Here is a 72,089-nt window from a genome sequence, read left to right as displayed (position 1 = left end):
TGTGTGTGTGTGTGTGTGTGTGTGTGTGCATATATATATATATAAATATACATAGATATATATATATATAATAATAATACATTTTATTTTTAGGGCGCCTTTCAAAGCTCTCAAGGTCGACGTACAGAATACACATAAAACACACAATATAATAGATATTTTTAGCACATCACATGACAATAACAACATTGCAACAGGGGAGGGGAAAAGGGGAGTGGAGATATTCCAGCACCGCAGGAGGCAGGCCGCTGGCTACAGCCCCGATAGGCGAACCCTTGGACCACACCTCTCGTACTGGAGGGGTGGAAGGGTGGAGGGGAGGGGTGTGTACATATATATATATATATATATATATATATATATATATATATATATATATATATATATATATATATATATATATATATATATATATACACTGTTGCCCATAAAGTTGGAATAATTGTTCAATACCCCCAATGATGTTAAAGCCTGAATCCACAGTCTGCAAAGGTTCACTGTGGTTTAAGTTTCACTGTGATATGTTTGGAAGAGTTTGATCGATAAAGTTGAGAAGATATACACTTTATTTATCAAGAATAAATCACATTGTCACAATCATTTCATGAGAAGAGGTCAAAAACATTTGATTCCAACTTTATGGGCAACAGTGTATATATATATGTATATGTATGAATTTGTGGAAGTCTGCAACAATGGAGAAACTAAACAGAGTAGCTAGATTTATCTAACTGAAAATACCTTGAAAGTCGTCTGTCGTGGTGGAACAGTTTGAGACCTGCAGCCCTCTGTCATCAGAGGGTCTGTGCTGCATGCTGCTAACTCATGACAGTCTGTCGCTGCTGAGCTTTGACTCAAATTTTGGTACATTTCCTTTTCATTCTTCTGCAACTAGCTCGCTAGCTTTAGCAATACGTCTGCCTGGCTTTGTATGACTCATGCGCAATGAGTTCACAGGCAGAATGCATGCAGGTCGGCAAGCAGGCAGACAGGCAGGCAGGCAGACAGACAGATAGGCAGGCAGACAGTCAGGCAGAATGTATTTGGTGGTGTGGATTAAGAGGTACCTGAGTTCATCAGACAGGGCTATGGGGGGCTAAGGTTGGGAACCACTGGTGTACAATGTACAGCTAAGAGGCCACATAGAGTTCATGGGAACTGCAGAGTTGATGACAAATTATCACTTTAAGCAACCAGTTTTACATTACACATGTAATTTAATCCTTTGTTCATTGAAAAAAAACATTGATTAGTGCAGCTTTAAGGGGATTTTATTTCTACGCTGCCATGTGTCCTGTCCACTTCCCCTGTTTCCTGGTAAAGGACTGACCTATGGGTCCGATGGAGAGGTCTCCTGGGGGTGCTGTTATCATCTGTTGGAAAAACTACATTAACGCTTACACACTGTTCCATGACAGCAGAGGAGGAAACACTTCTGTCCACTAAAGACAGATGAACAGATAGATACAGATATGTAATCAGGATTTCTTGGAACAGAGTGCAACTCCTAATTGACACGGGTCAATTAGGAGCTGTCCGCCCACTGAATAAAGTGAAACCACGATTAGAGTTCTGCCTTATTTCCTGTTCACGTCTTCCCTGCCAACTCAGTCATAGCCAAATGTTCTGCAATAAATGATATAATGTTCCCGACAAAAGCACAGACATGTGAAACCGTTCTCTCAGGACACGCAGAACGTGATAAGATGATGAGTTCATCCAGAAATGGGACTCATGAGCAAGTCAGTTGCTGTAATCAGAGGCTTCTTTCCTTCTGTGCTGTGGCTTTAAAGCAGATCATACCATATTCATCATGAGAGAAGGCGCTAACACAAATGACCTCCACAAACTTTGTTTTAGCCACACTAGCGGTGGAATGGGGTCACTTTGATCCCGACTGAAATATTCAACATCTATTGGGTGGATTACGTTGATATTCTTCTGTCCAGTGCCACCACCATGTTAAAATTTAAGATTGTTTGGTTTTATTCAGGTAAATTACCTGCAAAACAAGTGATTTTCTGCTTTGTTTTTGGTGTTAGCAATGGGTGTGCAAAGTCATCAGGGGCGAAAAAGATGACAAAGACGTGGACCCACCCTGGTGTGTTCATGTTCATGTTATTGCATACTGTCCAAAGTATTGGACAAATTGTACTTTGCTTTTTATTTGTATTTTCTGAAGCTTTGACATCATTGTTTTAAAAGCGTTCAGGCGAATAAATCCAGAGACAGACAGACAGACAGACAGACAGACAGACAGTCAGACAGACAGAGACACGTGGTCCATTTAGCTAAATGTCTACACTGTTGTCTCATGAAACAGTCTGTGTTTTTTCCTAAAACACAGACACATCCTGCCACACAAAGGCTGCCCTCCCTCAGTGTGCTCACAGTGCCCTCACCAAGCTGTTCCCCCGGAGCGGCACCACGCAGGCAACACACCAGCATGACCATGACGTCCCAGCTTGTGGTGGGGGCTGAAACGGTCTCTACCACTACCCCACCGGAGAGGAAACCACTTAAGGGAGTGACTCTATTGCCCCCTATTCTCACTGTCAGCTGCTGCCGTGTTTTTCGCTATACTTGCATGTTTGAGATGTTTTTTGGGACGATTCAGAAGGCATTTCATTCCCTGAAAGTCCTTGCGGACCCCTCCCCCTTTCAAAAAGTCATCTGCATGAATCGCACAAAATGACCTATTATTTTGGATTCAAAACTGTAATTTTTGTGGAAAGATGCCAAGTCTGCACCTCTGTAACAAGCAAATGTCCCCATGCTGGCCCCCACCTCTAAGATGGTCACATTGGTAAACATCGTCTCCTCATGCTGCATTCACGTCATAAAGGATGGATGGTAGAAATGTTTACAATTGTGCATTTGCTTCTTTGCAAAGGGACAGCTGAAGATGACTGTACCACTGTGGAGTTGGTAATGTGAAGCTTGAACACAGTGTATGTGATCTCATAGGATGGCATATAAACAGCTCGCCACTTTAAGGACAGTTTGTGTCATGTGTTAGTATTTTTCCTGTGTTAAATGCCGTTTGCCTCACCTCACCTCACAAGTACACATTCTCATTAAGTGGTCAAGTCCTGCAACATGTTACATGTTCAAAATAAAGCTTGCTGAGGAAGTGACATCATCATTTTGCACAAAAACCATAAGTTTGTGAAAAGGCTTAAAATAAGTACATCTCTTAAAGAAGTGAAGTTGTGTTTTGTATGTGATGTTACATCAGTTAAAATAACTCAAACTTGACATGACATGGTGTCTAATTAGGTCAATTATTGCCTAATCTAATATCTGATGCTGCTCATGTGGGGATTCTTGAATCCTTAATGTTGAATTCCTGAATCGTTGGGTCTCTCTCTAATTAAAGAGTTTGGTCTAGACCTGCTCTTTATGGAAAGAGTCTTGAGATAGTTGTAATTGGCTTGGATGCTTATGTATTTATGAGTTGGATACCAGTAACTACAGTAACTCTAATGTGATATAAAGCCACACAACATATTAAGATAGCATGCTGATATCAGCACTTAGCCCAAAGCAGTGCTGTGCTGTGCTCTACTGAAGACCAATGCAATGGACTGAAATATGTCTAAGCATCTTCAAAATGGCAGACCCAGGTCAGCTTCAAATCAGGTGCGTATGATTTGAAGTTGAACAAAGTCAGACTAAAGCATCTTCAAAATGCTTTCTGTCATTTTTCATGGAGATTTGGTCAGTTTTGTAGAGCCAAAATGTTTTGTCAAAAGTCAAAAGAGCAGTTGGTATTGGGCTTCGGACTCATCTTGACAAATGGAGCCAAAGATAAAGTTCCAAAATGATTCAAAAAGTCAGCTCAACATCCTCTTGAAGCTTTTTTTGGATACACTGGGGTCTGTGTTACAGTTTGGATCATGACAGGACCAGGCAATGATACAGCCCTCCTTTTCTACTGTATTGATTTGCATGTCACAGCCAAACAGCATGAAGGATTCAAATTCTGTTGCTAGGCTGTAAAGCCTCCCCAGAGACAGAAAACCATCTCTGACAAAACTAAATCCTTCTCTAAAGGGACAACAGACAGAAAGTTTTTCCAATTTTCCAATCTAACATTATCTGGACTATTGGGGATTTGGAATATACCTATATCCAACCTTCCCTTTCTCTCTAAGATCCTGGAGAAAGTCGTAGCCAATCAGCTGTGTCATTTTCTACATTCTATTAGTCTATTTGAGGATTTTCAGTCAGGTTTTAGAGCGAACCATAGCACAGAGACAGCACTGGTGAAGGTTACAAACGACCTCCTCATGGCATCAGACAGAGGACTTCTCTCTGTCCTGGTCTTGTTAGATCTGAGCGCTGCTTTTGATACCATTGACCATCACATCCTGTTACAGAGACTGGAACAGTTCATTGGTATAAAAGGAACCACATTAAGCTGGTTTAAGTCCTATTTATTAGGTCGATTTCAGTTTGTACATATTAATAATGAATCCTCTGTCCACACTAAGGTTAGACATGGAGTTACACAAGGTTTGGTGCTTGGACTGATATTATTTACCTTATATATGCTTCCTCTGGGTAATATTATCAGGAAACACTCCATTAATTTCCACTGTTATGCAGATGATACCCAATTATACTTATCAGTAAAGCCAGATGAATCCAATCAGTTGACTAAACTTCAAGTCTGTCTTAAGGACATAAAGTCCTGGATGAGCAGCAACTTTCTGCTGCTAAACTCAAGCAAAACTGAAGTTATTCTGCTTGGCCCTAAACATCTTAGAGACACCTTTTCTAACAATATAGCTGCTCTGGATGGCATTACTCTGGCCTCCAGCTCCACTGTGAGGAATCTGGGAGTCATCTTTGATCAGGATTTGTCCTTTAACTCCCACATTAAACATACTTCCAGGACTGCCTTTTTCCATCTACGTAATACTGCTAAAATCAGGCCCATCCTGTCTATAGATGATGCAAAAAAATTAGTCCATGCATTTGTCACTTCTAGGTTGGACTACTGCAACTCCTTATTATCAGGCTGCCCCAATAAGTCGTTAAAGACTCTCCAGCTGGTCCAGAACGCTGCTGCTCATGTTCTGACGAGAACTAAGAGAAGAGATCATATTTCTCCTGTACTGGCTTCTCTTTACTGCACTGTGCTCCCAGACTGCAGGCCTACTGGTGGTTCCTAAAGTCCTCTAAATTAGTGATGGAGCCAGAGCTTTCAGCTATCAGGCTCCTCTCCTGTGAGAGAGAAATAGGGTGACACCTTTCGTCAAACTAGAGTTTGACAGGTACCACGCCCCCTTGAACTTTTGTGCAGTACTTTACTGTGCAGTAAAAGCAACATCTAAATTAACTCACTAGATCCCAATCAGAGGGTATCATAAAAAAGGCTTCAGGGCCGTTCAAAGGAACCACAGCTCCGGAGGAAACAGACACCATCATCATGTCGTCTAAACAAAAACAAAACAGCTCACAGATACGATTGATTTACGCACAGCAACGTTTAAAAAGTGAGACTTACGGAGTGTGGAGCTACAGCAGTCATCAGCTCCGTTTGAAACATGACCAGTGTCCAAGTCTCTACAAAAAAGTCTTCAATGACCAACAACCTGCATTTCCTGGTAAGTCGTATATAACTTATTTAGGTATATTTATACTTTTACCTACTATGTGTGGATTGTTGCTGACTGTGGGATGAATAAAGACTAATCTAATCTAATACATAGAGTAACACTCCTTTTCCTCTGTAAAAAGTGACGTCTGATGAATTTGAAAACATTCAGTTTACACAATCGGATATTGGTGAGTCTTCTGTTGTCTTTTAACAACAACAACAATGTCAGAGTACAAAATGTTTAAGATTGTTATTGCAGTTGAAATGACTTTGTAAATGCTATTTGTATTATTTACCATGCAACAGACACTTGTTTTTTAGTTTGCAATCATGTCAGAGTACAAAATGTATTTTTAAGATCCTCAATATTGTTATTGCTGCTGAAATGAGAATGTTAATACTATTTATTATTTACCACGCCTCAGAGTACAAAATGTGTTTAAATCCTTCGAGGGAGTTGAGCTAAACTTTAATTTTGTCATGGTTATTGAAATGATTTTGTAAATACTATTTATTATTAACTTACTATACTTGTTTGTAGCCTACGACTCCAAAGACGTGGAAGCCCTCATAGACAATCCTCAAAAAGTGAAGGCCCTCCTAGCGACACTCACCAACATCACCAGCATCCTCGGATCCAGAAAAGTGTCTAGTGTTGTATATGATCAATAAATTGGTGTAACATTTACAATATGGACAGGTTTTCAGATGAAGAATTAAATCCTGATGCTATACTCGCTGTGTTAGAGTAATTTGCTGAGCAATTAAACTCAATTCCAGCCGTTAATGCAGCCCCTGAACCATACAGAATTGAAGCTGCAGAGTATATAGTAATAGTATAGTAATAGTTGTAGCTCCAAGTGTATACCCTGAGAACATACCAGATGAAAATCCTCCTCCTCCTCCTCCTCCTCCTCCTCCTCCTCCTCCTCCTCCTCCTCCTCCTATTGCAGCTCCTGACAATTATTTTCACTTGTTAGAAGAGGCACTCTCTGCTAATTTGCCTCCTCATGACATTCAGCAAGGGGGAGGAAACATCGACGAGGAGGCCCATTCCTCCTCCTTGGATCCCGCCCCTCAGAATGAACTTAGAACGAGGCGCCGCAATCATTTCAACAATTTGGAAATGAGGAGAACGTTTACAGTTCCCTCTAGATTGTGTGGAAAAGTTTGTAAAACGGTTCAGATGGCGAATGTTTCATGGCAGTACATTCATCACTGTTTTCTTCTGGTTTTTGGTATGATAAGCATAACTTTTAGGACCAGCGGCTGCAAATTCATCAATAGTGTCACCGTCTAGCTCATCGGTCAAATCTCCCAGATAATCACCCACTTCCAGCGGAGAATCTCCCTGTTTTACCACATAGATTAAGCTGTCGGTATCTATGTAGAGAGCATTCTCTCCTACCTGCTCCAGATAACTGTACAATTTCAGGTGTGCGTAAGCAGTGGTGAACGCAGCAATGAAGATGTTATCTGTTTTACCTGGAGGTGGTAGGAGAGAATGCTCTCTACATAGATACAGTGTCAGGGAGCTGGTTGAAGGTTATCTCGAGGGCTCTCGTGGTGACAATACAAGGTGAAGAGGAGGAGATGGAGGAGGAGGAGAGGTGAAGAGGAGGAGGAGGAGGAGGAGATGGAGGTGGAGGAGGAGTCTGCTCTAGTGAGGACATTTCTGCTTTGTGAGACCGTTTGCAGGTTCAGGTTTTGGGTCAGACTTTTAACTGCAGTAGAGTGGTGTGCTGTCTGCAAGACTGGGCAACATTTTATCTAGGTGACATGATGCCGGTGTGTCTGCTTATTCTGGACATGCCTTTCTCACAGGAGGATCTGCTAACCTCATTTGAACGAGAGGTCTGACTGTTTGATACCCATGAATGTATGTTTGGAGTGTAGTGAGTTAAGTTAGGTGTTGACTTTACTGCATATAATGCTGTGTTGTCTGTAAGACTGGACAGGCCTGTCTAATTGACATTTTACGATACCTTCACTTGGATGGCTCTCCTTCACACCTCCCTGGTTCATTCTCCATAGCTTCTACCGTCGCTCACCTCTACTACCGCCAGACACAGAGTTTTTAAAGGTCCCCCACATGCTGCGTCATCATTAGGGTTATAATTAAGAATATCTTTAATTTCATTCCTATAACAGCCTATGATGTCACATCACGTGTCTGCCTGTCTGTGTGTGCGTGAGTTAGGGTTAGGGTGCGTGTGTGTGCGTGGACAGGGGTCTGGGGGGGGGGGGGGGGGGGGGGGGGGGGGGTCAAACAAAGTTCAAGGGGGTGTGGTACCTGTCAAAATCTAGTTTGACAAAAGGTGTCACCCTATTTCTCTCTCCTGTAGAACCTCCTTCCAGTCTGGGTTCGGGGGGCAGACACCCTCTCTACATTTAAGAGTAGACTAAAAACCTTCCTTAGTGATAAAGCCTATAGTTTAGGACTGGCTCAGGTCTTGGACCAGCCCCTAGTTATGCTGCTATAGGCTTAGACTGCCGGGGGACTCCCATGATGCACTGGGCTCCTCTCTCCTCCTCTTCCTCTCCATCCTGATGCTTCATGTCTCTTTAATATCTGTTACTAACTTGGTATCTTCCCCGGAGCCTTTCTGTGCTTTTCTCATCCCTCAGGTTCCTGTGGATCCTGGTCCTGGTTCTCCTGCTGTGGTTCTCTGGTTCCTGTGGATCCTGGTCCTGGTTCTCCTGCTGTGGTTCTCTGGCTTCATGAATCACTGCTGAGGATCGTCAGCCACCAACACTTTTTACTGATATTAGTCCTGTTATCATTATTCACATATGAACTATTCTCATGTTTCTATTCTCATGTACTATTCTCACTCTCACTGTTACCATAGTGCTAACTATTAGTCACACTCCTATTGTCAGTGCTATAGCTGCTGTTAGTATTTTAGTCTCTCTCTGTCTCTCTCTCTCTCTCTGTCTAACCTCCACCCAACACAGAAAGCCCCCCCCCCCGAGCCTGGTTCCAGGTTTCTTCCCGCTAAAGTGGAGATCTTCCTGCCACTGTTGCCTAATATAATAGCTTCCTTATCCTTCTGCCACACACAATGAGAAGTCAAAATGAATCTCTCCGTGCACGTCTTCCTCTCAGCCGTGTTATCCTCTGCATTACAAGGCTGCTGCACTTAGAGACAGAAGCAGCACACACCAACAGTACGTGATTACATACGAGACCGAGCCAAATAAAAATCCACAGCAGAGACATAACATTAGTGGGAGTATCGCTGTGTGATTTGATTATTTGTTGAGAACAGCTGGGTGAAACGTGCCAGATGGCTTTTAAACAGATTACTCCAGACAACATCAGCTGGCAGACTGCTGATTTTAGCTCACCAAAGATTAGGATCAACTTTAAGTTTGAGGCTCTTCATTGTGTTTTTTGCCTTAAAAACACTGTGAGTAGGAGGATGATCACTTTGCTCTCTGAAATGGTTACGCAACTGACTGATCTGATTTATCCTGTGTGGGCAGAGGTGCACTGACTGGCTGTTTAAAAGAGAGCATCAGAGGGAGAAAGTGACCTCCTAACAGTTACACTGGGGTTATGTGGGTCAGCATGCAAATGCGCTCCCTCTCTCTCTCTCATCTATATTTATTTATAGAAAGCCGTGTGGGTTTCCACATGTGGGTTAAACCGAGTGTAGACGGATCCCTGAAAAGATTTGTTATAAATTATCTTGTCATATAAAGTATAGAAACACAAGAACGATGCACTGCAGTTATTCTGCTGCACAAGGAACCAGGCCTACAGAGTGTGTAGTTCCCATGATATCAGCAAAACACAGAGCGCAATTATTTTCATCTCATATACCACAAATAAAGATTTAGAAAATAAAGAATATTAAGAACTCTGTTGTAATGAAGTGATTTCTTGTAGTTTTTTTGTTTTTTTTATGACCAAAAGTGTCTGACAGCTTATATTTTAATGCTGATACTTTTTTATTTAACCTTTATTTAACCAGATAAAAACCCATTGAGATCAAGATCTCTTTCACGAGGGTGACCTGGCCAAGAGGTCAGCAGCACATGTCATAAGAACAGTTACATAGAAATGACAGTACAATTTAAAACATACAATTTTAAAGGTGCAATAATGTTTTCAATAAGAAAGTGCAGGAGCTTTAACGCAACAGCAAAACAATATTTCAAGATTTAAAACACAAGCACTGTTCAATGGACTCACGCTGCCTGTCCCTCAGAATAGAGCGGAAGGCTCCAAGTGGGATAACTTCAGAGAGTTTCACATCAGTCTGTAGAGTATTCCACGCAGCGGGGGCGGCAAAGCTGAAAGCTCTTTTTCCGAAATCAGTCCTTATCCGAGGAACAGATAAAACAAGTGTACTGCACTTTTACATTCTTATGCCAAGGAAAAAGGTAATATGAGCTTAGACTGGGTGAAATTTGTCTAAACATGTTTTCTACTCTGGAAGGTTTTACAGACTGACCCCCTCCACAGCTGCCATGTCAGTGAAAGTGATACCTGTGTTTTTATGACAAGGACTCGAGATATTGTTGCACTGATGTCGTTCTAATGGTACATTATTAGAGTCCATCAGTAGCAATCAAAGAATCAGGTATCCACTGGACTGAAGATCCAAAAAGACCTCAATCACGGTGGGTTTGGACTCAAATGAGCTTCAGCTCTTATTCCAACAATCCAACTAGTACTGTACTCCTCAGTGACACAGCACACTAGTGTGAGCTAGTGTTGACCAATCAGTGGACAGAAATTCATTTATCTCATCATCATTGTGTTGATCTGTCTCTCAGTGCTTTCTGACTTCCGATCTTAAAGACACAACTATGTTAATCTCAGTTTTAAAAAGTAACTTCCTAACCCAGCTGGACACTGTAACATTTAGAAAAACCTAAAGAGGAGGAAGTAGTGCATCTGTTGGGGAACTATTTTCAGTGGTGGTGCTCTGGTGAATATTTGGGGCAGCAGGACAGTGTGTGTGTGAGGGACTGAGCCTAAATAAAGTGTGTGTGTGTGTGTGTGTGTTCATGGTGATGAAAGAACACATCACCCAATGCAACAGTGTGGCTCATGTCGCTCTGTGGCTCAGAGGAAGATACATCAGGCTTCGTTACACACACAGTAGTTGTTACACAGTGGCACCGAAATATGGTGATGTTTGCACCATTTCTGGGACAGTTTGGAAACAATTCATGACTATCAAAGATTATTAATAATCATATTGATTCATGGGACTTGTGTACAGTCCACCTCGGCAAACGAGGAAAAGAAGACCATTAACCCTCCAGAGTCTTGGGGTAAAATGGCCGTTTTTTACTACTTTTCATTTTACCTTTGTGTTTCCCATTAAAACTGTTTAGCTTGCTTTCTTTGTGTTTGTGTCTTTGACGCCGACGGGCGGTCCGAGACTCTGAAGAGTGAAACAGATTCAGTTTCATTTTGATATTATGATTAATAATTAACTTAATAACTAAAACCAAAAGTGTGAGTGTGTAGATAAAGGTTCCAGGTTAGGAGAGAGGATGGTTAGTCTGTAGACTCTGTGTCTGTGTGAGCAAACTAACATCAACTAAACTTTATGGCTTTATGGCACAGTAAACTACAACACATCACAATAATCAAACTGAATGATCATTAAAGCAAATCAGAACCAACACATTAACAAGGTTAAACCATTACTTAGCCATGTATACAGTAATGCTGTGCTGTATATGTCCAGTTAGAGTTTGTTCCCAGTCCTCAAAGGGAAGAAGAAGGTCCTTCAGTGTGCTGCTTTCTCAGCCTGTTGATGAACCAGGCTGGAAGAAGGTTCTGGTTCTTTGTCCTTGCTGTCCTGGATGCAGGATGGAGGAATCTGGTCTCTCCTTTGTTCCTTGATAGTTAGCAGCTCAGTACTAACTAGCTGGTGTGCTCCTGTTGCTCTGAAGATCAGCTGGCAGACTTTGGATCATACCTGCTGGTGCTGAGAAACTTGGTCCAGGCATGAAGAAGGTGGTCTGCTCTGGTAAAGGCCACACTGAGGCTGGAACTGGAGGAGAAAGCTGCAGGCCTGGAACTGGACCCTCAGGGGCTCAGGTAAGACGAGCCTTACTGACCTGAGGTTGTAGGATCATGTGTCACGCACTGACCGATGGGTCCTGGGGTGCTTCTAGCACCTATGTGTGAAACTAAAGGACTCTGGGAGGTCAGAGAGGGAGCCCTTTGTTCAAAAGACAGAGAAACATGTAGTCCTCACCATTTCTGGTGGGCCCTACAATAGTCTGGATGAGCGGAGGATGTCTTTTCACTGATGTGTTGTTCCCTATGAGTTAATGTCAGACATGAACATCACCACACAACAGTCTGTGAGCACCAGAACAAAACCAACGGAAACTCAATTCAGTAGTTCATCTGTGAAGTGCGATCATTTGGTCATTCACCGTACATTTGGAAAGACAGCAAACTGCTTCCTGCTGGGTTCTGCTTTAAAACAATGGCAGCTCTTTAGTGCACTAATACAGTGTGAGACCTCTTTAGTGCGTCTGATGGCTTAGTATGAAGCCGGTAATACGTGTAGTGCTTAGTGTGGCGTTAACGTTACAGGATGTAACACTGGACACTAACTAAAATGATCCCACAATGCAGTAGTGATCACAACAGCAGCATGAGCGGCGACCGAGGCTGCTCCAGTGTCAGAGACTCTTCAGAGACATCACTGTCTGTTCGACCACATATTTGCTCTGTTGTGTCGAGTGTGTGCCCAAAATAATTCCTAATCATTCTTAATGAGTGGCTTCGCTGGAAGTGGCTCGTGGAGACGCCACCCGCCCCTCGGTACTTCCTGATTTCCTCATACTGTGCATATTTAGTTTTCAGACTACATTCTGTGTAAAGGGGGAGGCTTCGCTGCGTGAACACTGTGTTCTGTGCACGTGTGCTCTCTCTGGCTGGTCACTTGTTGATCAGATAGGTTACTGATTAATTCTCCGTTGATTCATTAACCAGCACGTGTCAAGTAGAGAAAAAAAACAAACATTTTATTTCTATTATATTTATATGAACATTTAAATAAGGTGTCAAAAAAAGATAATACTTTGGATTGGATCATCTCAACTGTTATTGACAGGATCAATGGGAAAGGGAATGATGGTGAGAACACATTCAGCTTGTGTTTGACCCTTCCTCCTTCAGAGGTTTAATAGTGTGTGTGTGTGTGTGTGTGTTTGAGAGGGAGAGAGAGAGAGAGAGAGAGAGGGAGGGAGGGAGGGAGAGAGAGAGGTGGGCGGGCACTGAATCAGCTCCATCCCACCTCGGAAATACCAACCAGGTGCTGCAGCTCCCTCCTCGCCTGCTCTCCACTCATCTCCTCGGGTTTTTCCCCTCGGAGCTCCGTCTGTGCCCCCGCTGCACCGGGCGGAAGAACCCCGGGCTGAGCAGCAGTGATGTCCGCCCAGTGACCGCAGCCCGGCTCGCATGGCTCCCGGTCGGCCGGCCGGACAATAGACAGCCCGTGTGCCCGCTGCTGCAGCGGCTTCTCCACCTCCTCCTCCTCCTCCTCCTGTGAGAGGGATCCTGCCCAGGACCCTCACAGTCCCAGATGGCTGGACACGAGTGGGAAGACTGGTTCGAGCGGGAGGAATTTATCGGTCAGATCAGCGACATGCGAGTGCAGAACCTGCAAGGTAGGAGCCCCCCGGGTCCGGTGGTCTGAGAGCAGGGGGCCGGGGGACGGACCGCGCTCCGTGGCCTGGCCACGCATGCTCACACACACACACACACACACACACACACACACACACACACACACACACACACACACACACACACACAGACTGAGAGCAGGCTGCCACTGACTCTCTGCGCGCTTTGCTTTCGCTTTTAGGATCGTGTTTAGTCCCAAACTTCCCCGATTCCTCCACAGAGCTCTGCCTCCTCTGTGTGCAAGTGTTTAACTCAAGTGCACATGGTGTGTGTGTGTGTGTGTGTGTGTGTGTGTGTGTGTGTGTGCGTGTGTGTGTGTGTGTGTGCACCCTGAGCCAGCAGCAGGCTGGAGGAAAAGCCCTGGCAAAGTTTGAGGATGTGCAGAAGGAATCGGTGTCAGAGGTGTGATCTGATGATCAGTGCTCTCTCTCTCTCTCTCTCTCTCTCTCTCTCTCTCTCTCTCACTCTTGTCTTCATGCAGCACCACTTCTATGAAATCCACCCGAACAAACACAAAACGACATTCCTGTGTGTCAGAATGGGTTTCTGTCCTGTCACTGTGATCTAGTTTTTTCATCTCCTTGCCAAAGCAGCTTCGCAACATTCAAATCTTGAAGCGACAATGTAGTGGAACTGCTCAGTGCACCGGCTAACACACTGGTTAGCTGCAACCAGTGGTTTTCCTGCATGCCTCCGTGATGTGTAACGTGTGAGGCATTCTGTTTGCTCATGGGCTCACTTCCTCCTCGGATAATGACACCTGCTACCAAATGACAATGCGTTTTTCGATGCTTTTCCTAGCGTCGAAGCAATTTGGTCTGTGCCGTAAAAGTCTCAAGGTTCACTGATTAGATGGCTTATGGCAGAAAGTCACCCTGATGGTCAACACTTCTGATAGTCCACCTACCACCTGCAGGTGTGTGACAGCTGCTCGGACAACGTGAGCAATGTGAAGAGTGTTTGAGTATCTGTCCATCGCACAGCTCCTCCGCTCCATCCTGCAGTAACCAGGGGTTCAGAGATATCCTCATTTCATGTTTGGCACATCAGTATGCTTTAAAAATCATGATTCCCAAATAGTTTTTTATTCTTTGTATTCAACAGATTATGGGATTAGTGTGTGTGTGTGTGTGTGTGTGTGTGTGTGTGTGTGTGTGTGTGCTTTCTGGGTGTGTGTCTCTGAATAAAACTGTGAAATGAGCAGCAGAGTAAAAGGTGCACCGTGTGGTGCTAGTATACCGTCCCGTGTGTGTCGGAGGGTCAGATGTGTTTGGAACCTTGCCTCCCCCCCCCTACACACCTTCCTGGGTTCCTCTTCTTTCTTTCATTCGCTCGTTTGTCACCAGAGATCGTCGACAAGTTACTTTTCCACCTGTTGGCTGTTTGCTCCAGTGTGTTTCTTGGTCACCATCAAACCAGAACAAATCTCAGATGTTTTGTATATATATGCTCAGTCGTGTGTCCTTGAAGGTGGCACGCTGGGACAGTGCCACGTTTAAAGGCCGGCTTTTGTGCACCACTCAGCATTGGGTGTGACTAAACACCTGAGCTCTAATTAGTAGGGGTGTCCGCTGACTTTTGGCCACTAAGTGTAGACTCTTTGCAAAAGGCACTTAAAGGAGTACTGTACTAGTTATGTACTGCTCTTCCATGTGGGTTGGGGGGGACACATAAGAGACCTTTAGGCCCCAGTACGGGTCAGGCACCTGGAACACTGGTTCTATATTTGTGCCGGTCAGTCACAGGGCACGGCACATAGAGACAGACGGCCACTCAAGCTCACACCTGGAGTAGAGTGTGATATGAAGCCGGAACCTTTTTGCTGTGAGGCGACGGTGCTCACCGCCGCCCGAATTATGTCGCAGACTGTGTTCCATTCTAATCAGTCGAGCGTAAAAATGCACCGTGACTGTGGCAGTGTAAAAGGAGGAATTAAGCACCGTGCCGCCGTCTTTGGTGAACCTGTGATGTTCAGATTGCTGCAGAAGTTTCTTGTGTCGTCTCAAATGCTAATCCTTCCCTCCTCAGAATCCCTCTAATCAGTCCCCAGAGTGGGTGTGATTTTTGTCGCTTCCAGCCACGAGCGGACGTACAAACACGTAAGCTTGAGTTTGTGAGCTCCTCGGCTAGTTGATCAGAGACAGGCTCCTTCCTTGCCGTGCAGCTGCGGTACGTTCTGGTCTATTTTCTGCTGCTGTGGGTGTAAGAAAGTGTTCTGTGCCTCCTCGCCAGTGGATTCGTCCCTGTGCGACTGGAGGAGCGAGCTGAAAGAAGCCCACGGTGCTGCTTGCTTTTGATGTCAAACACCACCAAGCAAGTGTCGCCAGTTAAAACGCCAATCTGTGCTGAAATATTCTAAAGGCATCGCATGGCTGGAGCCTTGTTACAAGGATTTTCCTTAATATCCATGTAAATAGATCTGTCTGAGGGTTTAATCATGCGGAGGTTTATTTGGAAAAACACAAGCAGGAGTATGATCTAAAGCCTTTTGGTGGCAGCAGTAGTTGTTGTACACAGTGCAGGCGGCACCGGAGCAGAAACACACAGGGCAACGTTTAAATACCGAGCAACAAGTCAGACACAGCATCTGACTTTCTCAGCTGAACTGGAGTGAACCAGTGAATCATGTGGGAACATGGAAGTGTTGCCAGTTTGCCAAACACGGCTTTATGGAGATTAGAGGAGCACACTAACAACAATTGCTCTTTAAAGTGGAAGTAATTGATTTAATGAGTGTGGCGAGAATGAAAGCTTTGTTCACCTCTAACCCAGTTCATCCCGCAGCCTGAGACGGGGGGGGGGGAGCGAGACGCCCCCTCATACATTCAGAACATCATTTCATATCCTGCGGTGAGAACAGCAGAGCAGGCCGAGGTGGACCGTAAGATAAAAGGCGTGCTAGCCCGTGATCGTGATAAGACTCAGGGCCGTTAATCGCACCACCCAAACATCATTTACACCGTGAGGAAACTGTTATTACACACGTAACTAAGCAAAGCTGGCTAAAATTAGCCCCCACAAGCTACCTGTCATAGCAGACCAAGTAAGATGGTAGCAGAACCCCCCCCCGACTGTACTGAATAGAAACAGTCTGACTTTAAATCTCTTTAAACCTTATGAGAAGATCAGTGTCAATAAAGTTTTTCTCACTCTAATCGCTTTGAAACACGAAGCACCTGATGGAGATGGATAAAGCGGTCTCCGCCCCCCCCCCCCCCCCCCCCCCCGCTGTGAACTCTGTGTCTTATTACATCTGGTGAGCAACTGTTGCCCTGGAAACGCGCACAACTGCGAGTTGTAACGCTATCTTAGCTCAGAAGTCGGAGATGGCACAGAGAAGATGAGGAGGGTGCAGGTGTGTTTGAATGTGCCACTGATAAATTCTAGTTTTTAGACTTTTATAGTCATGTGTGCTGTTCAAAGCCAGGTTTGACTTGGTGGAAGTGTGAGGGAGTCAGAATCACTCACACTCCAATTAAGTGATGATTGTGGCAACTTTTGTTTTTTCTATTATTCCCAGAGGCACCAGCAGCACTGCACAGACCCGATGACACGGTGTTCTCAGATCAGATTTAGATCGAAACTGCAAAAATAAGACTGAAGCTCAACACTAAGAGGGTGTTAATTTGTCCAGATGACCAGTTTCAGCCACTCTTACACTCACAGGAATGTGCACCAGCGCAGAACTGTACTCTTTGTGCATCATGTGTCACTTGTGCAGCGAGCAAAATGCAAATTTCACATTTTTGCAGGGGGAACGATGCACTGCACGGAGGCAACATGACCAGCCTGTAGGAATGCGATAAACTCACTACAGCTGCCTCTGCTGCAGAGTATGTGGACTAATAAGCAGGTCGCAGATCCTCACTGCATGTTGGCTGCATGAGGGATTCAGCTCTGCGCATTCCTTGTTGGTGCTCCCCGTCAACCTGGACTTTTTTAAAAAAAAAAAAAAGCAGACGTTTAGTGCTCTTGCCTCGTATTCTCTGCGACACCGACGGATGAGCCTGAGCCATGCAATGAGTGCTCTCTGCATGAAAGCTGGGAGATCAGCTAGCGCTTTAAAACAATGGCCAGGAGGCTGTTGCATAACACATGGTGAGATGAGGATAGAGGGAGAGTAGTTCCCCCTGCATTACAGTACTGGAGTCCCTCAGCTGAACACTTCCCACACAGCTCTCTCTCTCTCTCTCGCACACACACTCACACACACTTATACCCATGCATACACTGCCCCCACCTCACTGGGATGCAGGTTTCTCTAAAGTACAGTTAATGTTACCGGTGTGAGCTCAAGCACTTCTCCGGTATTGTATAGCAATTATATCAACGGAATAAAACTGGAGGGGCGAACCAGAGAATGTGTATTAATTTTAGATGACAGTACGACTCTAATGGTGCCATCCCTGTAGCCTAGTACTATAACATTCCCCAGGAAATAGTATGCAGGAGTTACTGGTGTCATTCTTAGCGTAGGGTTAGTGCAGCATAAGAACCAGCACATTAGTCTGGAATTTTGTACAAAAGCCATTGTGTTAAACTGGATGCAGCAAATGAAGCAATTGTCTGTTTCTAACATGGTTGACTGACAGAATCTAATGTGTTAGATAACTCCATGTCTCCCTGCTGCTGTGTGTGTGTGTGTGTGTGTGCTCTTTGAGACTGAGAAGGTGTGCACAGCCACCATCTGTCAGTGAGTGCATGCCCAGTCCTGCGCAGTAGAGAAGTCAAATCATTATCTGTTGTGGGAGGCAGGAACACGTGTGAAGTATTTCCCATAAACCCCCTGTGCTGCACGCAAACTTGTAGAGTGTCGAGGAAAGTTCAGACAAGCCAAACACCGAGGCTCTCCCATTGTGTTCTGTTGTCTCTCCGCCGTCTGAGCCAGACTGTCTAACAGCAGCGACAGCGCAGCCTCACACTGGGCCAGTGTGGTGTTCTTGATCATTTGCCCAGCCCCCCTACATCCAGGAGCAGGGTGGATGGCAAATAGCCTCAGCCCTCACAAACTGTGCTATGAGCTTCTGGAGGTTAGAGAGGGCGGTGACAACAAAGGTCCCTTGTCTTTAGTTCATCCCCTCGTTCTCTTTAAATTTCCTCTTCCAGTTGTTGCTGCAGCAACGATCCTGTAAACTGTTTCAGATGTCGGCTTGTTTTCCAGCACATGCACACAAACCCTCAGGCTTCTACTAATTTGTGATGAGGCGACACATGTTGCGGACCCACACACACACACACACACCATGACAGTATACCATGCTCTGTAGCGAATGAAGCTGCATTTTGCATGCTCCCAGATTGCTTTCAAATACAGCACTGTGGGCAGACGCTGGTACACTGCAGTGTAGCAGCGTGTGTAATCATCCCTGACCGTTCTGCACAGGACAGTCGGTTTGCTCTGTGGCTTCCATGGTTTGGTGTTCCCTGTGAATCGAGGCCCCGTCAGTGCACCAGTTGTTATTCGTCAGCTGCGGCGCGCTAGTCGGCCTGGCCAGGTTGGCCAAGCCTGCAAGCACAGCGGGAGGATCCTCCCATGGCATTTAGACCCACTGTCGGGGTTTCCTGGTTAGCTACGGTGAAAATGGACGACGATTAGTGTCAAACTGTTGTCAACTGAAGTCAGGTTTGCCTTCAAACGACAGCGTCGCCACAATAAGAGGAACAAGACAGAGCAGACTGGAAGGACAGGCCCTCTCCCACAACGCTCAGGCAGGAATGATCTGCCTTTTATATTGATTACTGTATTACTAAGAAAGGTAAACGTAGTTGAATTTACATATTTCCGCACCTCCCAGAAGCTTGTCTCTGCTCAAAGTGTAATACATTCCAGGAAGTATATGTAACATTTCCCTTTGAATAATAGTATGACATATATGATAACGTAAGCATAAAAGTGGCCAATGATGAACTACAAGGTCACAATGTACTTATTACATTATCACTAAGAAATATACGTCATACGTCATTATTATTTTTGCAGGTGTTGTTAAAGGATCCGTTGCTATTGAGCTGCACAAACATGTTATCTCCACAGGGGAGTTCTGAGGATCTTATGGAAAGATACTCTGAACTCTGAGGCTTTTTTCTTCCACTTCCAGACTTTGCATGTAATATTCATTCGCTTAGATAAAGTAGCTGCTGCGCTTCTGTGGTGATGTTTCAGTCCAAAGTAGCAGAGGACTGCTGAAACAGGTTGAGGTCACAACAACAGAAGAGCCCGATGGACTCCTTTCAGAAAATCTTACAAATGGGTGAAATCGAATCTTTCGATGAGACCTTTCCCACTCTCTGTTCCTTGTAACGGCTGAAAGCTACAGTGTGATCCTGCTTCTCTTTACCAAGATGTTTTCTTTTCTTTTTTCTTTCTTTCTTTCTTTCTTTCATTCTATCCACTGAATCCCTTCGATCTCACAGAGCGCTTCACTGACCACTCATCTTTCGACTGTTTCGCGCATCCTTTCAGCCACCTGCCACTAAGGAAAGGCTACTGACCTTAATTCCGCGGTGGAATAATGGAGGTGTGGCCTCCAAAAGCTGTTTGATACCACAGTATTGTGCGTATCACAGATTTTCAAAAGACAGCGACGTTTTGAATTTTTTTGTTCTTTGATTGTATTGTAACTTATCCAGGTATTGCCCACTGGGATCTTTTTTTTTTTTTTTTTTGGAACTTTATTTTTTATTAAACATAGAAAGACACAATACAGAACAGAACACTCCTTGACAACATCACAGAAAACTTAATATCAATAAGTGAAAAATAAATGAATGGACAGTTAAGACATTACAACATAGTGTGGGGTTCCCCTCAGTTATAGAGGGATCTTGCTATAGGTAGCCACCTCCTCACAAAGACATCAGCCTTCAATTGTAATTGAGCAGTTAAGGCCTCCATTTCATACACCTCCCTCAACTTCTGTTTCCACTGTGCCACTGTAGGTGGCTGTGGATTCATCCAATTTATTGTCACCATTTTCCTAGCAGTCATCAAGAGTATATGTAATAGGTACTTTTGTTCTCTGGTGTACATGTCTTCAGGAGTTAGATCTAAAAGAAATTGACTTGGGGTGAGTAGTAAATCAGTTCCCATAACTTCCAAAAAGGAAGCATCATTGGGCAATCCCAAAATATGTGCGAGTGATCGCCAACCAATCCACATTTTCTCCAACAGTTTATTGCAGCTGGGTTGTCTGTAAATTTGGAAACCACCGAAGGTGTCTTAAAGAACCTTGTCTTCATCTTCCAATCAAACTCCTTCCACATGTTACTATTAGTGCCCTTATGACATCCAATGCACATTGTTTCCCATTCTCCATCTTCGATTATAATATTTAACTCCAGCTCCCATTTATTTTTGATATAAAAAGTATTGTCTGGTATATCCTGGGATCATTTTTATGTAAGGTGCTTTTCCCTTTTATTAACTCATCTCCATAGTGCACGCTGTCAGCTGGCAGTGACTGAAGCAGACCTGAACGTTGCTGGAGTCCATTCATGTCCCAGTGAATGTGGATTTGTGGCCAGTATACATTTGCATGCTGTTATCTCTGCTGTGGCCTTCAGCAAACCTTCTCTCACAGCGAGCGAGGAGCTGAAACATGAAGAGTGAGATACAAACTGGGCCTCGCTGTGCTCCGCGTGGGTGTGTTCAAGTGTGGGGGCTGACAGACCACATGATGAAAAGGCAGATGATGATGATGATGATGATGATGAATAAGCACCTGGGCGCTGTGGAGGAGGTGATGAGAGATCGGCGGTGTCAGCCAGCAATAAGGCAGTGGTAGGCCTGTGCTTCAGAGGCTGTGGAAGGTATCCTCATTTCAGAAAGTCTCTTCTTCGCTTCCAAATACACAATACAACTCTACTGGTATGCTGACTCTGAAATAGTGCGTCTGTCAGGTTACATAACTTTGACAGAGTCTCTGTGGGCTCGTACCTGCTTTCATCTCAGTCCCACAGTGTCTGTATGTGATTGAAGTCATGGTGGGTAATTGAATGCAGAGGACGGCAAACGCGCACAGGATCACGTAGGTCGGTAATCCAGACAGCAAACATGCATTAAACGACAACAAGGTCAGACGGACAGGAACAAGATGACTTTAACACCTCGAACCTGCTAATTTCATTTATATATCACGGCTAGGCATGTCCCAGCCAAGTTTCTTTGGGCCCGATCCAAGTCCTTCTGTGCTGGGTCTCTGCCAATACCAAGACCACCACTATGCTCATATTTCCCTAAAGAACACAGCTGCACAGAAAACGAGAAAAGATAGAACTTAATCAATCTGAAAAGTTTTTTGTGTGCCAAAGATGCTCAGACTACATATTATGACACCTTTTTTTTTTTTTACTGAAGGTATTCACCAGCCCAACCAGGTCTTGAGTACAGCTAAGAAAGGACTGGCGTCTGATCAGCTTTATTTTAGCCAATACTGATCCTTAGGATCACATGGGGCATCGCATCGGGAAATCTGTACATAGTATAGTGGACAAAGTTCTAAAATGCCATAATATATTTCCATCATGTTGCCTGATGGCCGTATGTGACTCTGTGATGTCCTGTTTGATCAGATACAGAGGTACAGTGATTTTTCTAGCAAAGATCTGCTGAGGATTTGCAGGTTTTCTTCACAGTAAACTGACTGGCTTAAGGTTTTAGAGAGTTAGTAATCGATCCTAACCCAAAGCAGAACTGAAATAAAACATGCAAGTTGTGACATCTTTGAACGTCTCTCGTGTACATACTTCTACCAACCCCTCAGAATGTAATGTGGGCAGCAAGTCTAAGAATTAAGATTAAATGCTGTCTTTTTGCCCAACTCCATACATACTGACATAAATTCCTCTCGCCTAATGCAGCTTTAACTTACTGCCACTGTCTTCACCAGGCAATTACGTGTAAAGCCCTTGCCTGGGAAGAAGTGCTCCGTTTACAAAGCCATGCCCAGTCCCCCCTCTAAAAATACCTCATCTCTTTCGAAAAAGGTCAGTGGTTATATTGTGAGATAAACCCCCGCCGGTGGGTTATGTAAGCCCGGTCCCGCTCATTCTTAGTCTCCAGTGTATGATTGGTCAGGAGGGCTGGTTTTTATGAGATGCAGGTGGTTCCACTGCTGGGCCAGAGAAACGGCACAGTACAACAAAGGGTTAACAGCCGTGTGACTCACCACGCAGCGTTTCTAGGAGATGGTGTTCTCAGGTTGGCCTGCGGCCCCCGGGGGCGTTCACTGAGCAGGTATAAGCACAACAGAAAAACAGACACCCACCAGGGATTGCTTTTCAATTTTCCATGATTCAGCCTGAGCTGCAGTCGCTATCTCTGCTGCTGTTTCACTTTGTTTCCCCCCTTTGCAGTCAGAAAAGGTTTCATGTCTTTATTGCATCTGTGTCTCTCTCATTCAAAGGAGGCCAAACCCTTCCTCCTCTTTGAACTCTCGGTGTTTGGTCACAAAACTGCAGTTGCTTCTTATCCTCAGGTGTGTGAGCTCATTGTTGAACCGGACCCCTGAGCTTCTCAGGAGAAGCTGCTGGAATGTGGAAGATGTTTGATGCAGGGTGACATTAGCCAAAGTGCATTGTGTCGACCCCAGTTCAGTCAAGTTAAACACTTCAGACAGGAGCTTTTTCCAAAGGTTTGATGTGAAGGCTCAGAAATCCATTAACCCTTTGAGTTGTCTGTGAAGTATGCAGTAGACAATCATTGTGTTCTGCCCTCACTTCAAACCCACAACTCACACTCATCAGCGTTATGAATGCGAGTTGTAGTCAGGGACATCTTCTCCAGACATATTTTATATATACTGTGTATATTGTTATATTCCTTTTATTATATTTATTCTTATTCTATTCTATTCTTATTTTATTTTTGTTCATATTTTCTTGCACCAAATTGGAGCAGCACTGACAGTAAATCTATTTTTTTCTATTCTATTCATGTTACCTGAGTTTGGCTTTATACCTTTCTTCTGTCTTGAAGCCAGAAATCTGTATTTTGGATGGAGGTAGGAGCCTGGGTGCAGCTGACTGACTTGGCTGAGACGCTTGTTGCTCCGTATCTCTTTTTAAATGGTTTCAAAACAAACTGCAGCTTGATTTTCTCCGACGTCCACTAGTTGGAAGATTTGTGATATGGTAACCAGCAGCTCCAGTCCTTCTTGATCAAGATACTGGCCATGATTAGCAGGCTGGTAGCCCCTGTCATTGGTGTATATAGGTACAGTCTCTAGGCGCTACCTGGACTTTGAAGACTAGGAAGGCCATGAAGTACATTTACTCTGGTCTTCCTCATGCAGCGTTATCTAAAGACTCAAAAGATGTTTTGCTGGAGTTTCAGTCCACCCACACTAATGAAATGCAAAAAAGCATTACATTATTCTCTCATCAAACCAACTCAGAGACTGCTCTGCTGCAAGAGAGGCCTCAAAACGTATTCGTCATTTAGGCGAACACTTGTATCTGCTTGTCTTCTAAACAACAGAGGGTAATGTTTCTGTGAGCACAGACTCGTCTCATCCCTTTCAATGCTTTTGACATGGTTATCCGGGAAACGAGGCACATACAGTCTGAGTGGTGACTATGTGCTGAGTAGACAGTGTGTGGTCCAGGGTCAATGACACAAGGACAAGCACATGCCTCCGGCCAGTGACCAGTGGTTGCACAACGTGGTGGCAAAATTCTAAGAAAACATCAAGTTGCTTTGTGTAACAATGTAAAGATGACGCCGAAGAAGAAAGATAATGATTAGTGGATTAATGGAACAGTCCTCTGCATGGTTTAAGTGGTTTAGATGACCTGGATAACATGTTGGCTTGTTTACCGTCAGATTTTTTGTAGAGATGTTGCCATGGTTTCAGATCTCTGTAATTACTTTGCTGTCCGATAGAAGGAAAATATGACCCACGTTGTAAGAAACCAAAATGACTGATCTTAAAAAGTGAGCCAGCTGCAGCACTTAAATATTAATCCAGGGGAGTGAATGTAAAGGCAGAAGTCCTCTCTTTATAGAAGCTCCGACTGTCACACCACCCTGAGGTTACACCTGCTCATTATCCACATTTGGGATTTAAGCTCAAAAGAAACCAGGGTGTCCCAGGGAAAGTCTTTTCCAGACAGGGTTAGTCAGGGAATCGAATAAACAATTGAGGCAAGTCATGGAAAATCAGGGAAATGTGTGTTTCATGTATGTTTTATGTAGATATAGTTACATGAAATGTTAGGGCTCTGTCTCAGCTCTTGCCCTAACGTTACCTACGTTCTTAGCCGTGACGTCACCCATTAGTTTGTGGACCGCCGCTTCGAAGCCTCGAGTTCAGCTTTTTGTGGAACCACAATTTACTAAATGAACATCATGCTGTCTTGATGAAGACTTGAAGCTTCCTAATAAGTGAAGTGAGAAGTAAGGTCGTTTTCCCGTAGACCTCCATACAACTGGAAGTCTTCTTGCAACCAGTCGGCCCTGCTGGCCACGTGAACGAATGCAGGGTGAAGGCACTTGACAGACCCTACAGACCCTACGTCCACTTTATACAGTCTATTGCCATGTTACATTTATAGGTCATGAAAGTTAAACAGAAAAGGCAGGGAAGTTTACATTTGATTTAGAGTGAGAACCCTGAGAACAATCAAAGCCAGAGCAGTAAATTCTCCTCACGCCGTGTGTTAAAACCATTGTCCCGTGATTTGTCAACCCTTTTCATCAGATAAGCTTGATGAGTAACCTCAGCTGCACGGATGGTGATTGGCCCAATTCTTATCTTTCAGTTTTCATTCCATCCAATCATTTGTAGACATTTTACAACTAACATGGCTTTTTTTTTTTTTTTTTTTTTACAGCTTTATTAGTCTTCATAGGCACCTTTTAACAGGTAAATATGATGTCAGTCATGTGCAACCGCCTATAAACACACAGGAAGGGACCTGAGGGGAAATATTTCTTTGTTCAAAGTTAAAGGCTTTGCTTTTTAGTGAGTCACTTAATCGATCATGCAATTAAAATAGAAACATATCAAGACGTATCAAAACCATATGTAGGTATTTCTTTATTTGATTTTCCTGTAGCTGTGAGTAAACACAGAAAGACAGTCAATGACTCTCCTGTAAATGATGAACAGCCACAGCCTTTTGTCTCGTCATTGCTCTGTCAGGACATTACTTGTCAGGGTACATGCAGAGAAAGCAGTTATCTCACACAAGGAGAAGCTGGTCCACGTGTGGTCGATTATGTCGTTATTGAGCTTAGTGGACAGGGTACAAAGAAGTCATCAAGGTATGTATGATTCTATTGTTGAACAGTAGGCTGCTTTACTCCAAATGAAAAAAGTCCAGCCGATGTGCCACACTGGCTCCACCTGCAGCGCACATGTGCCGAGGGTTCAGTGAGGCACAGGTAAAACAAGACGGTGAACTTTCATTTTGGGGTTGTGCTCTGGACCCAGACCGGTGCTGTGCTGTGCAGTTTCCTTCAGTGCAGTCATAAAAACTATCATCCTCTCATGAGGACCCCCCCAGGAAAGGAAGACCAAGAGTTAGCTCTGCTTCAGAGGAAGAGTTAATTACTTACCAGGCTCAGAAACCACAAATGAGCAGCACCTCAGATTAGAGCCACATAAATGCTTCAAGAGTAGAGTAGCAGACACATGTCATCATCAGAGGAGACTGAATCAGGCCTTCATGGTGGAACTGCTGCAGAGAAGAAACTACTGAGGGAGAACAAGAAGAAGAGGAGAACTGCTTGATTAAAAAAAAGACGCTTTCCATTAAAGAGCAGGTCTAGACCAAATTCTTTAATGAAGAGAGACGGAACGAGTCAAGAATTCAAAATGAAGGATTCAAGACACAGAAAAGGTGCGGAGGGTTTCTGCATGTGTGGTTCCAGCAGTGAAGCCTGGAGGAGGAGGTGTGATGGTGTGTGGGGGGGGGGCTGTGCTGGTAACAGTTCATTTATTCAAGTCATTTATTCAAAATTCAAGGCACACATGGTTACCACTCTGAAGACTCTAAAATATCAAATATATTCGGGTTTGTTTAACACTTTTTTTTGTATTCATTATCTCTGCTGGATAGAATAACCAGAGAACTGTAAATGTGGTGGACATAGATATCTTGACAGCTACTAATCAGATTGTGATAGATATTCGTGGTCCTCAGAGGCTCTCACAACACACACAGCACACAGCTGGCTGGCTAGATAGTGTATATGTCCACACTTTGATAATGGCATGATACATACATTTGCATTTTTTTGTCCTTCTTTACAGAGATCTGAAATAGCAATGGCAAACACATGAGATGAGCCTTTCTATGAACTCTGCAGTTATGTAATACTTCTGGTTGGTGCAGCACTGCAGTCTGAGGGGATGCCCCCGTTAGCTGCTCGATAAATATTTCATTGCAAAAGCTCCCGTGTGTTTTTCATATTGGGACTGTTACCTTAGGCTCCATTCAGACACAAGCATATAATCACACCCTCAGTGTGATTATGGTGTGACGTGGCACAGAGGACCACAAATACAGAGAGAGCATCTAGCGACTCGGGGAAGATCGAATGAAATAACGTAGGAAGCGGGAGGAAAGCCCTTTTTTGTACTGCTCACACTTCAGGAATCTAAAAATCCTGACACATGAGGAGAATGTTCAAAGAAGCTCTTCTCTCTCACATGAAGCATGATCACACTACAGGATATGAAAATAATGGCGGAGGGAGCAGAGGACGACCTTTCGTGATCTCAAGGGGAAGCGGATGTAAGCAGAATGGAGACTGATGTGATAAACTTGGTTTATGCTTTGTAGTGAGAAAAAAACATAAGCAGAAGGCGAAACAAGTGTGGGTGGAAAAATGGCCGGGGAGACGTTGTCAACGCCGGCTGTCAGTTCTTCAGAGAACTGGAATTTGAACTCAAGCCTGAAGGGCTAGGATTTATTACTGTTGCCTCTCTCTCATTGGCTCAGAAAGCAGTGACGTCATTATTCAGATTTTGAATCCTAAATGTCAAACGTTTTTGAAAGTATTGGTACGGCCTTGATTTGTCCGTGAGTAGATCTTGAGGTGCAGGACTGGATCTGTAAACCCTTCACATTAGCAGATAATCTGGGCCAAATATCATTACTGACCAAGGTACCAGGCCAGATTTGTCCTCCGACTGACTGAATTGGCTGAATTTGGAGAGAAATTGACCCAAAACTCCTGCAGTGTGAGCCTGCTTAAGACTGGCCTAGCTCTGAGTTCTGTCACTGGACTGATACCTAAGCAAAAAAAAACTCATTTCAGGCTGACATGGTGGAAATGAAATCAATGAATCAGACAGTTAATGTCAGAGTTCATTTAAATTAGGCTCATTTTTAAGAAGTTAGAACACTTGCTGAAAGCTTTTCTTTTTCTCTTACATAACCATAACCTTAAGTGGTGTTTAGAAAAAGTGACCACAGTCCTGTCACATCACGTCTCGTTATGAATGTGTTCACCAGACGACGGTCTGAACACACTGCTTGTTTTCTTGAAGCCTATCCTTGCACACAGAGACGAAGGGGGCTTTCCTGTAATATGTGTTAAGATCAGAAGTAAGCCAGAACTTTTACTCAAAGCTGTTCTTCTTGATGCTTTGAGCGAAACAAGTTTTTCCATTTTAATTTGAAGTCCCCTCGTCTAAAGCAGCGGCTGTCCCTCTGTCACTCTGCAGCCTGAAGGTAGGGGACGTGGTGAAGAGTGCACATCTCATCTCATTTGTCACAGTTAGCCTGGACTAGCATTGTCATTTATTTGAAATCCAGCATCCAGAATCCAGAATCAGGCATGCTCTGACCAAGTGCAGTGTTTTGTCTGGTTAAGATGCTCTCTGCAGCTAGTCCCAAAGAACCAAAGCCAAAGATTGTTGAGCGATTAGACTCAGCACTATGCATCACCACTGCATGAACACCAGTAGAATGTGTGTTTTTGTAGTTTAAAGGACCAACAGAGTGGTGACTGTTCTTTGGAGAAATTTTATTTTCATTTTAAGAGTCTGTATGAGAGTGTGTATGCATAAAAACAAGCCATAAAAATGTTAAAAATCTTTCTTTTTTTAAAATTTTTTTTAAATAATTTTTTAGACCAGCATCAGCCCTAATCATACATATCAAATTTTAATTAGTTTTTTAAAAAATTAACCCTTAAATTGCCATGTTTTTGTCATGATGCGCATCATTTTATGGTCCAAAATACACAAAAAATACATGAAAAAAATTGAGAACTCTGAAAAATTCACCATCTTGCAAAATTATAAGCAATATGCATGAAAAACTGATAAAATATGCTAAAAATAAAAATCATAACACACTAGAAAGTGCTGAAGACCCTCAAAGGGTTAAGCTACGGCTCTTCACTACATGTGAATGTCATATCTCCAGCTGCTCAGCTCATATTTCAGGCCGTATCATCAGGTAGTGAACATTATTCTGGCTGCCATCAAAACCTGCAGGATTTTCCGCCCCTTTCAGCAAACAAACTTTTTTTTAAGCTTGTAGGCGCTTTCAGATGTTGAAAGGTAAACCCAAGAAGGTTTGATAACGGACTAGAAAGGATTTGTAACTGGATTAGAATTCAAATATATTTGGTCTAACCCCGCCATGCACATTGCACATCAAGTGTGCACGTAGCATAGCATACTGTAGAAAATATTCTTTCATAGCTCTTCATTAAATCCTCTTATTAATAGAATATTGAGTAGCAGCAAAATGCCCTCTATAAATATCTCGGGTGGTGAAAACGTTTAGTGCTTAAACTGGGATGTTGTGCCGGAGAAGGTTGGGAACCTCTGTGAGTGGGTGTTCTCTCGATGCTGCTGTAACGTTCACTTGGTGAGCAGTGGTTACCGTAGTTGCCATTGTGTTCGCTCTGCATTTGTCTGGCTTTGCTAGACTCCCTGTGCTTCTGCAGAGGTGGGTCAAACTTATACGTGCTCCATTGCCAACAACATAATTGTAAGTCTAGCCCTCAAGCCTTTAGGTCGAGATGATGTACTGAAAAAAAAAAGATCTCTCTTAAAAAGGAGATCTCAATCTCAATAAGACTCAGTAAAGTTTATGCTATAAGGCGTACCAGATCAAGCTTTTTGCCTGCACGATATAACAGAGCTATAGCGAATACAACGGATGCTGTGTGTCCCTGATATCCATCAACTCTCTTTCTGAAGGAATACAAGACAACTTGTGTGCGACGGTTGGGATTCGTAAAGCAAAGAGACACTGACGCCACAAAACCCCACAAAAGAGTCACTAATTGCCCGTGTAGTTTTTTTTTCCCTTGTAAATATGCCTCTATTTATAGCCTTCAAAGAGCTAATTGCCACTTGATTGTATTTGCATGCTCCCTGCGCCCTTCCCTCCACTTTTCTGACAACGAGAAACGCAATAAAGGAGTTGTCATGCTCAATGCATCATTTATGCACCAGTCAAAAGACTGCTGCAGCCAAGAGGACTTTGTGTACTCAGCTGAGCCTCTTCTGTTTGCATGGCAAATGAATTGGACCAACCCGAGGCTCCAAGTCAGAGAGGGCTTATCTTAGACTTAAGTCAGCCATGAATGAAATGGAGGTGAAGGATAATATCCTATGTTTGGGAACCAAGCATAAATCACTTTTCACTCCCCGTTCTGATGTTGGGATGTCTCCGATACGTTTGGTTTCAAAACACTTGATGTTGAACAGCAGTGTTGAGCATGTTGCATGTTGGCAGCCACCTGAGGTAAGATAAGAGAGACGTGTTTACGTCACACGGGGGAAATTTACTTGTTACAGCGACAGAGGAGACAGAAAAGGTGCAGAAATTAAGTGTCAGTAACAGAAGAAATGCAAAAACAAGGGATATAACAAAATATAAAAATCTCCCTCTATATATAATCTACTCACAAAACACACTAACAGAAATGAGTGGTGATAAAGTGCAGGTGGTGGCTGTGATATTGTCATAAGATTTATGTAACACTGTTATTAAACAGTCTGACAGCAGTGGGGATGAACGACCTGCAGTAACGCTTCTCCTCCTCACACCGTGGGTGTATCAGTCTGCTGCTGAAGGAGCTGCTCAGGGCCCCCGCAGTGTCATGTGTGTATATATATATATATATATGTATATATATATATATATATATCTGTTTGTGCCCACATCTACAGAAACCTTGCTTTATCTCACCCAGGATCAAGCCATTGCTCCCGACAAACCACCAGGCGCTGATTAAAAGGGAAGGGAAGATATATTTTTAAAACAAGATGATAGATACATAAAGTCATAAAGTTTTTTTTTGAATAGTTGATAGATGGATGAATTGATGGATAATTGATTGAATTTTGATATTCAAAAACGATCGCCCATTCCTACAAACCATATGGTTTCTTTGGTTTCTATTCCAAATACCCATTCTAACCAATCAGTGTCTGAATATAACAATTTGTTTTTCTCAAGGCCTGAAACTAATGGTGTGCTTTCAATCTTTAAATGGACTACTATCTACACTAAAACTGGATTCTGGGAATTAATTGCAAGTTATAAAGGGCTGTTGAAGTGGGTTGAAAACAATACAGTTCCATCCATCATCTTCCGCTTATCTGGGGTCGGGTCGCTTTCCAGCTCCTCCTGGGGGATCCCAAGGTGTTCCCAGGCCAGATGAGAGACGTAATCCCTCTCAGCGAGTTCTGGGTCTGCCCCGGGGTCTCCTCCTGGTGGGACGTGCCCAGAAAACCTCTAAGGGAAGGCCTTAGAGGTTACAATACAGTTGTCCCTACTTACATCGGTGGGATGGGCCATGTTCCAGGCCCCACCTATCTTCACAGTGCCAAGTCTTGGCTTGGTTCCAGCTATGCAAAGTGGATGCTTGATGAACTAAAAAGGCTTGCTGGTAGTACTGATGATGAGGGAGCCCCACTAATACATTCCACTGCACATAGACGCAATATCATTAATGGAGTTGGTTCTGTTGTGCTTGAACTTCCAGCGTCACAGACTGTTGGGTTCAAGGCCTGATTACTAAGTCACTGTTTGACACATGACACCTTTGCAGCTGGTTAACACATCATCATCATCAGCTCTCACCATTAAATTCAGACCCACGACATAATGAGTAGATTTTGATGATGGCAAAAAAAAGTACCAGCCGACACTATCTGATTGTCACTTTGTTCCCACTTTGGTTCCAAGTGTATTGCCATACCTCAGTGGGGAAAGATATTCATGAGCTCAATCTTGGTAACACAGAGACACTCACACAGTGTCATCAATGCATGCCAACAAATGAACAAGGTTTTATGAAATGGAAAATACTGGGTTGATGTTTTCCTGTGAGAGTGTGGTGGTGATGAGAGCTCATTTGCATAGGCAAAGATAGAGGTTGTGGGTTCGGCTCTCAGTGCAGCATTAACTATGTTCTTTTTCATTTGAACTAGATGTAGTCACAGCATTGTGACACCATGTTCATGTCCTCTACTCAAACATTCTTCTCGACTTGCCCAAAGAATGTGGGCTTTAATAAGATGTTAGTTTGTCTGTCAGTAGCTCGATCAGTTCTCAGACAAGTCCAACACATCAAAGGTCAAAAAACGTCTATCTTTGACAATACAGTAGTCCCTCGCTATAACGCGGTTCACCTTTCGCGGTCTCGCTGTTTCGCGGATTTTTTTAGTGCAATTTTGCATGCTTTTTTTTTTACAGTGTATGAACGCGCATTGTGTTCTGCGTCCTGATTGGCTAAGGGACTGTAGATCAATGTCGATCGATCTCCTCCGTGCCGTGTCTCTGTACAGTACAGAATGCGTTCGGCTTGCCAAATTTACAGAAATGTTCAATCGCTAGCAGTGTGACTTTTAAGTGCTGCCTGTTTGCGAGACAAACAAACAAGAGATAAATGTGAGAAAATGTGAATGCCTGTCTGAGAAAAGTGTCTAAACTGTATGGTGAGGGGTTTTACAGCCTTAAAATATATAGAATAATTGTAAAAAATAAAGCTGACTACTTCAATTTTGATAATTAATTGACCATTTAAGTTATGTTGTAATGCAAAAATGCCAAACACTGTGTGAGGGTTGTTTGTTGGGAAGGCGATAAGATCACATTAGGTATGGCCTTTTTTTTTTTTTTTTTTAAGCAGACAAGAAATGGGTATAGAGAGGGGGGGTGTGATAGGCAACAAACGGCCGGGGCTGGACTCCAAACCGAGCGTCTGCAGTGGTGCATGCCTTACCAGGTGAGCTAGTAGGATGCCCTGCATAGGTGTATTTTTCAACTTTGGACCGAGCCAGGCTAGCTGTTAACCCCCTGCTTCCAATCTTTATGTCAAGCTAAGGTAACCATGTCTTGAGCTCAGTACTCATCACACAGACACAAGATATATCACATCATGTAGCTCTCTGCAAGGAAGCAATCAAACATCAGTTCAGCCAGTCACTGCCCGGACAGTCCCCAACAAGGCTGTGTGCCAGAAGTCCGCACTGGGTCAGGCACATGCATTAAGTAATAGAATCATTAGTGATGCACTTCCATGCAGGTTACTGGGCAGAGTAGCAACTGCATCAGTGCTCCATGTTTGGTACACAAGATGCATTCAGGCACAGTACTGAGAGTAGGTCACTCTTTTTTTTCAGCGGTGCTCAGAGCCGAACAGACAAACACTGAAAAATACACTTAAAGTGTGATAAAATCCGCTTCAGCTCACATTTAGGCAGGTACAGTGTAGTGAAGGCAACACCTGAGCTGTTCCGCTGCCTGTGCGGATTCAGTGAAAGTATCTTTTCAACAATACAACAGTCTAACAAATACTCCAGTGCAGTTAGCATTTGCAGTTGGTATTATTAATGTGGTATTATTGTGCTGCTTTTGCAAAGACAACCGCTAGCAACCTGGCAGCTGTCCTATGAAAAAACAACTGTAAGAACCCCAACTTGAACCCACTGTATCTCAGTGCTGTGATTAAAAGCAGTATTACGCTCTAGTCACAAGCGTCACTTGGTTTTGTTTCTTGTTGGACAAATTTTCTCTAATTCTCAAACTATATGTGTGTCTGTGTGTGTGGCAATGGGGGGTTGCTCAGGAAAGCTACCAATAGCTACCGGGGAAAACAATCCTCTCCCTGGTTTGGTTGCGCAGTGGTTGATGCACTTCCTTTTGTGCCGTAAATTGAACCCTCATTTTCCTGGGAAATTGCATCCGGTTGCAGACAGAGCTGCATCGTGAAAGCGAGTCTTATCTAAACACAGACGATGTCATTATTCTACAGCCATTACAATGTGCCGTCAGAAGTTACTTCATAATGATAAGTTGAAGCAAAAAAAGTTGTGTACCTCTACTTTAATTAGACCGTAGTCACCCACCTATCTGTATCTGTACAAATTGCCAAACTAACAAGGCGATCCATACAGAGGTATCATTATGACTCTGTTAGATTAACTACACCTATTGTGTGATTCATTACATAATTGTCACTGTGGGGAGACATACAGTCAGACTTGTGAAATAAAAACACACCATGAGTTTAAAAGAAGCCCATTATGTGCAGTAGAAGTAAAGTCAACTGATGTCATTTTTCCGGCTATAGTGGAGCTCTGGTTTCTGTTAGGGAAGGACCGCTGAGTGCTCATTGGCTTCAGATACTTTTATGAAAGGTCACAGTATCCGGACTTGCTGGGATACATCAGAATATATCCTTCTGAATGTGCCTAAGTGGAAGCTCTTGTGATTTATTTTATGCAAGTGGCCAAGTGAGTAGTCACTTTACATTGTCACTCTGCGGTTGGTTGCCTGTTCTGGTGTCACAGAGGGTCTGCCGTTCAGGCCAGTCAGAACTCAGTGTCTTCCAAACTATGCTTTGGGTTTTCCGTTTATAAACCAATACACTTCCTTGGCCTCAGAATGCATCGTATGGTACCTGAACTCTACCGGCCTGGGAGTTTGAGGGTGCTGCACAATGTCTTATCTGCTCTTCTTGACGGAGACCACAGATGTTGTACCTGGAATCTGTTGGAGCCACTCTGTAGACGTTGGGTTTCAAAGCATCCATAGATCCCACATCCTCTGCATGTAGCCTCTACAAGGTTCTTAAGGGTCAGGCTCCATCATATCTTAAAGAACTCATAGTACCGTACTACCCCACTAGAGCACTGTTCTCCCAGACTGCAGGCCTACTGGTGGTTCCTAAAGTCCTCTAAAGTAGTGATGGAGCCAGAGCTTTCAGCTATCAGGCTCCTCTATCAGAACCCAGCCCCAGCATGGTGTGATGACTAATGCAGCCCCCAGGGCTGTAGCAGGGTTTAGCCCTCTAATGTTGTTTTATGATAGTGTGCTACTGTCATTTAGTGTGTTTGACGTTCGGTTAAAAATGGCGATAAACGTATTGCTTCTGATCAAAAATGGATGTATTTTCAGATACGCTGTTAGTTCGATCATTTGGTTTTGGTTGTACAACATGATTGAAGCCATTTATTCAGAAGCATTTGTCTTGTTTCATATTTGGGTCTATTGAAGCTTCAATCAATGCCACTGAGGACTAATGCCAACGACTAGTTACATTTTGTCTTCAGTGTGTTGCAGTAGCTGTCTCATCAGTGTTCTCAAACATGCCCTTTATTTAATTCATTTCTAATCTCGCTCATTTCTCCTCGGGCTCTTTCTCTCATTCCTTCCTTGTCATCTCATCGTCTTGTCATCCTCTTTCTCTTCTCTCACCTCCCTCTCCCCTGCCACCTCCCTCTGTCTGCTCCGACAGAGATTCATGCATTAAAGTGTCAGCTACGCTTCTTGAATACCAACCCAACTCCTGCATTGTGTGAGAACAGTGGGGGAAATTCTCTGCATTTGAGGCGCTTCCCTGTGAAGAAGCACTAGACAGGATAGACCGCTATGCCATTCAGTTCCATTCATTGGTCACATTAACAAATGAGTGGCTCAGCCCTCCGCAACTAAGTGGCCTATATGGACTGCATTTGTATTAATCTGTTTTGATATGTTAACCAAACTGACTTTGTAACGACGTAAATTGGCATAACTGTCTCTCTTAGTTTCCAAAAGTAGCAAATGCTTTGTCAAAATGTGTTGAATGAATGCAAGGTTCATTCATTTCCACTGGATGTGATAATGAAATGATGAAAAAAAAACATGGTCGATTTGAATTGAGAACAAGGAGACATGATACATTTGCATATGTCATTTTGTCACTAAGGGTCTGAAATATGTTTAGGTCCAAATTATACCACACGCCTCACTAAATCACTGTTATGTCGGATTATATTCTGAAATAATAAACCTTGGCAGAATCCAACTTCGAAAAAAAGCCAAAGACAAAAGTAGATATTGGCCAAAAAGCCTATGAATGTACATAATATGAGTGTGCTGCATCTATACTGTGTACATACATGTAGGGAAATAGAGATGTTTGACCAGTATTTAGTGGTAATAGTCAGTTTTTGTTCCATTACATTATGCACTTATTACATTATCCACACTTGGTGTGAGTTTGTACAGCAGCCGTAGAGGAAGAGGACAATTCCACCTGCCATGGTAATATCTTCAAAGCAATGCATTATTTAGTTTAATACATTTGGTAGACAGTACACAGGTGTTTCCACAGGATTGTCCTCTCAGGACGGACTGATGGACACCTGCCTCACTGTGTGAGCTGTGTGCTAACAGCTCTATCATTCTCAGTGGTTCATGCAGTTGGATTCCCATCATATCTGTGCCCACGTTCAGAAGAGCAGAGCAGACGTCCAATTAGTCCGAATGTGTGGATACCTGTGTAGGTGTGCAGGACCCTTCAAGTGTGGAGATTACTGCAGCTGGAGTGTGTCTTGTTAACGTTCTCACACTGATCCTCCAATGACTCTCAAAATGGCCTATATGAGCCTTTTCAGCACCCTCTATTGGACAGAGTGGGAACAGCCACAAGCACACAAATAACTCAAGCTACATTACATATGGGATTAAACGTTGTGAAACAGTTGCAGTCAGGTTAGGTTTAGACAGCAAAACTACTTGGAGTATTGTTTTTTTATTGTTAGGGTGAAAAAAAATGAGTACATTAGATATGAACAGACAGAAGTGGCATAAAATCAGTTGGTTAAAATAAAAAAATCCAACGTTGACTTTTGGTTTTACACGGGACACAAACCGTGGTCTCCAGGGTGGAAAACCCTGTGTTTGACCCGTCCATCCATCCTGACCGCCTCACTACATGGACTCCTTTCCTGCTTTGCTCCTGTCACAATAACGGTGGCCGCTAGAAGTCGTCAACACAAACACTTGAGCATCTTTACCCTCTTGAACACGCAACCAAGGTCGCTTTTTTCAAAAATATCAAAATACAGTGTTTGAGATGTTTTTTGTTTCTTTAATTGTCTGACTCATTGTTGATATCTGAGACTGGATTTTTCTGTTTTTGTCAGAGTATAAAAGATGGCAAGATAACAGAGTGAGAAAGTCTGTGGGTGTGTGTGTGTGGGGGGGGTGTGAGTTTGTGCCACTGTTTCCCATGCTTTGTCTTTGCTACGGTGATAAGCCTTTAGTGACAGGTGATGAATGCTCTCTTGCTTCCTCACACCCTCTGAGTACTTCAGTTTCCTGATGACTAAAATGTTTTTTCTTCTATTTCTGTGTTGCAGTTGAAAGAGAAGTAGTTCAGAAGAGGACCTTCACCCGCTGGATGAACCTACATTTAGAAAAGGTTTGTTGGTAGCATCATGAAGTGGTGGCTGCAGAAAATACACACAGAGGAAAAACAGTAATCATGGTCTTCACACTCAGTCATTACAGAGCTGCTCACTGAGCTTTTACTAGTTAGGTGGAACAAGACTATTTCTTTTATTGTCGCTCCGCCTCGAAACTCCAGTAGCTCCATCGTCTCCACAGACTGTCCTGTAGCTGACAGTACCCCAACATTCTAACTGTACGTGTCTTACATTGCAGCTGAGACACGTGCTGTTCATAAACAACAGCTGCGGTCTCTCCAGCTCGCTCTCTGAATTATACATGCGGTTCTGTGGAACTGCCTGTATGCAGCATTAAAGTTTCATTAGGCTGTAAAGTGTTAATGTGAGAGAACAGTGGCAAAGTTCCTTCTAGTTGGCCCAAGGAGGCAGTTTTCTTCTCCACACAGAGAGCTCTGACTATTAGATTTATTTTTTAACAGAAAAATGTCACATTAACAAGATATTTTGGTCACTGTTCTACAAAAAATAGAGAATAAGAGAATCCTGCTTCCTCAAAATATTTGTTTATGTGTTCGTATGAAATATATTGTGACCAATATATTGTTATTAGTCTTAGTCTTACACATCAGTATGTGCATCATTCACAAGTCATTGTCATTTTAGTTATTCTTTTTTCCATAAATAAACCCTAACAGACTCAAGTTCAGGCTTCAGATATTCTTGTTTCTGCTTCCTGGGCCCATTGATGTGATTAGTAGACAAAAAGTTTTCAAAAGGTTGCGACTAAAACCAATTTTTATTGTTGATTAGTCTGCTGTGTTTTTGCTGGATAAATCAATTTATTGCTTTTAGCGTTTAACACAATAAAACACAGTCATTTATAAATGACAGGTCAGTGTTGTGCTCAGTAGTCTACGTTACACAGTGGTGCCGAATAAATGTTGGGGTTTCCGCCATTTCTGGGGCAATTTGGCAATCGAAAATAATTACAATTATCAAAGATAATGAATAATTCTATTGATTGATGGGACTTCGTGTAAAGTTCACCTTGATTGGGGCACCACCTCGATAAACAGGGAAAAAGATAACCACAGCCAAAATGACCACAATGAGGATTTCAGAGTTCTTGGCAGAGTAGAGGTTGGCAGTATTCACTCTTGTACAACATTAAAGAAGACAGCATGTGGATTAAAACATTTATGAAAACAACATCAAACATACAAACAATCTAAGTGTGACTGTGAGGGTGTAGACATGTGAATATGCAAAGAAATGTAACACGGTGTGTGGGTCAGAGGCAGGCTAAGGAAAGCTAAGTGCTGTAGCTGTTAGCTTAGCTTTGTCTCTCAGTCGAGGCCTATTGTAAAACTGTATGTGTGAGTGTGTAGATAAAGGTTCCAGGTTAGGAGAGGATGGTTAGTCTATAGACTCTGTGTCTGTGTGAGCAAACTAACATCAACTAAACTTTATGGCTGCACAGTGAACTATAACAAAAAAACAGTTCTTCCTTGATCTTTTTAACAGACTACCTGTGTCAGTCAGGATGCAGGGAGAGTTTCATCAAATATGACAAAAAGCTATTTTTTTTTGTATAACGCACCTACTGAACCGGTGTAGAATTCAGTTCCTCAGACAGCTTGTTACACAGCCGAGGAGCTCTAACAGCACATGCTCAGTCCCCTATATAGTCCAACAGGTCTTCAGTTTGGTGTTACTGCTCAAAAAGTATTCATTGGTTATAAAAACCAAGTATATCTTCAGATGATTGACCATCATTTTATCTGGACTAGAAAGTTAGTTGACCGTCTGGCTGATCTAGTACCAGTACCAGTCCATAAAACTAAAGCATTTGTGTCCTTCCCTCACTAATGTGCAGTCTGTGTTGAAATTGTCATGCCCTTGTCTGACTCACAGTGTTTCTGTGGAAGCAGACTTCTGTAGACTGTGCAACTGCTATCTTCTATCTGTCTTTCTAGTATGGTTCAGTGCCCAACTAGAAGTGAGTCAGGGTGAGCTTTGAGTCTGAGCGTCAAAGTGATCAAATCTTTTGTTTTCTCTCATACAATGAGCCTCTCTTCTCTTACTCACTGTTTGGCGCTGCATCAAATCTCTGACCCAATAATTGACAATGACACATTTGTCTCCTTTCGTCCTGGAAAGTTACTGTCACTTTAGCCCCGCCACCATTCATCCACTCACCATGTTCAGACAAGTTCACAAATGCCTGAGAAACTGACTTGTTGTGGTGACAGGGCTAAGTGTTTGATCAGGCAGTGGATTACTGACTGGTTTTTAAACATAAATCCTCATAGTTTGCTCTGGAGTCAAGTTTTTGTCAGTATGAGCATCTCCATATGCTGCATGTTCTCTATTGGTGAGGCTCCAGCAGTGAGTGTGAGAGGAACATGGGCACAGGTTTGACTTGCCCTATATATTATCTGTAGATAACATATTACTGTAAATGTCACAGGATCTCTAGATTTTCTCGACCTAATACCTTGGGTCCATCTCAATTTAGCCAAATTACCCCTCCATATAGCAATTTTCATTTAAATTCAAGAAACGTAAAGTAATTCATGGGCACCACTGACTACGTTTACATGCAGAAAATATTCCAGAAATCCAAAAAATGACAATACTCCTTCTAAGCTGTTTACACAGACGGTACCACTAATATTCCTATTTACATGCAGCCATGTATGTAATAGTTGTGCGTACGTGGTGGAGTGGAACAGCTGTTGCCACTGGTGCCAGTTTTCCAGCAGTGGAAAGTTTCCTCGCTCCTTGATTCCTTCAAAGACCTCTTGAAAAGTTGGCATTGCAATATTTGTCCCTAACAATCACCTGTTGATATCCAGGTCTTTGTAAACTGTTGGCTAGTTGATTTTTTTTCCAACACACAGAGTAGAGAGAACAGTCAAGAGGTGTCTGGGAAAAGCACCAACTGAGACGCATATTCTGAATGTGCTGTATAAATGTCCTGAGTAACATCAGTGTGTCCTACGTGTCTAAAAATGCTGCTTTCAGAATAAGGCCTAATTTGGAATATCCAAACAGAATATGCTGTTTAAATGACCCCTATCAAATTTGTAATATTGCCATACTCAGAACGATATTATATAATATTTGTGTGCTCATTTATATTTATTTTATTACTAAAACCGCAACTCAACATTTAACCACGAGATGTTATTCTTGTTTTCCTCTCTTTATATTATCAGTCCATATCAGTCAGTGGTGGTCCGCAGGGTCCGCTGCCAGTCAAAAACATGTTCTTGATGAGTCAAGAATACGAGCAGTTTATGCCGTGACCATACATTTTAACTCATTTCTCCTCCGATCCTGAAAAATCATGATGTTTGTCAGTTATTAAAAGTGAAAGCAGCTCAAATGTTTCTGTGAAGACGAAGACCGCTCCGCCTTTCCTCACTGTCACTGCCACATCCTGTTCAACATTTCTCATCCATGACAGTGTCCTTAATAGCAAAACAGTACGGTGGACTATCGTTGAGGCCACTAGATTGAATTATTTCAGTTTTAAAACAATGTCTGTTTTTCATAGTGGAAGCTGCGTCATTAGCACTGAGCCTTATTCACCACTTATATGGAGACGAACCTGCTTTGCAGTACTTTAAAAAAAGAAAAAAACTTGGATTATTATTATGATATAATGATGATATATCGTTTACATACTGAATGTAATCATAGACATAAGAGGTTTTATTGTCATTGTGCAACTGTCACTGTGCAACAGCATTACAACGAAATTACGTTGGTACGTCTGGACATCAAGTCTAAAAATTTATATATATATATATATGAAAATAAATATCAATATAAAAAAAAGGTGGAGGGACGAGGACTACATAATCGCAGATGTCACATCCAAAGACGAAATAATTTCACAAGCTAAGTAAGTCAGCTACATGTAGTGCCATTTCTTGTTCAGCTGAACTAGATATTTGATTTATGCGTTATTTATATCCTTTAAAGAAAAGTACACTGTGTTGTGGGCATGTTCAACTGTTGTTTTTGGGCTCTCATCAGTTGGCATCATTCCATTTAGAATTACTGCCAGTCGGCTGCAACCCAAATCCAAACAGCCTGCATCTTTTGAGAAAAGGCTTTTTATAGCCTAAGACTGTAAAATGTGAAGTTGCTCATTTAAATTTATTCTTAAAAGAATATGTGGCTGAGGATCTTTATATGTAATTACCTTTCTTAAAACAATAAGGCACTCAAACGTTGCGCCTCCACTGTTTCTCAGTTTAATTGTTTATCCACGTCACATTTCATTTTTGCTCTTGTCGCCTTCATATATTTCATAGACCTACACCTCATTTGTTTATCCATGGTACAGTCCATATTTTCTTTGCATAGTCAATATCTTATTTCAAGTTTCTTCAGCCATCAGCTCGCTCACAGAGCTAAACCAGACACATTGTTAGAAAGGCTTCGACCGAGCAAGTAAAACATTTCAGTGTGAAGATTCTCCGTGGCTCCTGCTGTGTAATACCAACCTTTGAGCCTTGACCTCAGAGCACGTTTGAAGGCCTGTAATTCAGCATCATAAGCAGCTACGCACACAGGACCAACTGAGAGCCTCAAACTTCATAAACTATAATTCCCTAGAGCTACACCATGCAGTTTAAGACCAATCAGCACCACAGTTGTAGTTGTCAGTTTAGGGTCATAAAGGATATATATACTGAATATATGACATACCTAGTGCACCATAACTAGTAATTACACTGCATCTAGATTATCTATGTTGAGAAGAATAACATTTGTTGGCTTAGGTCCGATATTATGTTAGTGTTTTAGAAAAGGAGGCAGTTCTCTCACTCTACAAAGAATCAGAATCAGAATTCCTTTAATAATCCCCAGGGGGAAATTGCTTTTTCTTACACACAGCTCCAAAAGAATAAGAATAAACTTCAAACACAAAAGTAAATCAGGTGAGTCCAGAGTCCAGGGTCCTCTCCTCTCTGGTGAAACAGTTCACGTACCCGGGCGATGGCGGAGTGGATGACGTCACACGCCGAAGTCACCATGACAACATGTAAAGTAGGGTTGTAAAAAGATATGTTTATGAACTGCATCAAATATCTAGTCTAATGACATAATAGTATTATAGTGCATTAAATGTTTTGGAACGTAATGCAAAGCTGACTGCGTTCACCTCCATGGCTGCGTTCACCTCTGTGGCTGCGTTCACCTCTATAGCAATGGCTCATTGATAATGAGCCCCAACTTTCTTGGCTGCTTTTGCCAATAGAAACGGACAGCAAAAATTCGTTGTTTTCAGAAGCGAGGATGAAATAATTCAAACTGTTGGCCTTAACGATAGTCCGCCGTACCATTTAGCTATCAAAGGCACTGTTTTCCAACTTGTTTTCCTCTTTATAGAGTAAAATGATGTACAGTTGTAAGAGAACAAGTTGTCATGAGGACTAAACAACCCAGTACAGGAAAATAGAATCTCAAAGAACTATTTAGATTGACTAGAGCTAGTATATTCGCAGTTTGCTTGCTTGTTAGTGGTAGACAGTTAAACAACTAGCCTCACCAAGCCTGTTGTACCGTTCACAGTGAAGCACAGATGAACTCAGCTGTGTCAGTTTGGAATGTGAACTGATACACTAGTTGTTTTTCCTCTGTTCCTGCTCAATGTGTGTTCAGCCAGCGGCAAATACATGCATCATTTCCAAAGGAACTCTGAGACCTGTATAATTAAATGCATTAGACGTCACCACCAGAAACCAGAGGACTATTAACCAGGGCTGAAATGTGGACGATACTTTGTCTCCTGTCTTTCTTGCCGCGGTCGCCTCCTCTCCCCATCCCCATTTGGAGGTGTCATTCATGTCGTGGATGAATGAAAGCAGACGGGGTTGTGCGGCACATGAATAATCTATCATTAATCAACAACCAAACTTAGAATGTTCAGAAGAGCTGTGGCTTGGTAAAAATTGGGCCCGCTATTTATGGGGCAAAAGGATCTGTCATAACCTGTGCTCATTGTCACTGAAGTGCCCCTGTAGTGTCCTAAAGGGGTGGGGCAGAGGCCAAACCCACAGGACGTGATATTTGCCCAACAGAAATGACTAGAACAAAAGAGTAAATAAATCACTAATAACTGAAGGTCTAACTCTCACCTCTCTCTCTCTTCCCTCTTTCTGTTCCTCCATCTTCAGTGTGACCCACCCATTGAAGTTGATGACCTTTTCCGGGACATACAGGATGGACACATCCTCATGGCCCTGCTGGAGGAGCTCTCCGGCTGCAAACTGGTCAGACTCTCACTTTGTACCTACAGCTGCACTGTGTTGTTTATAATAAGCCCATTAACCAGCTCCTTAATTAGAACCAGTAGCAAGAGTGACTGTGCTAGCTGCCAGTTTTTATTCTACTTAATATGTTTCTGGCCGAATCCTTTTCCAGCTTCACGGATTTAAGAAGTCCGCACATCGTATTTTCAGACTCAACAACATCGCCAAGGTCCTGTCTTTCCTGGAGGAGAGAAACGTGAGTGCCGCGACAGATAGCATGCAGACACGTTTGCTTACTGCTCGACGACCGTCTGAACTGTTAACACACGCCGCACTTCGTGTCCTCAGGTAAAGCTGGTCAGCATCGATGCAGCTGATGTTGCCGATGGAAACCCTTCAATCGTCCTGGGACTCATCTGGAACATCATCCTCTTCTTTCAGGTATTTTTTTTTTTTTATCTCTCCTCTCATGTTATACCTCTTCACCCGTTCTCATCTGTACTTTTGAGTTTCCATCTCCCCGCCCCCCCTTTGTCTTTGTCACTCAGAATGAGGTCAAGTGTGGTCTACTTCACAGCCTGTGGACTTTCCATTGACAAAAGCCCAAAGTGCAGCCCACTGGGTACTTTATGTAATTCCAGACTGCGGTTCAATGCTTTGGACAGACACCATGAGGGAACAATTATCTGTGCCGTTCACAGACTGTCCTCTAATTTTGGAAGAATTTCACTGTATGAAGCTGTCTGCAGCGGGATGAATGGTAATAATGAGCTTTTCTGATAGCCCCTTACAGAATATTGGTCTTGTGGAACTGATGGGTGACCTCACCGGTTTGCTGATGAAATGAATCCATCGCAGTTATAACTAACCTCAGTGTTGCACTCCTACAGAGGCAATGTGATGTTGGTTTTGATAATAAGTCCTGCAGTGTTTCAGTTTGGCCGACTGAATTGCGATACGCATCCCCAGTTTGTGACACAGGCTTTCGTTGCATTTGTAGACTTCAAGTCTGACCATCAACAGTTATTTTCACAGACTTAAGAAGCACTCATCTGGAACATTACACAACTGTTTTCACAGGCTGAGTAGGGCCGACTGTGATTTGTAAACTAATCTTTATGTGTGTGATTTTCCCTCTTAAGACTTAAGGGGTCACAACAGTGTCTGCAATCACAAACAGGTCGTTTATAGAAATCTTATATTTAAATGAAAAGTCATTCTGAAAAAACAACTTTTGATGTATTTTTTTATAAATGTTATAACTGTACTGTAATGGAGAAGAGAAGAGCTCAAACATTCAAATACATTTTGGAATTAATTTTAAAACTGTAAAGCCATGTGACATAGGCCCTAAATTAAATCAACTTAAATTAAATTAAAGAACTTAATTATTGTAGAACAAGAGCACCGGCTATAATTTAAACTATCATTTAAAACTCTTTTTAATAATAAAGGGTTATTTTGTTTGTGCTACTGTGAGCAAATGAACAGAAGCAGAGCTTCAGCAGGAAATGACGCACAGACTTTCGCAGTTGGGAGAAGGTGGCCATTTTGGATTGAATTTCACTTTGTAGTGCATTTTTGGTGATGCGGAAGGGTTGTAAATCGTGTCCGGATGTTGTAAATTGACATCCAAGTGGATGTTGCAAGAGGGCTCAAACGTGCCCCCTACAATATTTCAACAAAAATGCAGCCCCCATGCCACGTTTCAGCTAGATGTACGAAAAAAAAAGACTCCAAGTGCCATAACCTAAACCCAACAGGAAGTTGGCCATTTTTAGTGAAGTGTGAAAACTAATGTTTAGCTATTCAAAGGGGTTGTAAATGGACGAACTAGTCCAAGGGGTTTATCAAACCCACGTGCACAGCTGGATGCTTCGTTGATTCAACTCAAGACAGTTACCACATCTGTCGGCCAACTCTCTGTGTCCTTCCAGATTAAGGAGCTGACAGGGAACATTAGGAGCCAGTTCCCCTCCTCGTCCAGCTTATCGTCCATCCCCACCAGCTCCGACTCTGACACGTCCTTCTGCAGCACACCGTCAGACGAGAGGCAGTCGTTGTCCACGGCCATGCGAGAACACAGCAAGGCCATCAAGAAATTGCTGCAGTGGGTACAGAAACGAACACGCAAGTGAGTGTGGTTTGCTATTTTGAAGACATTTTAGAGATTGTTAAGTTAAATCTTAGAAATCTGAATAAAATGAATTCTGTTGGTTTTTCGGATGAATACACAGTGGTCCCTCGTTTACTGCGGGGGTTACGTTCTAAAAATAACCCGCAAATCCGCGAAGTAGTCAGCTTTATTTTTTACAATTATTCTATATATTTTAAGGCTGTAAAACCCCTCACCATACAGTTTAGACACTTTTCTCAGACAGGCATTAACATTTTCTCACATTTATCTCTTGTTTGACTTGTTTGTTTGTCTCGCAAACGGGCAGCACTTAAAAGTCACACTGCTAGTGATTGAACATTTATGTAAATTTGGCAAGCCGAACGCATTCTGTACTGTACAGAGACACGGCACGGAGGAGATTGATTGACATTGGTCTACAGTCCCTTAGCCAATCAGGACGCAGAACACAATGCGCATTCATACACTGTAAAAGAAAGCATGCAAAATTGCATTAAAAAAATCCGCGAAACAGCGAGGCCGTGAAAGGTGAACCGCGTTATAGCGAGGGACTACTGTATAGTACATCGCAAGAGAATGCATGCTCTGCCTCACCAAAACAGTAAAACACTTCTGTGTGTCTGCCCCTCATTTTGCCTGGTGGTCTTTCATTATCTACCCTGGCCACTGAATACAGTATGTTCTGTCATAGGTATGGTGTGGCAGTGCAGGACTTTGGCAAGAGCTGGAGAAGTGGTGTGGCCTTCCTGGCTGTTATTAAGTCCATTGACACCACCCTGGTGGACATGAGGAAGGCACTGTTGAGGTCCGCCAAGGAGAACCTGGAGGATGCCTTCCGGATAGCTCACTACAGCCTCGGTATTCCACGCCTACTGGAGCCCGAGGGTAACAATAATAGCTATATTAGCTATTGCTTATCTCGTTTGCACATTGCACTATAATACCATGGCTACTTACCACTAGTAGATGATCATGGAAATGTTTGCCTAGTTTATAAATACTTGTTCGTAGGTGAAAAATGAAAGGTGCTTCCAAGACACACCAACCCGTTTAACATCCATACGCTACAGCATGTTTCAGCAGGTTTCTCATTATTAGATAGTTTAACAAGGCCACTCTACCACAATTATAACATGTTCTTGTTTGCAACCAAAACTAGGCTGCAGAGCGAGCAGCACAGAGTGGTACTCTCACAGTTATTCCCATTCAACGCTCATGTCGTGCCTCTATGCAAAACCAGGGCGGGGTACTGATTAAGTCATGAAAAGATAAGCAGCCTTGAGAAGATAAGCAGAGGGAAATTTGGAATTGCCTTTTATTAGCTAACGCTGGACTACATACACAAGTGTCATCGTAGATTCCTACATAATCCCACACAGTGTTTGTGAGATTCAACTGGCAATTCACTTTCTCACTTTAACTTAAACTTAAAAGATAAAAATCTGTTCAAATTGGCTTAGTGGTTTGATCAATCAATCAATCTTTATTTATAGAGCGCCAATTCACAACAGCGTTATCTCAAGACTCTTTCCATAAAGAGCAGGTCTAGACCAAACTCTAATTAGAGAGAGACCCAACGATTCAGGAATTCAACATTAAGGATTCAAGAATCCCCACATGAGCAGCATCACATATTATATTGAGCAACAGTGGCAGGAAGAACTTCCCTTTAACGGAAAGAAACCTCGAACAGACCCAGGCTCAATGTGGGCGGCTTCTGTAGGGGTCTGTGTTGGGTGGAGGTTGGACAGAGAGAGAGAGAGAGAGAGAGACAACACAAACAGCAACCAACGTACTAGCAGTGACTATAGCACTAACAATAGGAATGTGACTAAAGGATTAGCGGTTTAGTAAAGTCTTTCAGACTTTACCAAAGGTTGCTGGCTTCATTGATCTAATAAAGACATGACAGGATCAGTATGGATAGATCTGCAGTACTATTTAGCGTCTGATACAGACGAGGCAGTGAAAAAGACCATTTCCCTTCCAACCAGCTGCTCCATAGATTTATTTGCTCAAATGTTAGAATTTACTAGGTATAACATTGCCTGGCACAGTGAGGGGGGAAAATAAGTCGAATCAATTTCTATATAGGCTCATCTGACATGAGGCAAAAAAAGGTGTGCGTTTAATACGTCTCTCTGTAGTTAATGGTTGTATTTAGACATGAGAGCTGCATATAGGATTGCTGGCATTTTCACTCAATAAAGAGTGAGACATAACTGGAGGAAGCCTCATTGACATAAGAGCTTTTATGTAAAATGCCACTGCGGTCCATGTTTTTTTATCTGCCCAGACGTGACCATTAACACACCAGATGAGCAGTCCATCATGACGTATGTGTCACAGTTCCTGGAGCACTTCCCTGGTATAGACGAGGTAATAAACCCTTCTTACAGTGCACGGATGATATGTCTGACATCAGATTTTGGCAAAACACTCATTTCTTAATGTGAGCGCTGATAATATATCCCCCCCAACTTCATTTCTCCCTCTGTTTCTCTCTCAGCCGGAGGAGCCCAGCCAGGTGATTGAACGAAGCATCTCTATGTGCCGACTCAACTTTTGTGACAGTGACCACATAAGGAACGGAGCACCCCGAAGCAGAGTGAAGGAGAGGTCCTACATGTTTCAGAAGGACTGTCCCCAACTCCCACCCAAAATCTTGATTTCTTCTGTGTCAGTGGACCAGAGCGCCATGTCACCCCCCTTCCGGCCAGCGGCAGCTCGCTCTTGGTCAAGTGAAGACTTCTTGGCAGACCGCCCCCATGTGGAGGACATATCCAGCAGTGCGGCGGCAGAGCCCAAGGAATATGGCAGCGAAGTCTCCAACAACTCAACCGCTAACTCCCCACAACTGTCTTACACTCACTCGCCTATTAGCTCATCAGTGCCCGAGTCTGTAAACACTGAGTCAGTAATTGGCGACTCTGCAATCAGCTCACCGGACTCCTGGGTGGAGAGCGAGTTTGGGGTCATGCCTGAGAGGCTTTGTGAAAGCCGAAGTGACAGTTCTTTGTGTGACAGCGGAACAGCCTGGGATGTGTACCACGCCACCCCGGTGGAGATCACTACTCTTGATGATGGATTTGTCCCATCCATAGAGGATAGAGTCCATGATGAGGAGGCGATCACTGCGTCATATATCGATGAAGGGATTTACTCCCTAAGCTCATTGGAGAGTACTCAGGAAAGAATCCAAGGGAATTCTGAGGAAAAGCATGCAGAAGTAGTGGTAAAGAAAGAGGCCAGTCTTGAGAACAACATCCAGGACTTGACATTAGAAGACGTACCTGATCACGGTGAACCTGAGATTGCAAAAGAAGTAGCCTCTAAACAGATGGAAACAAGTCTGCTTCAAAAAGTTGAATTTGGTCAAACCAACCAGTCCCAACTCATGTCCAACACTGAACTACCACCGGCTCGCCATTTTGAAGAACTCATCAAGCAGACCACTGTTGAAGAGAGCACTTGCGGAGAACCTGAATGTTTAATGAAAGCTGGAGATGCACAGGACCGCGAAGGACAAATTGGTCAAGCTGAAAGTCTGAATGAGAGAAGTAACTCTGTGGAGGCTGAAGTGGAAACTGGATGTCAGAAAACAGATTCTCCTTCAGAGGAGACAAGAGGGGAGTCAAGAGAAGAGTCTGAGGTTTTAAATGAAGGAGTTGTAGACACAGGAGACAAAGCAAGGGAAGGCATTCTAAGAGACAACCAAGATCCTCAAGAAAGCTTTAGCGCGGAGGCTTGTGATGTTTTAGAAGACACACATCTAACTAACCAAGACGGGGCATCTAAAACAAGTCTGGACCCAAGCACGGCCATAAATATTCCTCTGATCTCGATTTCCAGTGAAGCAGAATGGCAGAATGTAGGTGGCCCAGTAAGACCAGATCATGCTGTGGATGATGAGGTATGTCAGGCAGAGGCAACTGGAAGTAAGGGAACTGACACAGACGTCAGCAGTCCTCAAAATCCAGTTGAACTCAGTTACGACTCAAACATAAATGATGACAAAAACCCCGGTGAGGTTCCTTCCTGCCCGGTGTCAGAAAATGTTAAGCCAACAACTCCAGAACAAATAAGACACAAGGAAAGCGGGCTTTTGGATGATAAAGAGGAACACGACATCAGCAGAACATCAAATGTAGACGTAGGTGGGCCAGACCTAATGAATAACACGGAAAAACGTGAAGGCAAACAGGAATGTGAGTCTCCCTACCAGGACTCTCAGACAGATAGCACTCACAGCGACTCGACAGCTCAGACTTCTTCAACAGATGCTAAATTTGAACCTGTGAAAAGCGAGCAGGAAACAGATTCAACTAATCAGCCGGACGGACAGCAGGACAAACTGGATGACACCTTTCCTGACAATGAGACGGCCACCACACAGCAGCCTGTCAAGTCAAACCTCAATTCCATGACAGGGATTTCAGATTGTGAAGCTGGCAGCGTGTCTAGAGACATGGACTTGTTTTACACCGAATTTGATCGAAGCTCTCCCTCAGACGATCTGGTCAGCGACCCCGTCGAGCCTATGGATCTGTTCTACCCTGACAAAGAGGAGCCCATGTTTACGGAGCCGCCTGATAATGAAATGCAGAGTTGGCCTTCTGTTTTGAGTGTGTCTGCCCTCCAGCCAGCGCCAGCGTCAGAGACTCCGTCCGATGACCCTCTTGGCGAACGCTTGAGGAATGGAGAGGATTCGATCCAAGAGAATGACGAGGTAAATGTGAGTTTTTAAGCGCTGCCTCTTTTGTACAATCACAGTGTTTCTGTTTCAGAGCGGATGTCATGAATTGCCATTAAATTTCATACAAGTATTCTTAGTCCTTTAATCTTAATAACTTTTTTCTTGACATTTTGACATTAGTTTGACTAAATTTTAACTCAACTTTTGTTTGTAATGAGATTTGGAGATATTTATGTTCCCCACAGGATGAATTGGATTAACTTTGGTCATTCCCTGACTTTTCATCTAGCACACTGCATACTGTTTGTTAGACATGTCTGGTTGAACCTCCTGTGAGAAATTGGCACCATGCAGTGTAGGCAGTGTAGCCCCAGGCCCCAGGCTCTAGGGCTGAGGCTCAATCTGCGTCCATTTAGGCTGCGTCGATGCTTCATCCTTGTCCTTAAATACAGGGAACTTGATGCATTGTTCAGTCTTTCCCGAAACTTCAAGCCTTCCACAAAAGATACAGTTTAGAGCATACATGTCAAACTCAAGGTCCGCGGGCCACATCCACAAGATAATTTCATGTGACTATTAAGAACGGCCCGTCGGTAAACAGCACTCCCACCTCTCATACTACAAATCCCACAATGCACTGAACAGCTGCCGCGCTAGTCAGGACCCGTGCAGCAGCCCCTCCTCCCGCAGGTGTAATGACACACCGATCAGCGGATCAATGCCTCGCTCAGCGCTGTTATAGTGACACTTCAGCCAACCCCCCCTCAAAATAAATGGCTAAACGAAAAGTGGACTTTGAAAACAGAGACTTTCAAAGCAGGTGGGGGGCAGAATTTTACCTGTTTGTCGACATCGGAGGTGAACCTGTGTGTCTTGTTTGTGGAGCTGATGTGGCCATAATTAAAGAATATAAATATAAGACGACACTATGAGACAAAACATCAGGATAGTACAAAAAAGAAAAAAAATATTTAAAATTCTATTTATTTTATTGAGGAAAAGTTGTTGAAGTTTGGCTGTTTAAATTCGTATTTCTGGATAAAATATATATTATTATTATTATATTATATTATATACTATAATAAAAGAGTCACTATTAGAGTCTTCACTAAATGTTGAGCCCGTTTGGCCCGCGACGAAGACCATGTTTTAAATTTTGGCCCTTTCTTTGATTGAGTTTGACCCCCCTGCTCTAGAGGATGATGTCAGTTTATGAGGGTTAGTGTGATGTTGAGGCTTCATTAAATGTGACACTACACTTCAAGTGATTCTGGTTTTTAGTAAAGCTTTGGTAGAAGCTTTGATGATAGCCGTTCATTTCTAAATCTGACCGTGTGGAATACAATAACAGACATCCTTCATGTGATCAGCTGAGCCAGCTTGGCAGTGGTATATCCCGTAACTGACTGAGTGGTATGAAATCTAGACGCTTGATGCCAGTTACATGTAAAGTTAACTACTATTACCTCTCTTGCATCTTGTTTATTTGAGCCTGATTAACTATCACCAGTTCCTCCTAATTCTACAAAAAGAAAAGAAAATGGAGATTACCAGATATATTTCGTTGTTTTTCCACTAATCCTTGTTCATTTTAGTTGATTCCAGAGTTTGCATGGATCGAATAGTTTGGTATATATGTAGACAGATATTTTGAGTCAGTGATTTGAATGGTAAATTATACAGGTTATCACATGAGTTTTAAGATGACAATAACTTCTCAATAACTCTCAATTCATTTCTCATGTCCCACTGTTCAGCAGTTATATACATTTTCAACTTTCATTGAAAATCCAAGATGGCTGCAAATGAGACCCTTGGGGCAATATTTCAAGAGCATGGGGACCTTATTTTCCCACTTCACTGTTTGTGTTCAGTGCTAATGAGAAAACGTCTGCATGCAGACACAGTAAACTGTTCAGCATCTGGTACATAAGAGTTGACTTTTGTTACTAATATGGCAGCTTGGGTCCACAGCAAAATGTTACATGTGTTACAGGCTGGTTGAGTTCTCATCTGTTAGATTTCCGGGGAGGCAGTTTTTATTGAAGTAGCACTTTAACCACATTTTCCAATTGAAATGATTGAAATTAGTTTAGGCTGGTGTTGCTGAATAACAAAAGTCAAATCTACAGAAGTCTTAGTTTTCCCTGCAAAGTAAGTGGTATCTCAGAAAGCACTGCCTTCAGCCTGCCTGTGTGTGTATCTGTTTGTCTAGTGCCTAAATAGGAACACGAAGCAACATGACATTTCACACGTCCACGATATCTCACCTTATGACCGGACGACCTGCAGTCATTCATAATTCCACAATAACACCATCTGGTCCACTGATGTTCTTTGAGAGCTTGAGCCCGGTCTGTGCCGTGTACTCATGCAAATGTTTTGCTGTTATCACGTAGTGTTTACTGGAGTTTCAGAGTTAAAGGTTCCAGAGTTAAAACAGAGTTTGGCGAATGGGCTGCAAATGTGCCTCAGTAGCTGCGGTGTATTCCTCTGAGGCAGCTGTGCCTGTCGAGGTACATCCACCGGAGTTGCCGGCCTGCTGCTGCCTCCATCAGTTAGTTTGTCTGTGTTTCTGTGTGACTCAGGGTAGACTTGGGCTTACTTAACACATTCTGTAGAGATCCTTTCAATAGCAAAAACAAGAACTGTGTGAACTGAGTGAATATCACCTGAAAACCACCACTTCGAAGCACTGGCAGTACATCAGGACAATTCACAGAAACAGGGATAATTATCTAAACTCATGTTTTATCCATTTGAATCCAGTGTTTTTTGTGTGCTCCTTTTACAAAATCCTCAAAAACTAAATGTTCAGTCATTAGAGATGTCACACTGTGACAGACTAAAGGTGGAACTGGCTAGTATTCATTCGATATGTAAAAGCATGATGAGATGAAACAGTATTAGTGAATTATTTCCCTTCTTAATTGTGGGGTTGTGTCTACACAGCGGACTGGAAGGATAGCTGAATACATACTGTACCTTAGAGCAAACTGTTTGCAGTTATCATTACTGTACAATGTGTCACTGCCTGTGTCCCAAGGCAGAAGAGCCTACAGGGCACTAATAGGGATAGTAGTGCAAACCTTTAGACAGCCATGGTGTGACAGACAGCTGTCCATATGAAAAACTAATGGAAGGAGTTGTGCAGAGAATGAAGAGAAGAAGAGGGAGGTTTAAAGCCGGCCTCCTTTTATGCCTCCATATACCTGATTAAGGTATATATGTGGATTAAAGATGCACTGGACTTTTATTCCATCATTCCCCCCTGTACGTCACAACGCTCCTCTTTCTGCTTCCCACTCTCGTTAGGTGATCAGTGAGCCCAACCAGGAGGCCGACAGAGCATCTGGATCCCAGGAACGCTGTTTGTTGCTCGGCGAGAGGGTCGCAGGACCCTGGGGCGGTGCTGCTCCTGCAGACGGCAGTGATCTCGGCGGGGCTGAGCAACAGAGCTCAAGCTGTGCCAGGGAAAACACAGAGCCTGTGAGGTAGGCTTTCTATTCTTAGTCCTCTCCCTGGTACACTGAGAAACACAGTGGACCCTGGAGGAAAGCAGTGTTGTGGCATTGGATGGGGCTGCTCTGACCTGGCCTCCCTCGGTTTGCTGAGGGAGTACATTTCCTTAAATGTACTGACCAAAGTTAAATATGTAGGCTGGTGATGGGAATCAAGACAAGCCTTATGAGGGTTGAGAGACTGAAGAAAGGGGATTAGAGTTACAGACATTAATGTGGTTGAATTAATTAATAAAAGAGAGCTTGAGTCTGTTTAACAGTGGAATTCAAGTTGTAATCCGTGAGACTTGCATAAATCCCAACCAATTTTAATACTGTTTATGGTCAGCAATGTTGTGTTTCCAGTAATAGCCATTCAATGTATTTTCATTTGGTAACCGCCGCTATATATAGTAGTTTTTAAATGTTGGGTCTTTTTCCATGTGAGAGTCAAATTATGTTCAAGGGTCAAATTGCACACAAGAGATCGCGAGGAAGTGATGCGTGCACGAGGAAGCAGGGTTTTCACATCATGGGGAAAGCAAAATGTGATCACAAGTGCAAATTTTCACATGGTTATACATTTGTCATGCTTTATTGTCATCAGGTTAGCTCATTACATTGATGAGTTAACGCGTGGTTCGTGATGTTTCAGACATTTCAGGGTGCGATCGTGCAAACAAACCAGAAGCCAGCGAGCATTTTAATTAATACAATTGTATTTGTACTTTTTTTTTTTAAACAGACATTTGTATGCATGCATATGAGTCCTTGTGAACATGCATGTCCACAGTAGATACGTGCACTGTGTATGTCAGTGTTCTGAGGACCCAAACCAGACAGAGGCTGAGAGGAGTGAGGCAGCACAACGGCTTTATTGAGGGGTAAAGGCAGAGCAGTGTTCAGAAGTCAAAAACCAGGCAGAGAAACAAGTCAGAAAACAGGCACAGGTCAGAAATCCAGAAGATCATACAGACAGACAGGTGGGATCCGAAGCAGACTGAGCGCTAACAGCAGTCTGGTAAACAACAAGGGCAGACTGACGATGAGACAATGAGCTGCTCAGCAACAGGTGAGTGGAGACTGAGCTGGCTGGCGGCCGATTGGCAGGCAGGTAATTCAGGGGGAGTGGATGTTGAACTGACAGGAAAAAGCTGGCAGTTTGACAGATAAGCAGAGGGGTGTGCGCAGGAGGGTGGGGGTTTAGCAGCAGGAAGCTCCCGCAGTGTCCATGACTGTAGAAACACACCTGCATTACGTCACCCATCACCTCCATGACTTCACTGTACACAGCACAGCCTTTAGCCCATCACATTTTACAGTCCTCATCGTTGTTTAGAATTTACCCACATCTGGTTTGGACAAGCAGCCTTTTAGGTTTTTTTTTTTTTAGAACTTGAAAGTATTTAGAACGGCTTTAATTGCTTTATTTCCTGGACGTGCTCTCTCTTGTTGAGACGTAAACTGATGGATTTCATCCTCTTAGGAGTGACACTAAAAGTTCCAGCAGACAAGATGAAAGCCAGATCCCTCCGGTCCTCCGTCACAGAAAGGGGGCTCGCTCCACGGAGACCACGGTCGGTTTAACCCTCCACATCCTCGTCCACGGTCATGTCTATCCTCGGAGAAATATTCCATCTGATACTGTAGACTGAGTGTTGGCCTCGTGTTTTCTCCCACTCACAGGACAATCAGACAGCCATAGCTGCAGCGACCAGAAAAGCTGACAACAATGCCTCTGATGTTTGGTAAGAAGTCTCTATATATTACATAGGGCTTTTACTAGTTTTTATTTAATTCAATGAACATTTAACCGGGTGGTCTCATAGAGATTCTTAAGAGATTCATCAGATATCTTTTCCAAGAGAGACCTGAGAAGAAGCAAACTTACAAGAATCATAGAAAACACCAGATAATGAATCTTTAAAAGGGGAACGTACACTCCGGTTTGAGGGCAGTTTGCAGTTTCGCCTCTTTTAAATGGAAGTCCATCCAACCTTCTGCAGAGAACACTGATGAGTGTAGAATTTGCCATTAGTGATAAAGCGAAAGCGCTATGATGCACAGGCTTTAGCCGCTGCAGAGAGGAGGCAGCGTTACAATACAGAATATCTCCAGTGTCAGGGACTGACATGATCCAATGATGTTACGGTTGAGAAAAGATCTACGCTCTATAATCCTATACAAGAAGCCGAGTGTGATTTTTAATTTTTTTGGTCAAATGTTGAATGGGAATCTTGAATTGAACCAAATTCTGAAGTATTAGTATGACTCAGCAACACTGATGTGGGTTCCATTTACATTTTTAATAGCAGGATGATCTGAATCACTGGTGGAGGTGTAGAATACGATGGACTTCCTCACACGTAGGTCCGACTGCCTATAGTTGTTGTTTTTTTTTGAGTTTTAAAACTTAACTTAAGTTCATAACATGATAATAATAACATAATCATGACGGTTATATTCCATTTCTGCAAATAGCAGTCTGATCGTTTCTGTTACTACTTTCATTAAATCATATTTGTTTAGCAGACACTTTCATCCAAAGTGGCTTACAATAGATGCAACTAGAATGATAGAACATCAACTCCATCCAATGTGCCAGCCTGTTGTCATACTGGAAACAGCGGACATGGAAGGAGGGGGGAAGTTAGTGACGTACCTACAAGACCTACAGGAGACCGCTGTTCATATCCTCATGTCAAGTTAAGGCCTCTGGATTTTCAAGGGGCTTCTTCTCTCCTGTCCTCCCGGTTTTAGTGCCATGAGCAGACACACCTGCAGCATTTCAAATCTGGATTCTGACACCTCATTTTACTCAACAAACCCAGAACACATTTAATGTTGCTTTACATGGACAAAGACACTGTGAAAGGTGCATTGTGTAATATTTAGCCATCTGCTCCAAAAAGATCGGACAATAGGGGACAGCTTTTCAACTCCTTCTCCCAGCCTGTTCCTCCCCTAATAGATCACTTATTCAAGGTTCAAGATTCATTTATTTGTCATTTTACAACACAGGGTGGCACAGCTCCTTCGTGCTTCTCACATATAATATAAATACAGTTACAATAGAACAGGATGTAATATAAAATACAATAAAAACAATGCATACACTTATTTATATACTCATGTACATATACATATACATTTGGAGCAATAGGATAGTGATGATAATATGGTCCATCATCACTGACTGCGTTCGGGCACCAAGAATCACCGACGCCTGTCTGCCTCCCTTTGTCTCACCGCAGACCTGCACTATCTCTGCTTGGAACACAGTCCATCCATCAAGTTCAGTAGCTTGATCCAGGGTGTTGAGATGGAGCCAGGTCTCTGTGAAGATGTGGGCACAAACAGTGATTTCCTGTTACTTGGCTAGCCTGAGTCCCGTTTCCACTCCACCTTCCTGTGAGTGGACGTGAGCCAGGAGGGTTAGCCTAGCGCTCATCCCAAACAAAAAAGCTCTCTTTCCCGGAGCAAAAACATGACTTTTACTTCGCACAATACAGGAGTTTGCTTTGAATTTGATCTTAATAGATTCATTTGGATTCAAACTAACTATCTGAAACACCAAAGTCATAAACTAACACGAACAAACTAGCCAATGGAGGCAGTGGTTGACCAGTAACTCCTGTTTCTGCGAGGGAAAATGAGTCTGGCTGACGGCTGTAAACCAAAAAGGTCTTACAGGTCTGTCTCTGGTGGAATCCTTTCCATAGTGTTGTCAGACAGCCAAAATATAAAAGAACAGGGCCCTGGTTTAAATATACAAATAATAAATACAAAATAAAAATAAGGTTTAATGTCTTTCTGTCCGCTATGACTAATGACTACGTTGCTGCTTTCAATCATAATGTCTTTATTATTGTGTGTGTGTGTGTGTGTGTGTGTGTGTGTGTGTGTGTGTGTGCACAGGTGGAGTGAGAACTGGGAGCTGAGTCTGCTGCTGCTGCTGTGGCTGCTGCTCTACTGCTTGTTGCTGCTGCCACAGATGGACCTGAAGACACTGCCCAGCCTGCTGCTGAACCTCAACCACTGAACACACACACACGCACACACACACACGCGCACACACATACATACACATAGTTACAGGGAAAAGAAATCTGTCAAATGTATAAACTTAAATGCATCGTCACGAAAACATAACAGAAACACACATACAGCACAACTGCCACTCTTCTTTCCATATTATTACTCCAGATCAAGTGAAGGCATTTAAAAGATCTAAACTACTTAAACTACTAGAGCTTTTTATCATATTTCTGCTTTTTAGCTTTTTGATGTGGCTTGAGTATTCTTTATGACAATGTGTTAGGGCCACCGCAAGGGAAAAATGCCTGAGATTTTTAAGAACAAGCATTGCATAATTTTGAGAAACGTCATAATACTATGAAAGTAATGCCATCATTTGGAGGAAAAACTATAATGTAATGGGAATAAGATTTTTATTCAACAAGGAAATTGTAGTGGAGAGTAAGTTGTAAAATTACAAATTAAGTAGTAATTTTATGAGGAAAAGGTCTTAATCTTTGATGGTAAAGTAAATAAAATTGTATTTCTGAGAAAATGTTATGATAAAATATAATAAATAGGTCATAAATAAACACTTTTATGAAACTTCCGATACGGTTAAACCTCCCTTTGATGGCATTAACATGTTTCTCAAAATATGACACTTTTATTCTTGAAATCTCCAAATAGTGGTCCAGATTTTCTGTTTTGAATTTTACAGGCACTATTGGAAGTTTGTGGTTCATTGCTGTGCAAAGCCATCAGAGCTGACCTTGTAAGACTATATGACTGTACAGCACACTCTGATTTGTAGATATAGATATATACCATGGATTTATGGATGCACAGTTGCCTATCTTAATAGCCATTTAACCCAGATGAAGATGTTCAAAGTAAAACCGCTTCAGGCTGATTAAACCGGAGGTAGTGGAGTTAAAGCAGGGAAATGAAAACAAGAATATATGTGATAAAGCCAGCCTTAACGGCCTTATGTGTCTGTACTATTATAAAGAGAACTAAGCAGTCTGAATGAAGGGGTATTTTGGATTTGTTGCACTTTTGAATAAGAATACAAACTGCCAAAGATAGCGTTGTTCTGTGCTAATACAGAAAGTACACAGCTCGCCACACGTACACTAATGGAGATCTTGTTCTTAACACACAGAAAATCTTGTATAACTCTTGTTCCGAATCATCACCCCTGCTTTATATTGTAAAATAGTGGAGGCAGAATATGCATTTGTAATATTTTATGGCTCGTAAGATGTATGAATGGATTTTTAAAAAGTTTTAAGAAATGTTTTATGTGATTAAGCTATCCTTGAGCTTGTCCAAGCCTGCCAATGTCAAGAGAATGCTTTACAATGAAATCTCTGTCTATATATTATTTTTGAACAACGTCTGTCGTGAAGCACTATGACAAAGTGAGCGCCCTTCATTTGATATTTGCTCCACACCAGGTGACCAGTGGGTCTGACTATTAATGCATCTCCTCCATCTACTGACAGAGGGCCAGCAAAAAAGTCATGTCATTCCATTCCCACGGGGTCGTCCCGACGGCACACCGCATCAGAGGCTCAAGTGTGTGTGCGTGGGTGTGTTTTTGTACTTTTATCCTTGTGAGAAGTAGAGCTGTGTCCCAAGTCCATCCTCTTTGCTAAGTGCACACAGTACAGGCTACATGCTGACACTGTATGGTGTCTTATCAGTTACTATCCTACTATCAGTCAGTGCCCTTTACCATTTTGTACAAATAGGAAATGATTGGAAATGTGCCCCAACTGACATCAGTCAAATTTTTGAATACCACTGTTCATTACACAAAAATAAAGCAAAAGGTTTTTTTTTTTCTAAAACTGTAATACTTAAGGCATGAAACTTTCTTTATCTTGGAAAAGTTAGTTTGACAAGATGATCCCACCTCCAGGTCCAAGCTCTAGCTCTCTCCAGAGCATTGCCACGGCTCCTTTCCAAACAAATGTCCAATTTTTTTTTAATTTCTTTGTGTGGTTTCCCAATGATCCACCGCCTTTCTCCTACTTAAACTGTGTTCTTTGAGTTACCACAGGCAGCTGCAGTCAGTGCCGGAAGTACTTAGAGCCTTTTATTTAAATAAAGCACCAACAGAACAATGTAAAAGTACTCCATTATAATTAAACGCATGTGTCCAAGTGAGAGCATCAGAGGATGTTTGGAAAACTATCTGCATATTGACTTATTGGAATCAAACTAAGAACCATTTTTCAATGGTGACAGAGCTACATTTTACAGAAGAGGACTAGTCGGCCATTTAGCTTTAGGGTTTATGTGGAGGGTCAGTAAGTGCATGAGAATTCAAATGATATTGTTCTTTGATCCCATTGAAACTTTCTTCTCATGATGATTAGATGATGTGTGAGATCTATGATTATGACAAAAATGTTTAGAAACGACTCAATGAAAGCTAATCGAGTCACTACGATGAAGCAGCGATAATAAAACAAGCAAACTGAATGTGATTGATAAATTGTTTCCCTCTACTTGATATAATAATTATTCTGTAACATGTTCAGGCACGCGGTCAGTATACGGTCAGTCCCTGTAGTCACGTTACATAAGCTACACTGCATATACACGCTGGGCTGTCAGACGTTTCAGCTGGTATCAGAGGGGTATGCCAGTCCCCTTCTGGTTCAGTTGTATCTGCAGTTCTGTTACCTGCTGATGTCTATTGTAAGAGTCTCAAAAAATCAGGTGTTATTGGGTTGAGTCAACATTTAAATCTAATAATTTGAATGGTGACAGAACAGAGCTGGATAATATTTTCCTATTTTCCTAAATCACAATTGAATTCTTTCACAATGACGACACAATTACTCTGTGGTCCAAGTAAAAAATAAATAAATCAAATGTAATGGCAGTCATGGTCTTTCCAACCCGGTTCAGAATTAGCATTCATTAGCATTAATTAGCATAAGCATTGAAATAAAACTTAACATTGTTAAAGATGAGGAAGGCTTAACTTTACATTTAGAGTGGGATCGCAAGTAGGATTAGAGTAAGGATTAGATTTAGGTTAGAGTAAGAGACGAGCTCAGTTTGTTTTTGGACTGGGATGTAGAATTGAAGATTTGGGCGATGACAAATGAGTGCATCAGGTTTTCCACTGGCCGTCTCACTCAGCGGAAGGGGAGGCCATTCATCCTTGTGTTTGCAGTGGAAAGCACCCTCCAGTGCTTTTTCTGTGTAATGGAACTCTAGGCATTATCCTACATCTGAGTTTAAACTGAGTTCATCTTCATAGCATGACTTAACGTCCGTGGGTTGTTTAAGGGATGAGGAGCTCGTGGTTTGTACCAGATGTACCTTTGGATTGCAAAATATCTGCCAATAATGCAAGCCACCGAGAACTACTTAGCAAAGTGTTACCATACACCGATGATTATAGCTCGGCCCCAACTTTCCCATGATACACTGGGTCACCAGGTGGCCAGTGTCTCAAAATACTGTGGTAGTTCCTCAGAGTCTGGGATGGAACTTAAGGAGAAGAGGGGGAGCAGTTTGAATTCTTTACAAGGATACAGTAGACTTGTAAAACTGTGTGTGTGTGTGTGTGTGTGTGTCCAGTCCGCCACAGGACTATATACCAGCCCCCCCCCATCCCAACACCACCACCACCAAAACAATAAAAGGACTGACCTAGTAAAAGCATATTAGCTTTTGTATTGTTCAGTTGTTCTAATTGTTTCAACAGCACCAGTCAAGTGCAATAAATAGTTTGAAACCCTTTGTGTCCTGTTGTGTTTGTTGTGTTTTCACTTGGCTTTATTCATTGCTTTATTTATGGGAACAGTTTAAAGTGATATCAACACAAGGTTTAAAATGACTGCAATACAACTTGAAGGACTACTGGAATGTGGAACACGGGTGGCTGGTAGTGGGTTACCCATCAATCGGCAGATCGTCCAAGTGTCCGCTGAACTCTGAGCTGAAGTGACGGCGTAACTTCAGTGTGTGAATGTGCGTGAAAGAACAGTCTCCTGAATGAATGATGTGTGAGTGGGTGAATGAGGATGTGATGTAAAAGAGCTTTGAGTGGTTGAAATGACCAGAAAGGAGCTGTACAAGTGCAGACCATTCACCATTTACATGAGAGAGGGGGTGAACACACCAAGAAGTATCTCCCAGCTCTACATCTCTAGTGTTTTTGAGCCTCTTTCAGTTCATTGGTTTGGTTTTATGTACTATTTTGGCTCATCAGCCGTGTTTCCAGCAGCTGGCAGCTGTTCTCAGTGATAATGCTCTGATAGAGCCACTGTACACAAACAGACACGGTTAAAGACCGACTGGTCAACATAGTGGAGTTGAAGATGTAAGAGCCGTATATATTTCGCTGGAATCCGTGGAAACCAAACCCGCACAAAAAGAAGAGTGAATGCTGGACTTGCATTCATCAGGTGTCTAAACACAAACTACTACAAAGTCAAATGTAAAAAAAAAAAAAACGATCAATGCAGCTCAAAAGTTTTATTTACATGCAGATCTTATGAAATGAACTGTCAAAAGAATCAAGTGTTCATATTTTCTTTTCTTTTTTATACTTCATTATATGAAACACATGCATTTACATTAACACAGAATAATAAGTAAGAATAATAAAAAGCATGGGGTTTATGGTCCAAATGAATATTTTACTGATCTTTTTCTTGTTCCGTGTGCATAAACAGCTTCTTAAATGCTATTAGTTATGTAGTTAGTTACAGTTATTTAATCAGAAAAAGTCTAGTTTGTCATTTTTTTTGTTTTAACCTGGCCTTTCATCCAGTTCCAGGTAGTGTGAAGTACATCTTTGAGTACTGAGTGAAAGCTACAGATTATGTTGTAGGAAGACAGTGGTGGAGTGTTGGATTATGAGTAAGTTTAATATGAGGTGTTTGAGATGGAATGTTAATTATAGTTACTATACGGATTCCACATGGTATTCAAGACACTTAACAGCAGCTGACCTGCAGAGCCAACAAGTGTTTTGAGAGGCTAATTAAATTCCTCATCTGCCCCCTGCTGCCCCCCTCCCTTGAGCCAGAGGACACCATCACCCATGTACGCACCTGTGGGAGGACACTGTTTGTGGACTACAGCTCAGTGGTCAACACCATAGTTTGCCAAAGCTCAGGGGCCCAAACACAGCACTGTGACTGGATCCTGAACTTTCTGACAGGCTGCCTCCAGGGGCTGAGAGTTGAGATCCGAGTGTCACCTCTCTGCTGACACTCAGCATGAGAGCCTCACAGGGCTGCGTCCTCATCCCCCCTGTATTCCATCTGTGGTGACACAGGCTTCAAACACCACCATGAAGTTTGCAGACAACACAATGGTTGTGGGGTTGATCTCACACGGCAACTACGCGGCCTACAAGGAGGAGGTGACTGGATCAGTGATGCCAGGGCAACCATCTCTCACTGAACGTCTCAAAGTCCAAGGAGGTCACTGTGGACTACAGGAAGGTTGGAGCACTAATACCCATCCCACTGTCACCATCAACCGCACAGTGGAGAGGGTGGACCGCCTCAGGCGCTCACGAAATCTGTCAGAGGCCCCAAATCCTCAGAGCCGGGGAAGGTGGTGGGCACATCCAAGTACATTACTGGGTGTGAGCAGTCCAGTCTGCATTACTGTCCCCCCAGCAGTGCCTCAGGAAGTCCCTGAGGGCCATTCAGGACCCGACAGAACGACTCGTTCTCACTGCTGCCCTCAAGGAGAAGATACAAGGCCCTCAAATCATGCTCCAGCAGACAGAGGAACAGCTTCTTTTGTCAGGCCATAAGACTTCTCAACAAATCACACACACACTCCCACATGCACATTCACCTGGAGAGATGTCCCGTCTGACCATAAATGGTTTATATCTCTGTGAAATAATGAGACTCTGAATGTATAAGCACCTTTCATTGAGTGTCTGAGTGTCCTACATAAGCACTACATACATTTATTTCATTACATTTGCTGTAGATATAGATCTTTAGATATTTTTTCTTTGTGAATCCCACACGAGCGTCCTGGTACAAGCAGAGTGACAATGAACTCTTCATCAGGAAATGCTGTTCTGATGCTGCCACCTGGAGGACTTCATGTAACACAGCCAACAACTTCCTGCTGAAGAAAAGTAGCTGATCATGTAAATACGAGCTCCTGCTGGTGCACTTTGCTTTCACATCCTGAGCCTGAGTCAGAAATGTAAGCAAGAAGTCATTTCTTTCAATAAAGAGATAAAAAAACCCTTACAACATACAACACTGACACTTCCATAACTTCAATTAAGTATTTGAAATCTTTTTTGTCAGTGATGCACAGTGATAAAAATACATTTTCACCTGTGTCCTGGTTCTTGGTTTGTTCCTCGAGTCCACTCCCTTTGCTTTTTACAGGTAATGCATAATTTGCAAGATAATACCATTTCTTCTTCTGCTTTCTATGCCATAGGAAAGAAATCTAATTCTTAGACAACCAACTTACTTTTATACACACCACTGTACAGGATCACATAACACCACCTGCATAAAATCTGGAAGATGCATGTGAATCTCAAGAAATTCAGGAAAATCTTGGGATTTTATTGTTTTCATTTTGTTTGAACGCAATAATCAAGACAAAGCTGTGACCTTCTGTTTTTGTTTTTTTTTTTTATTCGCCTTATTGATCACAGTGATCTGTTACTGATACATGTCCGGATCGGCACGAGAAGCTGCCAAAGCTTCTCCTTGTGTCCTCTCTGACCGTGGAGGCCTCCGGACCCCCAGCACATTGCGGAGCGCCGGGACTCCCCCTCGCTGTAGTAGCGTGCCGTGCCAGGATGCATCCGGCACTTGCGCATTTTACGTTGCTGTTTTGGCGTAGCTGAGGCCCAGGTGAAAGGAAGTGGTCCCACCGTGGACGAGTAGCCACCGAGACCGAGACAGCAAGTGTGAATGGCAGTGAGGATATCCAACGAATGATCTCCAGTCTTTTCCGCCGAGACCATCAACTGAGAAACGTGCTTCGGGTGAGAAGAGAAACCCGAATGGTGTGTTTCGTCTTTGAGGAGTAACGCTGCTCTCATGCATGTGCTGGCCTTGCTAGCCTTTAGCCAGTTAGCCGGCTTGACTGAGCTGACACGGTGATGGGGCATGGTGGCTGCGCTCACCGTCCAGACTAATTCTGCGTTAGTTTAACGATAGCTCTTTAAATGACACGGTGGGGGCCAGACAAGCACACTCACACACGCATTTGGCCCCAGAAACAGGCGGCTCAATATCGGCGACCTGTCTGCTGTGCCGTGCGCTAGCCATGCTAGCTTAGGCTACTCAGTGTACCGCCGCAAGAGACTTTTCCATTTGCTGTGTTAGCGGCTAACCCGCCGCCGGAGACACCGTTAAGCTACACCATTTTAGCCCTGTCTTTCTTAACAACGGTGTATCGGCCGAGCTAACGTACCGTAGATAAGCCCCGTTTTGTCTAACGGAAGCGCTAGCACCCAGCACTTTGATGCTGTGGTTAAGCTAACGTCACGGTCCTTAACGTTACTTGCCAACAATCATGAGGCCAAAGACCACGAGACGCTTTGTTGCACGTTAGTGTGCGGATCATCTCAAACGGGCACCTTCATGTTTAACCAGACGGCTTTAACGGTATGCTCATGTTCATCACCTCGTTCAGTTATCTACAAATACTTGGCAGAAAATGAGCTGCTTATCAGCTAACAAGCTAGCTAATGCTACCCAACACGGTTTCTGCTGGCAGTTTAAAGTTAATGACAACCTTTTAATTGTGAAATAATGAGTTCCTGCTGATGTTGGGAGAGAGGAAGCTACCGTGGGCAGAGATGACAGGTGCATGTGTGTTTCTCAGCGGGTTCATGCCGTGAATGCTAGTTTCCAGGTGGTGTTTGGGGTCCATGTCACAGTGGGCCGAGCCTCCACAGTCAGTGACAACTAATGGACCTGATGCAGCAACAATGAGAGGTCGTGGCTGATGTTGTGAACATTGTGTTCTGCACGTGTGCTGTGATGGGCACAGCTGCCACAGACACTTTCCTCCATCCCTCTCTCTCTCTCTCTCCCTCTCTCTCTCTCTCTCTCTCTCTCTCTCTCTCTCTCTGGCAGCAAGCCATGCACAAAACTGCGGACAAAGGCAGATGTGTTGGCATGTCAGTATAAACTCACAGGTGAGAAAGATTCACAAGCTAAAGCTGACACAGGGATCAACACTTCTTTGTGAATGTGTGCAATTCCTGTTTGAAAAAGACCTCAAGTCCGTTTCCATGTTGTTACTCCGGCAGTCTGGCTACTTGGGACCTAATAATTTTGTAACACTGCACGATGCTCTTGTTTTGTCTTGTGCTATAAATCCAGCGCACCTCTTTCCTCGCTCGCTGATAGTTTCTCACTGGGTTGCCTTCAGGGCATGCAGTGGAGCGGAGCTCCAGCCCTCGTCGGTCTTCCAGGCCGCTCAGGTTTCCGCCGCCTTGTACCTTTTCTGTTTCCCTCTCCAGGCAGGTGTCCTAAGGCGTGGCGTCTGCTGTCACCTAGACTTCTCATCAGCCCGTCCAGGTCGTTTTCTAACCCCGTTTGGGCCTTGTGTAGACCAGACTCCTGTGTCTCCACCTACCCTCCCGGCCTTGCTTTGCGCCGCATGGCCTGTTTCTGTGGGCTTGGCAGACTGGATGTGCTTGCCAGAGTTGATTACAATTGAGTTGAATTATGTATAAAGCTAAAGGAAATCCACTGTTGGACAGTTTTCTTTTTAGTTCAATAAATACACGATGCTTCCACAGTCACTGAGTAATTGTGTAATCACGATCTCGGTCTCAAACCCATTTCCATTTGAGCAAAGTATTTGTGATTAGGTGTTTCTCACAATTAAACCGTGTGTTACCATTCACACTGCTGCCAGTGGGGGTCGCTGAAGTGAGGGTTCACACTGCAACAGCACTGTACTAATGAAATGTGAAGCGCTGCAGTAGACCATCATTATATTTATACCAAGATGAGAGTAATAGTATAGGAAAACACAGCTCTAAGGTAGCTGTCTCGTTTCTGGAGATGGACTCCATCACATCGCAGGCCACCTTGAGGTCCACAGTTATGTTAAACCAAACTGAACTTGAGCTTCTCCTCTGAATTCCTTACCTGAGTGTGGACAACTTCTACATTTGAAGTTTTGAGGCTGTCGGTATTTGAATCACTTGGGTGGTTCTGTTCTGGTTCATAACGTCTTTATCACTGAGTATTTTTCTCGCAAACAAATCTTCAGGTTAGATTTATTTGACTGCTTGAGTGGAGCTCCATAGATGAGCGTCAAGTTGCGTTATGTACTGTGATGTATCAAATGTGAGCCTCTGCTAGTATTGGTTACAGCTGTGTCTTCACAGTGGAGTCCTGTGGTCTGGTGGTGATTTTGGGCTGCGTCAAAATTGTGTTGATTAGCTCATCTTACTCTAGCGATGGGACCCTTCTTCCCTTTGTACCTTCATCAGCATCGGGCACCCAGCAATACCTCACCGTTCTCATGATGCTCTCTGCTTTTGTTTTTGCAGAGCTGGAGGACCTAGTCACAATCCCTGCCACTTTCCATTTGCGTAGAGGTGAGACGTTTTTACTTTTGAATGTAACAGTAGCATTACAGTATGATAATCGGCACAAGAATCAGACACAGCGTCTGTGGAAGCCAAACTAACTTGAGTAGTTCCTTGACTTCTTATATTTCAATGTAGTTCATTTTTTAGAGGTATTTCAAAAGCCTGAATCCAAATGTCCATCACTGCTTTCTACAGCTAGAGGAACTGTTTCATTGTCAGTTATTACGCTGTTATATAGGCTGCATATAGATGTCTCTACATCTGTCCTGTGTCTGAACTGCATTGTAACAGCTATGTCTGTGTTTGGTTTCTCAGCTCTATTTCCGCCTAAATGTGGGGGAGCATCAGGAGTTGATTCAGAGAGATTTTATGATGAAGCCCAGATTAAGTGTTGTCTTCTTATCCAGAAAGGCTCAGTTATTACCTGTAAGTATAATTCCAAAGACACTAATTCTCTCTGCATTATTCTGTCCTATTCAGAGTTCTCTTCTCTTTTCCCACTTTTGGTCTCAAGCTCTAAACAAGACGCTTCAAGCAAGCTGTTCTTAAGCTCTTCACAAGCTCTAAACAGTCTGTCAAGCTCGGACTGTGGTCATGTCCTAAACAAGCTCTAAACAAATTAGATCAAAGATTTAAAACTTTCTTGGCATTCCAACAGATTTGATACATATTGGGTTTGATGAGCTCAAGAAATAATTAACATGTGTTTCCATGGGGATGCTGTCAGTTTCACAAACTGTTTGATACAGTTGCATTCGAAGATATTCAACCCCTCATTGCAACTCTCAGCTGTGTTCAATGAACAACTCAAACAAGAACAATAGCTCAACGCAACTAATATCACAGGTGGTCTCTCCAAGTTAAACACAATATGCCACTTTTAATAATTACTGCAGTCTCAATTATTTACTTATACTTAGCAGAGCACCTGTTGCTGTCATGACCTGCTGATGCATATCCAGACACCAGGTTCTGACAGCGTTCCTGAGGAATCTGAGCCCATTCCTCATGAACAACAGCCTCCAGCTCTCTAGTGTTTTTGGGTTTGAGTGCTGCAACCGCCTTCTTCAAATCCCTGATTCTACAGGATTCAGGTCAGGAGACTGACGGCCACTCTAGTATCTTCCAGGACTTTTTCTGAAGCCAAGTCTTGTTGGACTTTGAAGTATGCTTGGGATCATTGTCCTGTTGGAAGGTCCAATGACGTCCAAGCTTCAGCTTCCTCACAGATGCCATAATGTTTTCTCCTAAGATTTGCTGATACTTGATTGAATCCATCTTACCCTCCAAACTCTGCAGGCTTCCAGTGCCAGAAGAAGCAAAGCAGAACACCATTGAGGTACCCTCTTCTGAGGGGTTCTATTCAGGGGGTTGAATAATTTTGCAGGACTGCAGTAGTCATTAAAAGTGGCATTTTGTGTTGAGTTTGGAGAAACCACCTGTAATATTAGCTGTGTTGAGCTATTTCAATTGTTCTTGTTTGAGCCGTTTCATTGAACACTGCTGAAAGTTTGTACATTTTACCAACACACTCCACAGAGAACTCCACAGAGCAGACACTTTGGAAAACACACAAATATATGTTCAATGTACAGCACTTGTAATAAAAAATACTGAAGTGCAAGTAAAAAATTTTAAAAATACTCCAAATTGTAAGTAAAATGATTATTTTTGAAATACTCAAAAGTATACAAAAGTATTCTTTGTTACAGTAACAAGGGTAAATGTAGGTTGTTGCTTTCATCCCTGGACAGCGCCACCTTTCCCTGAAAAATTGCTCTAAACAAGCTGTTCTCAAGTTCTAAATAATCTCTGAGCAAAATTATCAAGCTGTTGTAACAGTTGAAAGAAGCTCAAAAACAAACTTTTGTCAAACCCTAAATAAGCTCTCATGTTCTCATATTCTAAACAAGCTCCAAACATGGTGTTCTCAAGCGCTAACTGAAGTGTAAAGAAGTCGTCATGTTCTAAATAAACTGTTGTTAAGCTCTAAAGCAGCTGTTTTAGCCAGAACTCTGTGCCAGGTAGACGTTCTGCAGGCTGCCGGCGACGTGACTTTGCCGATGGGCTTTTTTGGCTTTCTGAATGGAGAGCGAGACAAAGTCAGCTGGCCAATCTGCTGTCTACTATGTATTAACACAATGTCCTCATCTTCCTGCCAGTGAACTTCTGAAAAGAAGAGGATGATGAAATGAGATAAAGCGGCCAACTGGAGGAGCCCAGCCCCCTAACCTCCACCTCTTTGAATCATGGCAGGCCTACAGCTTGTCACCCCTGCCACTTCACCCATGGGGCCTTTCTTTGGTCTGCCATGGCAGCAGGAGGCTATCCATGATAACATCTATACACCTAGGAAATATCAGGTAAGGAGGCTACAGGATGACAGTTAGTAATGTTGTTTGTTTTAGTTTGCTCGTCAGCTCACTGCCTGTACTGTAATCTCCCTCCACAGGTAGAACTTCTTGAAGCAGCTCTTGAACATAATACTATCGTCTGCTTGAATACTGGCTCAGGGAAGACCTTTATTGCAGTACTTCTTACAAAAGAGCTCTCCCACCAAATCCGTGGACATTACCAAGAAAATGCAAAGAGGACTGTTTTTCTGGTGAACACAGGTGCCTGCAATACACGCTGCTTGCTACTGTTTTATTTTTTATATCGCACACATTTATGCTTCACTCTCACTTTTGGAAGTATGAAGATATTTTTAAAAGAATGGCGTTGTTCATTCTCATGTTACGCCCACCTCATTGTTAATTTAAATTGAAATGCTGTTGAATATTGTCCTGTCCTCCAGCTTTGTCTGTAGTTCAGCAAGCAGCTGCAGTCAGGACTCACTCTGACCTCCAGGTGGGAGAGTACACAGATTTGGAGGAGACCTCAGCATTCACTGACCAACAGTGGAGTCAAGAGATAATCAAGAATCAGGTGTGCCAGTCATCCTCATTGTCTTCTACAGTATTTATTTTCACTGGCTTCATGCCAGTCCCATGCCCACGTGTTGTGACTGTCTTGCTGAGTTTTGTCAGGCTTAAAGAACTTTGGTATTTTTAAAACTGGACCCTATTATTTACATACTCTGGGTTTGAGGTGACTGAAGGGTACAAAATGTTTTGGAATTGGTCCTATAGATTGCCTCCGCTGGCAACTTTGTGACTTTGGTTTTTTTAAAGGGTTAGTTCAGATCAGACACAAACTAACTAACCTATCAAGACGGCAATAGACCAGCGACTCCTGTGTTCTGTGAGGTAAAAGTACTGTTTTTGTCGAGAGCGATGCAGCAGCCGTTTGTGGTTAAACAAAAAAGGATCTTACAAGTCTATCTCCGGAGGGATCATGTCCCTACTGCTGTCAAAGAACAATCAGCACCTGTTGGTTGCAAAAACAAGCACTTTCATTGGGCGTACTTTGATTTCAGTTGCCCCAAAGGATTACATTGCAGCCACTGTAATCCACTCAAAACCTGTTTCATGGCTTCCAACTGAGGCAATCTACTTGGAAGCTTTTTGTACCTACCAGTCATTTCAAAGCCAAAATATCTAAAAATAGTCATCCTTTAAGAATAAGCCTAGATGGTTTATAATACCATAATACAGGTGGTGACCACGATGGTCTACGGTAGTCTGTATAGTTCTGGAGTTGTATGGCTGAGCCCACATGCCCTCAGGTCAGGAGCAGAGGGCAGCATACTTTCAATTCAATTGTTTTATGGTCATATGTACTAATAAAAACAAGTTTCACCGCACAATGAAATTTTTGCTTTGCCCTTTCGCCTTTAAAGGTTGCCTCAGGATTAAAAAGATAAAGGGAAAACTGATAAATGGAAAGGAGATAAATAAACAGTAGATACGTCGAAGTGCACAGTAAAGGCTGTTAAAACCTTGTTACATTGTTATCCTGTGTTGTGCTATTGACTCGTTCAACACTTCACAAAGTGATGACTAGAGTTTTTCAGAGGCCTGATGATTGAAATTGTTGAGTTTTAGCACACAGGCTTAGTTATTTGCACCCTCATGAACAGTGTCATGTCACAGTCAGACTGAACCCAGTTGTGGCTCTGTTTCTAATAATGCCATTCTCAACACAGGTGCTGGTCATGACTTGCCACATATTCCTGCACGTTCTAAGGAATAAAATCTTGCAGTTGTCTAAAATCAACCTGGTGGTTTTTGATGATTGTCACCTGGCCATCACAGACCACCCCTACTGTGAGATAATGAAGGTGAGACTGTGATTGCAAAATAACATTTCTGTCTTAGACCGGGTAGGAGTTGTTCAAGGGAACTGTGAACGACCTGGCTCTCCTCTCTGTGTCTGTCTGTGCAGCTGTTTGAGGGCTGTTCGTGCAGTCCTCGTATCCTGGGTCTCACAGCTTCCATTCTGAATGGGAAGTGTGACCCATCAGAACTGGAGCAGAAGATCCAGAATCTGGAGAGAATCCTGAAGAGCAACGCTGAAACTGCCACTGACCTCGTGGTCCTGGACAGGTACTACAAACACATACCAGGGGTCAACAACTCTACCTATGGCCAAATGTAGTTTCGTTAATTACTACTAAACATAGCAAAAGAGACTTCACTGATGACAGTTTCTTGGAAAAAATGCTTTGTAGAATCACCTGGTGAATGGAAATTCATGACAACATTAGACTGGTAAGCCTGTAACCAAGACCCATAGGTGTACGCTGAAGTCCAGTATGTGCTCTGTATTTCAGATACGCCTCTCAGCCACGAGAAGTGGTGCTGGACTGTGGCCCCTACGTGGATAAGAGTGGCCTCTCCTCTCGTCTGCAGGTGGAGCTGGATGAAGCTCTCCACTTCCTGAATGACTGCAACATATCTGTTGCTAGAGAGGACCGCGATGCCACATTCATCTCCAAACAGGTCAGAGCTGGAAAGATTTAGTGTATTTTATTTTCCGTGTTTGTGTCAT

The 72,089-nt window shown here is 43.0% G+C and overlaps 2 protein-coding genes across 2 annotated transcripts in view; both read left to right on the top strand.

Annotated features, from left to right (window-relative positions):
* Positions 1-13,007: 13,007 nt before the first annotated feature.
* Positions 13,008-57,906, top strand: clmna (calmin a). The gene is made up of 13 exons (XM_070842268.1): positions 13,008-13,264; positions 36,896-36,957; positions 43,141-43,236; positions 43,388-43,471; positions 43,564-43,656; positions 45,153-45,349; positions 46,044-46,237; positions 47,649-47,731; positions 47,862-50,081; positions 53,364-53,542; positions 55,035-55,125; positions 55,235-55,296; positions 57,467-57,906. Exons 1-13 carry the CDS (start codon positions 13,180-13,182, stop codon positions 57,588-57,590), a joined length of 3,570 nt encoding a protein of 1,189 aa, XP_070698369.1. The 5' UTR covers positions 13,008-13,179; the 3' UTR covers positions 57,591-57,906.
* Positions 57,907-67,504: 9,598 nt separating this feature from the next.
* Positions 67,505-72,089, top strand: part of dicer1 (dicer 1, ribonuclease type III) — a 22,978-nt gene continuing 18,393 nt past the window's right edge. The window contains exons 1-7 of the mRNA XM_070842393.1: positions 67,505-67,583; positions 69,320-69,520; positions 69,610-69,772; positions 69,955-70,085; positions 71,245-71,379; positions 71,484-71,644; positions 71,872-72,040. Coding sequence (XP_070698494.1) covers positions 69,407-69,520; positions 69,610-69,772; positions 69,955-70,085; positions 71,245-71,379; positions 71,484-71,644; positions 71,872-72,040 — 873 coding nt within the window. The 5' untranslated portion in view covers positions 67,505-67,583; positions 69,320-69,406. The remainder of the gene's footprint in view (positions 67,584-69,319; positions 69,521-69,609; positions 69,773-69,954; positions 70,086-71,244; positions 71,380-71,483; positions 71,645-71,871; positions 72,041-72,089) is intronic.

Source organism: Pempheris klunzingeri, chromosome 13 (assembly GCF_042242105.1).
Source record: "Pempheris klunzingeri isolate RE-2024b chromosome 13, fPemKlu1.hap1, whole genome shotgun sequence".
Taxonomy (NCBI): Eukaryota; Metazoa; Chordata; class Actinopteri; order Acropomatiformes; family Pempheridae; genus Pempheris; species Pempheris klunzingeri.
Note: the sequence above shows the minus strand (reverse complement) of the source record. Positions and strands in the feature narration are given on the sequence as shown.

Excerpts from the sequence above, each read along its gene's own strand:
- clmna (XM_070842268.1), top strand. The coding sequence starts at position 13,180 with ATGGCTGGACACGAGTGGGAAGACTGGTTCGAGCGGGAGGAATTTATC. Across the intron at positions 36,958-43,140 it reads TGAACCTACATTTAGAAAAG|TGTGACCCACCCATTGAAGT; the intron begins GTTTGTTGGTAG and ends CTCCATCTTCAG. Across the intron at positions 55,126-55,234 it reads CTCGCTCCACGGAGACCACG|GACAATCAGACAGCCATAGC; the intron begins GTCGGTTTAACC and ends TCCCACTCACAG.